This window comes from Pagrus major, chromosome 7 (assembly GCF_040436345.1).
Source record: "Pagrus major chromosome 7, Pma_NU_1.0".
Taxonomy (NCBI): domain Eukaryota; kingdom Metazoa; phylum Chordata; class Actinopteri; order Spariformes; family Sparidae; genus Pagrus; species Pagrus major.
Window position 1 is genome coordinate 24,975,019 of NC_133221.1, and position 72,089 is coordinate 25,047,107.

General features: G+C 42.1%; 3 protein-coding genes across 4 annotated transcripts in view; 2 read left to right on the forward strand and 1 right to left on the reverse strand.

The window, feature by feature from the left end:
* The first annotated feature begins 13,914 nt into the window (after positions 1–13,914).
* Positions 13,915–38,161, forward strand: epha2b (eph receptor A2 b). Of its 2 annotated transcripts, none has more exons than XM_073470260.1 (17): positions 13,915–14,012; positions 14,713–14,792; positions 16,300–16,948; positions 27,530–27,685; positions 28,395–28,745; positions 28,967–29,091; positions 29,797–29,962; positions 30,051–30,150; positions 30,840–30,895; positions 30,987–31,112; positions 31,800–31,997; positions 32,101–32,162; positions 32,485–32,694; positions 32,813–32,962; positions 33,098–33,291; positions 34,725–34,880; positions 36,276–38,161. In XM_073470260.1, exons 1-17 carry the CDS (start codon positions 13,928–13,930, stop codon positions 36,382–36,384), a joined length of 2,973 nt encoding a protein of 990 aa, XP_073326361.1. In that variant the 5' UTR covers positions 13,915–13,927; the 3' UTR covers positions 36,385–38,161. The 2 variants fall into 2 exon arrangements, with proteins under 2 accessions (XP_073326361.1, XP_073326362.1); XM_073470261.1 differs by having other exon boundaries at positions 31,800–31,985.
* Positions 38,162–54,921: 16,760 nt separating this feature from the next.
* fam131c (family with sequence similarity 131 member C) lies at positions 54,922–68,883 on the forward strand. Its single transcript, XM_073471150.1, has 6 exons — positions 54,922–54,952; positions 56,444–56,508; positions 58,919–59,003; positions 65,890–66,126; positions 66,399–66,488; positions 68,245–68,883. The coding sequence occupies exons 1-6, from the start codon at positions 54,922–54,924 to the stop codon at positions 68,514–68,516; spliced, it is 780 nt and encodes a 259-aa protein (XP_073327251.1). The 3' UTR covers positions 68,517–68,883.
* A 2,691-nt stretch (positions 68,884–71,574) lies between these two features.
* Positions 71,575–72,089, reverse strand: part of clcnk (chloride channel K) — a 15,769-nt gene continuing 15,254 nt past the window's right edge. The window contains exons 18-19 of the mRNA XM_073470219.1: positions 71,898–71,984; positions 71,575–71,613 (exon numbers count right to left, since the gene is read on the reverse strand). Coding sequence (XP_073326320.1) covers positions 71,575–71,613; positions 71,898–71,984 — 126 coding nt within the window. The remainder of the gene's footprint in view (positions 71,614–71,897; positions 71,985–72,089) is intronic.

The window sequence follows — 72,089 nt, forward strand, 5'->3', positions numbered from 1 at the left end:
CTCACTATTTAAACCTTTTTTTAAAAGCCCACTTGAAATATAATATGAGTAATGATTTTTCACATAAAATAAAAGACTTAAATCGTTGCTGCTAAACTGACTTGTATCAAAGTTGTCAGCCGTCACAGTTGTTGAATACCTAGTTTCAGAAAGATGTTGCTGCTGATTTTATGTCACCCTTTGATGCTTTGATCGCAGCACAAGTATGTTCATCCAGCTCCATTGTGTTTAGGTGGCGGCAGAATGCTTAGTGATGGGTATCTCAAAGCGTCAGCGAAAAAAACGAAACTATATGCATGGCTACACCCCATAAGGGTGTGTTATCAAACATGTGCTTTTATGATTTTAATGGGAACTCGAGAGAGATACCGATGGAGGATGCATTATGTTTAGAGTCATGCTCACAGTGTTTGTACTGTACATGCATTCACGGTCACTGAAGGATGAATCCAAAAGATTTTTGGTAATTTCTCTACTGCCACTGTGATGCTCACCTTTTTTTTTAGTTTTGATTAAAATATCTTCACTGCAAAATCTGACAAAGGGACTTTACTAAATCAGGACACTGATTACCTCAAAATTACCAAGAAACCTGGACTAATAATTTCAAGTTGTTAAAACTGTCCAGCTCGTACAACTTAAACAACTTAAATCTACTTTACTTGGTAATTCTGAGGTAATTGGTGTCCTGACTTTTTTTTTTTTTTTAAAGTAAAGTCAACTTTTAAAATTCACAGAGACATTAGGTTTTCTTCTAGTGCCATCAGCACGTTGACATGTTCAGTTAACAGAGAAACATCTACTGGATGGACTGCTGTGAAATTTGTAGCTGTCAGGACTTCCATCAGGTCATGATGTTACAACTATACAGTTACCGACATTAGCAATGCCACGAGTGCAAAAACACTGGCAGAGCTGAAGCGGAAATACTGTGTTCAGCGGCTGCTCAGGCCTGCGTGAGCTGACCAATCAGAGCAGACTGGGCTCTTTGGGAGGGGGGCCTTAAGCACGGACAGAATGAGAAAAACAATGGGTTTTCTGAACATTAAATCATGGAAACATTTTCTAGTAGACACCCAAAATTGAAGTATGAACATGAAAATTAGCATAAAATGGGACCTTGACGGGCAAATATGGAGATTCATGTTTACATACACTCAAGAAACAAGGATACTCCAAGAAATCAGGGCATGTCAAGTAATCGAAAATGTCTCTAAACTCTTAAACTGCTCAACTTTCTAAACTGTCACAGGCCTACCTGGTGATTTGGGCTGGAATCAGTAGATAAAGCTGGACAGATCCCCCAGGTGCATGTGTGGGCTGAAGTTACAAAGAACGTAAATGCATCTCAAATATTCAGAGTCACTGCAAAGCTTATTTTCTCTTTTATTCCTGTCTCACGCCCATGTGCTAGCAGGCAGACCTCATCAGCCCCACAGGTGCAGAGAAAGACTTACTGTGGTATTTGGTGTTTGTTGAAAGAGATCAACAGGCAAGAACAGGCTCTCAGCGCGGCCGTCCTGACAGACAGGCACTGTAATAAGCTGCCATTCCACAAACAGCTGTGATACACTTCGCCCAAACTGGAACACCTTCACCACCATCACCAGCACCAGCAGCTCCCTCATTGCTCATATCCACCGACTCTCTAATATGGCAAAGAGGCAAGCAGGTACATGAATGCACCCCGCCTGTACTGTACGTGATCACACACCCACAGATGCGAGCAGGCGCACACACCCTGCATTCTCGCACTTGAATCTATGGATGCAACAGCTGCAGGCAGGCCTGTTTAAACACTGCAATGCGACAGCCTCTACTGACAGCACTGCAAGTGAAAGTGCGTGTTTATAGTAATTTGCCATCTGGAAGGTCATTTTAGGTGTGTTTATGGTGGCGAAAGGTTAGAAGACTCTGGAAGTTTTATACCTAAGACAACAGTTGCATGGCCCCACCTGAGTTCTTCTATAAATGAGGAAGTAGAGTGATAACATCTCTTATGCAGGCATTTGAGATCTGCCCACACACATACATGCCTCACCTTGCACATTATTACACTGGCATCATTATCATCATTGTATCTCCTGCTTTGGTTATTTTGTTTTATTTGGACAAGTTTTTCATTCTCATCGGCACACCCAGATGTAGCAGACTGGGAGGTTTTAGGTTTGAGTGCCCGTGAATATTACTTTGCCCTATATTGCTCAATTTAATTCTTTAATTTACCAGTTTGATGAAAAATATAAAACGAAAAACATCACAAAATGTATCATTTTGTGCTTGTGTTGAAAAAGAAACAGCATTCACACAATAGGACAGAGGAACTACAACTCCGCACATGCTGCTGCTGCTACCATCACAACATACATCTGTGAAAGTAGCACTTCAGGTCCGGGCCTTCTCAGAGACAATCACTGTAGAACTGACCAATTTAATAATAATGATATAATATGGCAAACTTATTTATACCCATCATCAGTTGTGGAATAAGCTTTTGGAAGTATTTACTTAGCCTTGGGGGCACAGTAGCAAGATGTAAACACAAAATCAATATGAGGAAGTTTCCTATTTACACATCCCAAAGACACACAGCAACATTAGCATTCATTTTGAGTCGTGTCCCTGACCTCTTGGTGAATGTGAGTCCAATATTCACTCTTTTTTAGCTCTGTTTTTCACCTATGTGTGTGTATGAGCCCGCACAAGCGTCAAACTTTTTTAAAGATATATTTTATATTAAAAAAACGTTTGTAAGTATACTTAAATACACTTATAACGAAGTGAAATTAAACTAGACTTTGATAAAGCCTGGCCTGTATTACAAAGGACTTGAAAATAATTATACTTTTCAGAAGTAAACTTACCACTATAAGTATTCACAGTTTCATGTACTTTTTAAAAGTACATTTCAGTACAACTTAAAATGAACAAACATTAAAGTGCACTGTTTTGTTTTGTTTTTTTTTAAAAGTGCACTGTTTGTAAGACTACTAAAATACTTCTATAATTAAGTGAAATTATTATACATTTTCAATTTAGTATAACTTACACGTACACATGTACACTTTACAATACACTTATAACAAAGTACAGAGAACACCTTTTAGAAGTTGAATTGAGCTAGTTGAATTACTATATTTATTTTTAGTACATTGACGTTAAGACTTTTTAAAAGTACATTTTAAGTAAGCTTCTATTATTTGCCCAAAAAGTAGAAGTATACTTGTCATAATGTTTCTAAACTCAAATTGTGTTTTTAAAAACAATAAAGTATACAAGTTGTTTTTTTTACCCGGGTACGTTCTCTAGATAGTCGCTAACCTTGTGTGCTGTTTGGTCTTGAAAAGTGAGTTTACACAGGCCCGTCGCTAAGTAAATTTTATGTTTATTTTTATAGCCCAAAATCACAAATCACATCGCCTCAGTGGGCCATACAATATGTACAGTGTATGTCACCCTCTGTTCATAGGACCGCCTTTTAGCTGGGAAAATTAATTGCAGAGCCGTTAGGACAGGCGAACTAAATCAAAGGAGCAGGGGTGTGGAGGCTGCTGCAGCTCCTTTTTCTTCATATTACACCCCAACTCTTCATGTCCCTGACACCTGATATAACTTTTAGTTAGCCGTGTAAACTTTCCAGATGGTTTCCTATAATAATCATTTAATATTGTACTACAGTTTGTCTGCATTGATCTGTTCTAGCAGGAACAACAGAATTCAGACAAGTAAAGTTCAGTTGTGTTTTTTTCAACCAACAAAACTGGTATTGTCATGACTAAGCGGCTCTTAACCATCTGTATTCTGTACTGTTATTGTTTTGCTGATATGACGTCATGGTGCTGACAACCTGTGATTTTCAGTGCTGCTGGGACAAATGTGAAAGTCCTCCAGAAACTCTGTAACTCAGTAACTCTGTGTTGTTTTATTTTGGGTTGAATCACACATGCATTGCGTGCATAAATGGGTTCATCAAGAAATTCCCATCCCATTAAATGAAATTCTTTAATTTGTCCTTGAATTCCATCAGTGTTGTTGAGAAAAAATTGAATTACTTATCATTTTTGTTTGTATAATGATTAACGCATGCCAAGGGAAGAAAGTGATAATAGTAAGGAATTTAAATGCATTTCTTTTTTAAGGGCCCTCCTGGGGAAATGAGTTGTTGGTCCAAGACATTTCGTCTGGCTATGGGACTGGGTTTATCAGAGCTTTGTTTCAGCAGCAGGATTGCTCAGAGTGGTGAACCAGAACAATAAACTTGTTTGCCTGAAATCTAAATAATGAGCTAAAAACATGCTCCAAAGAGCTGAGGAGCTGTGGGATTTTTTCTCTGTGGGTGCTTCATGATGAGTGACCCCTTTCACATCACACATTTGATCAAGTGTTAGCATAAAGATATTGATTGGTGGGTCTTAAAATAAACCAGAATGAATGACATTTTATTAACAGACCATGAGTTCCTTGTGTGTAGTGTAGTGTCCTACATATTTTTATATTAGTAATACAATTTTTTGCTCCAGTGCTGATATTGTATCTCCCATTACACTGTGAGAATCACCATCTTCAGTTTCATTAACAATTACTAAAACCTAAAATAATCTCTTTGAAGTAGAAGAGATTAAGCCTCTCAAAAATCTAGCCTACTTACAGATCAGGACACACAGAGACACACAGAGACACACAGCTGTCCCAACACTTTCACTGGCATAACAGCCCTCCGTTACTTGGAGTCAGAGTTAGACATGCCTGACGTGCCTACCTCAGCAAACCACAAACCACTGTGGGGAGGTGGGCTCCAACCACCAGGACAGGTGCTGCTGACATGACATCACTGTGTGTTGTGGGTGGGTGCGGCTCGAAAAGCTCTCACATATCCAGGACTGAGCAGTGATGACAGCTACGACTGTGAGATAATGGGGATATAATAATAAAGAGCGTGTTGCCAACAGTAAGGTGCTAAGACCGCTGTAGCTGTACTTCATTTTTAGAGTTTAACCTCTGAAAGGAGGTTGCACAAGTTGATATTTTGTGTGAGCTCAGAAAAAGTGAAAATATGTGAACATAAATAAGCGTCAGAAACTTGGCAGAGTTCACAGTCTCTGGTGTGCTTTCAAAGTAAGATGTGCAGCTTGGGCATCTGACCAAGTGCGATCAACGGTGAAGCATGAAAACTGTGTTCCGTGTTGTCAATCAACTGCTGCTAATTGCAGCTGGCAGGGCGGCTGCAGGGAGGAGGAAGGGGAACGGAAACTACAAGTGTTTATCTTACTGTTGATCTTTAAACGTACCTACCACAGCCTCAACATCTGAGGCACCTTGTTGGGCAAGTCGACTGCAGATTATACTTAGTCAGCTGGACTGAGAAGAGAAAGTCTTTATCCAGCTGAGAGTTTGCTCGCACACTGTCGACACATTGGGGTTAGCTGGTCTTTCTTTGGGGGTCTATTTAAGTGCTAGCTGCTCACTGTGGAGTTGTGTTATTTATTAGATGGTGTGACCAGTGGAGGGTGAGATGGAGCGCAAGGTCTAAGGCTCTCAAATTACCAGTTGATTTACAACCCGACTCTCACCTACAGAATGGTCATGAGCCCTAATGACCAAAATAATGATATCGCGGTTACAGGAGGCCAAAATTAGTTTCCTTCACAGGGCGTCGGGGTGAGGTAGGGGGATGGTCTTCAGAGATCCAGAAGGAGGTTAGAGTAGAAATATTTTATGTTAATATGAACCAGTTGAGGTGGTTTGGGCATCTCATTAAAACATGAAAATGGGAGGAGACCAGAACATGTTAGAGGCAGATTGCAACCAACTGAACATCCCTCGCCTCACCCTCCCCTACAGCTGCCACTAAAAACTAGGGGTGGAAGTAACTTACTGTAATTAAGTAATTTTTGTGGGTACTTGTACTTTTATGAGTATTGTGTAACTTGTGCATTACACCATGTTACACTGTAACTCGGTACTAAGTACAATCTCAATCAATATCTAAACCTTTCTAAACCTGCATTTTTGTAGCCAGTAAGGCTACCTGATCACTACTTTTGTTGAATATTTTTTTTAATTCTTCCATTCGTTCTGTTTTATTCTTGCTGTGAATCTGGCCCCTGACTTTGGCCAACAGATTAGAACAGAGGCTCCAGACACAGAAACACTGAGGCTTGCCTGGATGAATGCTTGAACCTAAAAGCTCATTTTCACACACTCCTCGTCCAAACACAGCTCTCCATTTCCTCTCCATCCCATCGGATATCACTGAGCCCAGTAGGGTCATCTGGAACTGAATCAACAGGTGGCTCTCAATGGAGGCTCTCATCAGCCCAGGGGCCCCTAGTTAGAGCCTGGCGGACGTCCCTCCTCCTCAGCCCCTCCAGGAATCCATCTCGACTTTATTCTAAGCCCTGTCTCCTTTTGCTCTTTCCTCTGCGCTTCCTTAAACGTCCACAATGGCCTTTAGGCCGGCAGTCACTCGATATGGAAGGAGGAGAGGAAGGAGGCGCCTGAAGGAGCAGGTCATTCTACTTCGGTGAGCAAATGGGAACATCTGCCACTCCAGTTTGACCCGCGTCTCCAATAAAAAAACACAGGAGGCGTCGTCTGAGAATATGAGCACGTTCCAGCTCAGGGCATAGGAATGCTGAGATAATGTTGTGATAAGGAGCTGAATGAATGGAACGGTGCATCTATTCTGCCTTTTCCCCTGCAGGGTAGAGGAGTACTTTCCAAAGACAGTTAGCACTAATGGGGAGGAAGAGGAGGTGAGGAGGATTTGTGAAATAGTTGCAAGGTTGGGTAAGCTTCTAAAGAGCTTTGAGATGCTGCTATGGGGAAGTTTTTAATTTCAAATAAATATGGACATAGGGAGGGCCCGAGTGAGATGTTAACTGTCAGTTTCCTTTGGAGATATGGGATAAAGGAAATATCTGTGAGTAACTTCAAAACAATTTGAATCTTTTCCATTTAGAGTTAACCGTCAAAGTCTCTTGACCTTATCTCTTAAATACAACAACACAGTGTAGGTTTCAGGATGAACAGTCAGCAACTCCAACAACAAGTCCTAAAAGCCAGAAAAAACAAAATTGGGTTAGCATTTTGATCCGAAGTTACTTGACTTAGCTGAGAAAATGTCTGAAATAATGTCTCTGGTCAAGACATGCACAAGACAGTTTTGTGTTTCCTCCTGTCAGATTATTAATCATTACATTCAATAAGTTTCCCTCCTGAAAGTGAACTGCTAACAGTGCAAAAGTGTGTCCTGTACAGTTAAAGGGGCAATATGTCAGAATTTTAGTTGAAGACATTAAACTGAACTTAGCATGCTAACCAGCTAGCCTCAGCCTGTCTCGGTCAAAAGTTCCTGTGCAAGCGAGACAGGCTAAGCACCAACACAGCTAGCACAGCTAACTGAACTAACTAGCTAACAGTAGCTACACTTAGCTGCAGTTAGCAGTTACTCTGGTGATATGCTGCCCCTATTTATGAATTTGACAGGTAGCCAGTTCTTACATATTGCACCTTTAACTCCAGTTGCTTGATTTTTAGTTTTAAGTCATGTTAGCGTTAGCCAGCTTTGGGCTGGTGGCATTTTGAGCAAAGTTAACTGTGATTAACTTTGATAGATTTTCTATCAAAGTTAATCAGTTGCTTAGTTGCTTAGTCAAAACCAACTCTTAGTATAAACAACAATCCAAAACCACATTCAAAAAGCCACTGAAGATAAATACTGTGGTGGGCTGTAGCCAGTTATATCGGAGCTACAGTGTATTTTGTTTTGGCCTATGAAAATAATCACAAATCGACCCTTTTTATTGTTACATATTTGTTGTGCTTCATTAAAAAGTGAAACCAGATAAAAACATAAATAACTTATTTATTTCTGCATATGACAATAAAGCCTTTGAATCCTTTGATGTCAGATTTTTTTTTGGATGTAACTGCAGCTATATTGGATTTGCAGCCATTTTGCCACCATTTTTATTTTTCAGGCAATTCTGTTTTTTTCTTTCCGACCATAGCTGTCAAAAGTCGGCATATTTCTGTATCTGCTACTTTGATTTTGACCATTTGTAAGCAGTCTCTTGTAAGTCCCCCAACTTTTTTTTAGTATCTTGAAGGACATGTGGTTTCTTTTTAAAAGTATGTTTTATTAAATAAGGATTTCAAGATGTCGGACATGAGAACACAGTCTACATTTTAATTATAGAAAAACACAGCAAGAGAATACAGCAAAGAATCCAACACAAATAAACACAAATGGGAAAAAATACTGTCAACACACTCTCCCTTCCTCCCTTCCTTTCTGCTCAATGCGTAGTATATGACAATAAAAGTTGCAATGAAAAGCTAGAATGGCACTCATTAGAGCGCATACCTTCACCAAGGCCCAACACGCCCCTTTTGCAGGCAATCATCATAAATACATCTATTTTTAAATCAAGATCCGTGTATTATTTTCTGTGAAACTAATGAAAATGTTATCTCACAATGTTAAAGGTGCAATATTTGAGAATTGGCCACCTGTTGAATTTATACTCCAAATAAAGAGGAGGCAGCATATCACCAAAGTAACCACTAACCACTGCTAACTGCTAACTGAAACTGCAGTTAGCTTGTAAGCACAGTTCACTGTGCAGCTAGAAGTCATATTAGTTGACTCTGCTCGGACTGGGAGCTCCAAGCAACAACAAGCAAACTGGCTAAGGGCTAGCTGGTTAGCATGCTATCTTCAATAGATATCTCTTCACTATGATACAGAGACTTCTTTGACATAATGTCCATAATGTCCATATATCTGGCTCTGCACCAAAAGTTAATGGGGTCTATTCTGGGCTGAGACCCATCCTCCATCCAAGTTTCGTGAAAATCTGTTCAGTCAATTTTGTGCAATCCTGGTGACAAACCAAGAAACAAATGAAGACAGGCAGCAAACAACCTCCTTGGCGGAGGTAATAATAAATACAAAAGGTGGAAGTAATAATGGACAGTCGACTACATGAGGAGTGTCCACTGTGGGTTATTTCTTATGAGGGCCTGACAGATCTTATTGAATTGTGACTCTCTATTCTTCAGATTAACCTTAATTTTTCAAGTGAAGGGTATTGGTCATTTCATTGAGCCACAGCTGAAAAATGGGAACTTTCTTCTTCCAGAATGTCAAAATGAATTTTCCATCTGTAATCAGACTGTAGAAAATAAGTTGCGGCCGTCCTCTTTTTAATACAGATGTGTAATTTGAAGCTCCCAGTACAATTAAGGCAGGATCAGGTTCAACGTGGATATTAAGAACATCCTGGAGATGTGTTTCCTACAGTGTCGCAAGTGCTTGTAAGAGAAACAAAAACTGAAGAGGGTTCCACAAAATAGCATCTTTAATGGAAACTTTCCAAGTATTAAAGTGACTGAAAAAGTATAAACAGTTTGAATAGATGAACAAAACATGAAAAGTTGCCCATGAAAGGCATCGAAGGCTCAACAATGAAAGTAAAGCGAGATTAATCTCAGCATCAGCTGTCAGTGAATGTTTCCCTTCAGCGCCGGCCTCTTTAGCTGTTTGAAATACAAATGACCACACTGAAGCCAACCACACATGGTTGGTTTATATTACAACTCAACACGGAGGTCACACATGCCCTCGAGCTTCCCAGCCTCTCACCTCAATACACACACACACTAGGGCCACATTACCACCAACATTTGCTCATTACCACATACACACATTTGTATGCATAATATATACAACTTACAGATGTCTCGCTTGTATGTTGATTTGTGAAAATCCAGCTGCCGTGCGTGTGGCTCCTACAGTGACCGATGATGAATTAGCACTGTGTGGTTTCAGGATCGGGTCGTTCCAGGTGGCAAAAATGAAAATTCATGATTGTTATCTTTCAAACTGTGAACTGTCCAAGCTGAACGTAGCCTCAACAGGCAATTTGCAATTCATCCGCACAAAAAAAGCCTGATGTAGCGTGAACCTGCTTCTTAATTCCCCCTCACCGTCGCCCTTATCAGGTAGCAGTAAATCTGACAAGGCACATGGAACTACTTTCTCATGCTGGATCAACAGGATCAGGTGTTGTTTTGGGGCTATATAGCTAATCAGACTAACAGATGAGCCAATATCCTGTTCTCACATATGCTGACTGCATGGGCCACACTTGTTGCTCTATGTGTTTGTGTGTGCATGTGTTTGTGTGTGTGTGTGTGTGTGTGTGTGTGTGTGTGGGAACAATGGCCCTGCTGTTTGCCCATCCGCCACTGCTGCTGTAGTTGCCTTACACCTGTGCTTGGCCGCCCTCGCAGCCTCCACCCCCCCAACACACATATAACCCCAATCTAACCCCCACACCACCGCCTCCTATCCCTCAACCACACACCCCAATCCACTTCAGGTCTCAGTTTACATCCTGCATTAGCTTTTAGTGCTGCACTACAAAGAACAATGCATATTCAACAGGCTTAGCAGGTCGGATAACACACATGTGGCCCCTCAGACGCGTCTCATTGTTTCATATCAAAATGGGAAAGGGACCTTATCAAAGGTTTATTCAGCTCCCCAACACCTCCTCACTCATCCTGTCATTACCTGAACCCATAACCGAGCACACCTCCCCTCCCACTCCTGTTCTAACCGAGGACGAGGTGAGAGAAGTGAGAGGGTGAGGGGAGTGTGAGGACGTCGAGAGTGGGCGGGAGAGCAGTTGGATTTTAGGGGTTCAAAAGCTCACAGAGAGCCGCAGCGTTCTTCTGCGGTTTGCGGGAGCCTTTGTGAAACCGGAGCCCCCCGAGGGCACAGGAGGGAGGGTGGAGGGGTATGGGACACAGCCCCTGCTAGCAAGAAGCCCACCTCTTTTCCCGCAGTGTCAGCGTCACAGGTGTGTGAACGACAATGCATGTGCGACCCATGTCCAATCAATGACACACTGTATTGTAATCATGTATTGTGGGACTCAAAGGTAAACACCAGTGGGAATAAACTGTTAGGACCCAGGTACAACCCTCAGGCTGGAGCGCTGCATTCACTGACTTACTGGATGGGGGGGAAAGCAACATGTTCAGCACAACACAGCACTTATCGTTTCCATAGCCGTTGCTTAACATTTTGCCATAGCAACAGTGGGCAACAAATAATCAAAGTATGGCAGATAAAGCTTGACAGTGAATTCCACTCTGCACCAGTTGCTAGGTAAAGGTCTTTTCTTAATTCCCCATATTCATACTGGACTCCCCCACTCCCACTCCCACACACCCTCCTGAGAGTGAAAAACCAGATTAAACTTTTTTTTGTTCATAACTTGACCACTGTCTATCTACAGGGTTGGCAGGGTGCAGCATTTTTGGGATATTTCCCATAAATTATGACGGGCTATCAGTAGGCCAGCTGTACTCTTGAATTCTGGTATTCAGAGTTGCTATTATGCTGATATGAATACATCTCTCTGCGCCTGTCACCATGATTCGGCCTCTGTATGTGGGGATGCTCAGAACAAAGCGACGTCAAGTAAAGCAGCTCCCGCTCCTTCTCCCTCCTCATTCAACGAGGCAAACAATTCTAAATCAATACCTCCATGCAAATGATTGTGTGGCCCTGCAGGCTGCAGGCTTGATAGCCAGGTAGGCCAAACTGTAACCGGCCTTATGGTGCCTTCAAGTGCCCCACGTAAACTCTATTGCTTCTGGATTTCAGGAGGGTGGTTGACACTTTAAAGTTACAGATAAAGTCAATATAGTGCAGATTAGGGCTGCATTTAAAGATTGTTTTCATGCTTCATTATTCTTTTAAGTATTTTTTGAGTTAAAGCAACATTATGTAACTTTTTTACCTTAAAATATCAGCTTCAAAGTCATTTTGATGGTACAGTGCCTTGTAACAGGGTGAATGGTGTCTCTGTCTCAGCCACTTCACCTCCCTATCACTTTTTATGCACTATGTAACTTCAGTGAGAAGGTAGGATCACAGCGTTAATGTAGTAGTTAGCACCTACATTACATCTGACAAATTGTTACAGACCTGGGATTTGTATTTACAACAGTGGTGTTGCGCTCCAATCGCACAAAATGCCAATTTCTACATAATGTTGCTTTAAAAAAATGAATATTTTATCCTATAAAAGATGGTGTAAAATACCCTTGCAGTTTCCCAAATCCCAACAAGACATCTTTAAGTTCCTTTTCTTCATTTACAGTGATGTTAAATGAAAGAAAAACAGAAAAATGTATTTAATGAATGCTCACGGGAGCATTATCTAGTGTGCAGACTATTTTTCAGCTTTTCACCTGTGATTCTGTCCAGCACCTAATGTTCAACATCTTCTGATGTGCTCTCTTTTGTAACTGTTTGTATAAAATGAAAGAAAAGCAGCTGATCCTCACATTTCAGAAATGAGAACCAGCAAATGATTGGTAGTTAGGCCTTATAAATTACAATGAATGAACTTTAAAAACTGTAATGATACATTTTCTATTGACTGACTATATCACAAGTGATTTCAACATTAGTTGTTAGTTAGAATCACAAATATTTATTTAATCCATGGGTTACCTAATGCAATATCTCAGTATCTCAGGCCTCCATGGATGTACCACAGCTCTTGCATGCAGCCAATTCTAAATCCCTGACATGTACCATGCCATCGCTTATCTGTCCTGGGTTAGATAAGCAATGACAAAGTACAGCACTTGTTATCAGTGTTTGAAAGTAACTGACAACAAGTACTGTATTGTTGTACAGTTTCAAGAGACTTTACATGAGTATTTACATGCTGCTACTTTTAAGGCTACCTGTACGTCATTATATCTGACAGGGAAATATTGTACTTTTTGACTTTTACTTTTGTACATTTTATCTAATGGATCGTATTAAGATTTTTTCACACAAAATATGTGATTAGTACATAGAATATCTTGCAAACCTAATTACCCAACTACATATAAAGTAGTTCAAATTAGCCTCCCCTCCTCCCCCCACTGCATGAAAATACTGCTCATATATAAATGCAACTGTAACAATCATGTAATGACAGTATTATGATGTTTAGTAATATTAACAACATGCGCAGCAGGCATTTTTCTGCAGAATGAGTACATTTACTTTCGATACTTGAAGTACATTTAGCTGATTCTTCTGTACTTTTACTTGAGTAAGATTTGAACGCAGGTCTTTGACTTGTCATGAAGTTTGTTTGTTTTTTACACTGGAATATTGCTACTTTTACTTGAGTAAAAGATGTGAATACTTCTTCCACCACAGCTCCTTATATTTCAGTGAAACCCACCGAGTAATTTGTTGTTCCTGTCAATTCAATGAGGAGCAAAAGACAAGAAACAGACTGAAATATTTGAGGGGGGGAAAAAAGAAGAGAAAAAGACATAAAATTCACACAGGCAGTCATCACTGTAACAAGTTGATGATTTACAGTTCAGTAATTTATCATATTGTCATAATAACATTAATTTGACCCTGCAGTTGTTGTTTCGCTCTCTCCTGAGGCATTGATAACAGCTTGTCAGTACAGTTTGGAGTTAGGCACAGAGATGGTTCTAACTATGGACCAACTATACTTGATCAATGTGCGACAAATTGGGAAATTTCCGACAGTCCCTGAAAGTTGCAAAAGTTTCTCATGCGCCACCATCCCCCCCTCCTCCTCCTCCCCCGCCACTGGAAACACACCGTGATGCACACCCACACACCCACACCCACTCACTCACACGCACGCACACACACACACACACACACACACACACACACACACACACACACACACACACACACACACACACACATTCCAGCAGGCGGAGTCTGTGACGCGCTGGCCCGTTTGTGAATGAGCAGCAGAGAGTAGCTGTGCAGCTCTCAGAGCAGAGTCCCAGCCAAGCCCAGGAGCGGAGAGCGAGCGAGAGAGAGAGAGAGGAAGGAAAAGTTGTCCAAATGGAGTTATTTACAGGAGTCAGACCTTTATTATTTTCATATGTACTCATTAATGGCATACTAATTACATTGCAGACTAAAGAAGGTGAGTGTCTTTTTTAAAAAAAACAACAATTTCCTAAAAGTTAATTTCCTTTATTGGAGTGAGGCACGCGTCCCCCATGCGGGGGAAGCTCCTTGGAGAAACTTTAAACCTGGGGAAACAAACTTTCTTGAGCTTGTGACAGTCTTGAATCCTACTTTACGCAAACTTTTTAACTGTAATAACATTTTTCTGGCTAAAGTTGTGTAATTCATTATCAATAATGAGCTGATTTGAGAGTTTCTCCTGCATGTGCGCTGCGCAAAACTTTGTAAGACCAGCAGGTGAATTGTGGAGAATAGTTTGTCACTGCGATGCGTTTAAGAAAGCCGTTTAACATGGTTTTGTGTGTTTTTCTTTTACATTTTTTAATTGTGCGTGCTGTTTTTTTATTATTATTTTTTTTTATTTTACTATAAGTAATATTAGTTTAGTCTATTAGTTTGACATTCAGATGCTTAAAGTACCCAAAAAGTTTTGTTTGGAACAACTTTTTTAAACTAAAGGTGTTAGTTTCATAACATTAGATTAATAATTACATCCTGTCAGCTTTGGGGTTATTATGCAACAAATTTAAAATAATCTGTGTTTTTCAAGAAATAGAAGTCAGCTGATGTCCATCATTTCTGTGTCAAAATGAGTGTTTCCTGATAAGTTTAAAGGTTTATTTGAATGTACTGATGGTGTTCTCATGTCTCCACAGAGGTGCTTTTGGATATGAGGGCAACAGGAGGAGAACTGGGCTGGCTGACATGGCCTTTAGATCAGGGAGACAAACCTGGGGTGAGTATCGCTCCAGCTTCTCCTCCGACTCCCACGTTTCCACTTGGAATTTGCCTGAGGATAAATCTGCATGGAGAAAAATGTTCAGGAAGGGCTCCACTGAGAGCCTCCGCTGCAGAAACAGTTGACCATTTGACTTGTGTGGTTAGCTGTGTGTATAGTGTACATGTCAGGTTTCTATAAAATCAGCCTAATGGTTGCTGGAGTGTATGGATATGAGAAGGAGCTGTAGGACCCTGTCAGGAGCTGCCTGCAGAGCATGTCTGGGCTCCACCAAAGCTTAGGCAGACAGAATAGCTGCTAGCTCTGAACTGGGAATACTTGTGGCCTCTTGTGGTTTCAAGGCTTCAGCTCCAGAATTGTATGTTAGAGAGCAATTAACTTTTAAAGTTTGCAGCATGTGGTACCTCTTTTTTAGAGGGGGAGGGGTTTTTTAAGATGGAGCCAATCAGTCAAAGCTACCTTTTCTTTAAAACCAGGGTCTACGCTTAGGGATGCATCTAGAGAGCAGCTACATTATTACACCCAAATGCTGTGGTTATCTCCGCACCAGGCATGTGTGCCTTCTTTCATATTGCGGTTTCAAAGTACTTGACCAGCCAGGCTCATGCAAATTTACTGTCAATGGCCTCATTTCTTGGGCTGATGACTCAAAGGCATGTGCAGACGTGCTGCTCGCCCTGGCTCATCAAACTTCATCGAAGGGAGGAAGTGCCACTCCTTAAATAATCGATTTGACACTTTCATTTCACTTTTTTGCACTAATAGGAATCAGGTGGAAACATTTTTTATTGTGCACACTTTCTCATGTAATTACCGTCACTTATGATAATTATGATTCTAAGTTTAAAAGGCCCCTAATAAAAAATGTTCACCAGCTGTTTAATAGAGGTGTCGGCTCTGCTGTTGTACATCAGGTTTATACGGGGAGCCAACAAAGCACATTCCTTTAATTAATAGCACAGTGGCTACTTGCAGGGAGCAAACCACAGGCTCTGCCTCTGTGGGAGCCTGTTGTTCCTCAAGAGGCGAGGTTATGTTAAAACTTGCTGTCAGTGTTTTCAAAAATATTTGTGGCAGCATTTAGTATGCGAGCTGCTGCAGCGCTGTTTGGGGACGATGCCAACAGTAGCAATGGCATGTGAAAGGCTGAATCGGAAATAATTTGGTATCTTTGCAATGTCAGTGCAATGAAGTTCCTGAGGTTTCCTGCATTGTTTTGCTGTAGAGGCTCATAAAATGGAGTCCTCCATGTTGCAGAAATGTGTTATTGCTGTGAAGGATTGTAAAATATTCACAGGGAGTAATTTGAAATGTGAAGAACCATGGGTTCCCTGACATACAGTCCGGTTTTGTTCCCAAGGTTCAGATTACAGCGGTTGAACCCGCATGTGAAGAGCTATGGTGCCCCTTTTTTTTGCCTTGGTTTAGCTCAGTATGCTCGGGGGCTCCCCAGGGGTTACTGTTTGTACCTCTAACCTTGTTGCTTTGTGTGGTTTTGTTTCAGTGGGAGGTCATCCAGCGAACCCTGAATGGCTCTCAGTTCTACACCTTCTCGGTCTGCAACGTCGGAGAACGTGAGCAGGACAACTGGCTGCGCACCACCTTCATCCAGCGGCGTCCATCAGCTTCGCGGGTCTTTGTCGAACTCCAGTTTATCGTACGTGACTGCAACTCTTTCGACGGCGCCTCCCTGACCTGCAAGGAGACCTTCAACCTCTTCACGTCTGAGTCGGACGCGGACGTGGGCACCACCTTCCGCAAGGGCCAGTTTAAGAAAGTGGCCACCATCGCGCCTGATGAGATCACCAGCAAAAATGAGCTGCGCATCAACACAGAGACGAAAGTGGTGGAGAGCCTGTCTCGGAAAGGCTTCTACTTGGCTTTTCAAGACATCGGAGCCTGCATCGCTCTTCTCTCCGTCAGGGTCTACTATAAAACTTGCCCTGCCACAGTCAAGAGTCTTGCGTCGTTCCCTGAGACCGTGGCCGGAGGTGAGAACCAGGCGCTGAGGGAAGTGAGCGGGGTGTGCGTGGAGAACGCCATCAGCGAGGAGCTGCCTCGCATCTACTGCACTGTGGATGGGGAGTGGGTGGTACCAGTTGGACAGTGCCAGTGCAAACCAGGCTATGAAGAAGTTGAAGATGTGTGTCAAGGTAAGGGCGTGCTCCTGAGTCTTTGGTATTTGTAAAGGTCTTTCTGTCCCCAGGTACTTCGACCTGTCTGGGTGGATGCAGTTCCCACGAGAGTGTGTTTTTAAAACGACCATTTGGTATGACTCACCATAACCTTTCTTTTTAATTGCCGCAGGCTGTAAAACAGGTCCATATGGTAAACTTTGGATATTTATCGTCAGAGTTATGATCATTGTTCAGAGGAATTCTCCCCCTGGCTAACGTTGCTCCTCTGCGATGGAAGGAATGCTCAAACCTACTTGTACATGTCCTGGCATCATCCCTGACCCTGAACCGATACCTATAAAATTAGGAAGAGTGCTTTTGAGTTTCAGCTATGATTCAAAGGTGCTCTTTGGAAAAGTTTGTACAAGCCTTGATTATTTGCGGTGGTATAGAATGATACGCCCCTTGTGTCATCAAGGCTGGAGTTGGGCAGTGAGAGAAGTTTTCAATCTGACAACCCAAATTAAGATATTACCATTGAGTTGTGAAATGAATAACTCCCTTTAAACTCTTGTTGCATAAAATTGTGTCTAAATCTTCTTTATAGTGTTTAATGAATGTTTAAAGTCATGCTCAAACACTCCACCTTTCACAACACTCCTCATCGTTTATAACTTACAGCCTGTTGCATCAGGTGATTTCCTTCTCTCTCATTATCATCTGTTCTCTTATCTTGATATGGGTGTGCTGCAGAGTCCAGCCATAACTCAGTCCTTTGACTTTGTAGCTGTGGCGTAGTTGCGTTTTAACTCCTGCGAAGAAGGCTTTTATTGTTGTGGGAAGGGCTGTCAGGGTGACTGAAAGTGATCAAAGAAGCCAGGGGGCTACTGTACTGTGATGGATTAGCATCTTCAAGGCTGGTGGTGGTGGTGGTGGTCAGGGGGGTGGGGAAAGGGAGGGGGTGGTAGGAAGCTTTCTGAGCCTCGGTGACTTTGTTCGTCTCAAGCATCACAGAAAACAGAGGACCTGTCTGTGTCCACATCCATCTCTCCCGCTTCCTCCTGTGTTTTCAGAGATTCACTCAGCTCTGGGGTGTATTGTGTGTCAGAACAGAAGTGTATGTGAATATACAACACAGGCTGGCATGCAAGGACCTGTTGAGATCTGTTCCATGACAGAACACCTAAAGACTCCCATCTGCCCTGAGTACTCCTCCTCCTCCTCCTCCTCCTCCTCCTCCTGCCCTCCTATGCTGCTTTTTCTGGAATTCTTGTTTGTACACACACATATACACACCCACACACGCAAACACACACACACACACACACACACACACAAATACCTTATGGAACACACACATCGGACTACAGTTGTAAATCCACATGCAGCCTGCCTATAATAGGTTCGCTTTCCCCACTTAGTTTCCCTCCCATTGGCAACGAAGCGATAAAAGCGATGAAGTTTTCTGTCAGTACATCATTTTTAGCTGCGGGAAAGTGCCAGGTAAGATGATTAGGGAGGAGGCGGAGGAGGAGAGGCAGGAAGGAATGAAAGAAAAGTCATACAAAAGCGACGCGTAGGTTGTGTTTAGTGGAGGGGTGTGATTTTAAAACAGAGAGAGGTGAGGAATGGAATGTAAAGGTAGGAGAACAATGAAGCGCTGTGTTTCCCCCGTGAGGCCGGAGGAACCCACCTCCACCTCCACCACCTCCACCTCCTCTTCCCCCTTGGTTGGTACATTCCTAATCAGTTTGCCAAGGAGGAGCCTCTCCCAACATTACTCCAGACCTGTGGAATTCCCAGGGGGGGAAGAGCGAGCAGCTCCGGGTCAAGACCTCACATAAAAATGACCAAACAAAGAAAAACCCCCCAAAAACCATGAGATGAAGTCAAATGAGAGGTCGGAAGACGCATGAGTGCAGTCGTAGATGGAGGTGGAAATGAATCACAGGGTTCAAGATGAATGGTTCGAAGGGCTTTAAGTGGAATCTCGTACAGACACACAGTTAATCATTCTCCCCACTTCTTTCCTGTCCTGCGTGCTGTTCGGGGAGAAACCACAAAACTTCAATTGTGGTGTTTTTTTCTTACTTAGGTTGAAAGTTTCCATGTTCAGCGATGTGTTCACTCAGTTTTATGACTCCTCGGCCCTGTGGGACCAGTTAAAGTAGAAATCTGTGACTTTATCTGGTTTTTGTCTCCGTCTCCTCATCTGCACTCGTACCACTCTGGTGTTTTTGGCTCAGAGATCACTCGTCCGTCAAACCGTGTTTTTAGGATCTCTTTTTCCTTTAACTCCCCGTGAGGTTTTTCGTAGGTGGCGCGTGGCGCTCTTCTCTCGGTGGCCGCCATCGCTCATCTTAACTACAGAGTCCGTCTTCTGGACAAACAAACGCTAAAGATAAAATGCATCACTTCCTGTTCCACAGAAACCTACCACAGTGTTTAGAGCAGCAAATGTAAAAGCTTTTATTAACTGGCTGTAAATCATATCAGTCGGCAGCCGTTGGGCACAAAGCAGGCTTTTCTTTTTTTTTTGTCATGAAAGCAATAAGTCATTCTATAAAAGAGAAATATTTTGGCTCTCAAAACACATGGGCGTCAATTATAAAATGCATCGGAAACAGAGTAAGCACAGTGAAGCTGTTCTCATGATTTATCTTTATTATTACCACAATCCACACAAGGCTGATGAAGGCCTGAGGAAGACTTTGCGTTTTTTGTCAGTATAATTATATATATTCTTTTTACTCTTTTTTGCTGTCTATTCTATTCTGTCTATAGGCACAATGACTCCTATCAGAATGTGATAATATAACACATTATATATTATAATATATGTGGAGAAGATTTTAAAAATGTACTTATATAATTACTTACATAATAATCTATACCGATGCATCATATTTTGATATGTTGTACGTATTAAAAGCAGCAGAAAATGGAAACTGCAAGAACACACAGTACTTGAGTAAATGTAGTTTTAAATGATATATTCTGTAAATAAGAATAAAGAGAAACTTGGTGGAGGCAGCTTTGTGACACCTGCTTTAGATCAGCCTGCCGTGCTTTCAGTTTCCTTAGTGAGAAAATAAACATTCTTATTTCTAATTCTGGAAAAAAAAACACTTAACTTTCGCAATTAGGTGGTTGACTTTTAAATCGACAGCAGCGCTGCGGGTTTCCACTTGTGACTCACTGTTGACACTGACGGAGCTTTCCTCCGTTCCCTATCACGCCCTTCCTTACCCATAATCCTTCCTGGCACAATGGAACAGCATACTGTGTGTCACCCCACAAAGGACCACGGGCTGCCTTGGCTGGTCCTCGGGATTGTGTTTAACGTCCAGGTCCACACCTCAGCAGCTGCTCTAAAGCCTCGACAAATAAGGCTTAATCCCACATTATGGTTTCCATGAGGCCGCATTTATAAAGGGAGACACTTTGTGGAATATTTGAACTGCTGAGAGCTGTTTTGAGTGTCTTGGTGAAAACGGCGTCTCGGTGGAACAACTGTCCACTGAGTTCCAGTAAAGTTATTATTCCTCTCGCCAGAGAGGTTCCAGTAAACTATTCCTGCTCTTCCCCTCCTTTCCTCGCGTCCATGTCTCTAAACTCATCCTCAGATGATGTAACAAACAGTTGGTGACTAAGTTGTAGTTGTGTGACTGCACACTGTGGTGAGTGATTTGTATGGGTAGTAATTGACTTGGGTGTGTTTGTGCTTTTTACGTGAAGTAACTACTGGTTCTGCATGCTTTTTTGCTTTTGTGCACTCTCTTTTGCCGTCCTCTACCTCTCTTCCCCACATCCTGCCTGTCCCTAAAGTCTGTCTATTTTAGTCTAAATTTTCCGCCTCTCGGCCTGGATTTATTTGATAGTTTCTTATCTCAACACATGATTCCCATCGCCATTTTACAGTCTCTAATGCAATTTATTTAAGAGATGTCCACTGTTGTGCAAGCGGCCCCAAGTATAACAAACTGACAAACAAAAAGATTTTGTTGTGTTCTTGTTGTCTGTGAAATCACAGAGCGACTGTTATTTTTGGCCGGTGAGTAGGTCATGAATATGACACCAATAGAGTTTAAACATCCCGTTTCACACGGCCCTGATAGGACTATTTAGACTGTGTACAGTTCTCCTCACTCTCACTGGTAAATACATTTGTCCACGACTGACGCGTAAAGATAAATAGAGGCTAAATTTGAACAATGCTGCCAATCTGAGAGTTTTTAGTGGCGAGGGACAGAAAACCAACCGGCCCTATTCACATAGTGGTTTAGGCATAAACATTTAGCGAAGGTGAAATGTAAACTTCAGCCCTCAGTTTGTTTTTGTCTGAGAACTTTATGATAGATGGTGGGATTTGGACTGTTGATTGTTCACTTGGAAATACATCCTACAGAAAGCTAGAGATCAAGTGTTTCACAGCCAATCGTCTTTAAATCTGCTGGTACCTGGAGCCAACCGGTTCGTCATAATCGCCCCAAACCTTTTAAGACCAAAGTCTTGTGCAATTTCTGCTTATCTGATGGGGAGTATAAAGACACATGAGCACAGCTCCACACCTCAGGATTTCAGGGTTTTGATTTAGTTGGCTTACGGTGGATTTCAGATAATGAAATCATCTCAATCCTGCAGGATAATCCCCACATTGAAATTTTCCGCTCTACCAAACATCCTTGGCTCTTGATCCCTGTAGCCGGTCTCAGAAAAAGAAAGAAAAAAGTTGTAAGTCGTCAACTTATTGGACAGCGCTGCTCATTTAGATGCACAGTCAGGATATAACCTCTCTTTTTCTTCCTCGGCTCTTTAAAGGCACCGTGATTACTTTGAATGTGTGGATTCCTCAGATCTCGTGCCAAGGTAACGTCTGCCCAGCGGGCTGAAGTTAAGGGAGTTGGTTAGATAATGGGGGGACTCTCAAGGCACTTTCAAGTGGTGTCATGCACCGTCTTGTTGGGCCACGTTTAGAGTTAATGTAACACTGGCAATTACTGCGAACAAGATGACAGGAAATGTAGCAAAGAGGAGATCTGGTGTCCCCTGTGACTCTTTAATGTGGATCAGAGCAAATGGTACTGTTGTGGTTTAAAAAGTGTGATGACAGTTGAGCCTTTGAGGTGTCAGAGGGTGTAGAACATACTTGTTATCAACTATTATATCAGATATGTTACCTTTTGTATGCACTGACAATCATGAAGTGTATTTCTTCTGCATCATTTAGGCTACAGTGAAGACCGACATGTTAACATGATGGGTTTTTTGTTAGCATACAGCAAGAATGGCCGTTAAAAAGATGTGACATTTTCGGTCTTTCTGTCACAAATAAGTTTAAAGCTGCGTTAATTATACATTTATTTGTCTATTGTTGTTACCTTATAAAGTTGATATGGCTTACGTTAGCTTATTCAGTTAAGCAACAAATGCCACATAACCCTAAGTACAATACTCACTGTTCTTTCAGCTCTGGTTTGGGCTCCACCACCCACAGGTATCTGGTTCTTTGTTAGCTTGCTAGATGCTCAAATTTGTTTAGCTAGCTGCTACCGGTGTTAAGAACAGAGTTTGTGTACCATGAAACAAAAATGATAGCCAACTGCTGACAGTGTCAATTAGGACCATGTTTGTCTACCATAAAACTAAAACAATGACAGCTCGCAGTTAACATCGTGATGAGAACAGAGTGTGCGCGCCATAACACAATGTGTGAGTGAAAAGAGGCTAATAGGTTCGCTAATGAAAAAATTTGTGCCGACAAGCAACAATTTTCATATTAGCTGACACAGTCATTTCATCTGTTGTGCAAAATATTGGTTAGCTTTAGTTGCTGCAAATCTTAGTCAAAATGAGCCAATTCTTTTTTACAAGGAAGAACAACAAACAATGAATTGTGTGTCCTAATTCAGTTTCTAAATGTCTACCATGAGTAAAACATCTGAGCCTCAGCAGTTCATGGCGTTTTTGTCTCTGTGTTGGCTGTGTTGAGGAAGTTGGGACATATTTCCTCCTGGTGACATTCCTGAGCCTCGAGGCTGTGTGTGTATGTATGTATGTGTTGTGTTGGGGGAGTCCAGAGCAATGTGAAGCACATTGTATTGTGCTGCTGGTGTGTGAGGTCAGCACTTTCCTTCCCCTATGTCAGTCAGTCATCCCCCCCCCCCCCCCCCAGCACAGCACAGCACAGCACAGCACAGCACAGCACAGCACAACACACCACCACCCCCACCCTTCACCGCTAACAGGACGAGCTCGCAGCGGAAACCGGAGGTCACCTAATCCCTCGGTGACTCCCCGACCCGTTGGCTCAGGGCTTTCCATTGTCGCTCCACGCTCAGCGGCCTCGCTCAGCCACTTTCTATTTTGTTGTCCTGCCTGATAAGTCTGTCTGTTTATTGGTGCATTTGGTTCCATTTTGGCCCCTTCGCCTAACCAGGAAGCAGACGGTTGTCGGCATCCAGTGTGTGACATGCTGGCTCGACAGTGCAATAAAATGGTGTTGTGTTTGCCACCTGGCTGTCTGGATTTGACGAGGACTTGGAGGAATGTGGCCAAATGACCATGACTGTGGTCCAACCGAGGCCTCTGGAGGCTGTGACTTACATGTCAGCCAGGATTGTTTCCTCAAAGTCTCTGCTTCACTTTATGTTGAGTATGTTTTGTGCCTCCTTGACTGCACTTTTCACTCCTGCTGTCGATGAGCCTGAGTGGACAGAGGGAGCGAGAGGAGAAAGGGGATCAGGGAATTTATTGTGTTTGTTAACAACCCCAGATGAAAGCCTGAGTGCAATTGTAAAACAGATGTAATGCCCTTACAGCTGCTCCATTGGTCAGCTAATCCTTTTGACTAATGCCCCCCTCCCTCCCACACGCACACACTTCCATCAGCCCCTACACCTTTACTGCCCCCTGCTCCCCCCTCCCCTGCTCTACCTCAGTGACCTCTTGGCTCATGTTACCGGCTCACCTCCCCCATCAGAGACCCCCATTGTTCCACTACAACCCGACTCCCCCAAAATGCTAATGACATGTTGTCACTCTGCATACAAACAAAATGACATGACATATTGCAATTACGGGTCTCGGGAATGAAAATGAGGGGGTGGGGCGGAGAAGTGAAGTAGATGAGGGCACAGACAGAAGTGAGGACTCGCTTGGCTAGAGATGTATTTGGGGAGCTGCCCTGATTAAGATCTAGACATTGTATTTATTTCTTATGGCTTTATTTTTCCAAGATGTTTTTTTGTTCTCTGGCCGTACTTCTGAATTTAACCTCCCTCCTCATGAGACTGGCCACCGACTGCTGCTGCAACTCTTTCGCCCTCCTCCTCCTCCTCGCTGCGAGCATGTGTTTGTTTAACTTGGCCACTGACTCCCTGTAAGCCATACACAGTTTAACTCACAACTACCCTGAGGCAGACATGACCTTTCTGCCTTTTTAAAGCCCAGCGCCGGACTCGATTGTGGGGGCCCCCCTACCACTTACTCCTCCAGTCCTGAGGGCAATTTCTGTTGTCAAGCCACCATGTTACCCCATTCATCCATCTATCCGACCGTTCATTCATCACTGTCGCCATCTCATCCATCTTAACTTCTGCCGACAAACTGGGCAGCCCTTGTGGGGGGGGGGGGGCTCCCACTCCAGAGCCACTCGGGCTCCCAGAATGTAACGGGCCCCTGCACTCACTCTCAATAAACAAACACAGAGCCACTCAAGGCACACGGGGCCTCTCAAATGACAAACAGTTCTTTGCGCTGTAGCAATAGGGAGGGAAAACATGGCCGGTCGAAGTTTGTCAGATGTTCTAGCTCAGAAGAGGCTGAGAGACTTTTGTTTATGAGAGCGAAAGCGCTCGTCTCAGGAGCCCCTCTTGGGTTTGGTGCCCGCGTTCATGTCAGGTCAACACATTTCAGCTTCCTTTACAGTTATTATTCTGTCTCTAGTCTCTGGTCATCACAGCGCTGGTTCTTCATTTGGTCACGCTCCCCTGTGTTTCCATGCTTTGATTGGCTGCTTTAGGAAGGAAGGCTGCATCAGCCTCGCACTTCCTGTTTCCTGTTGTGTCCAGCAACAATCCAACAAAAGTCCCCCCTCCACCTTCGCCATGGAACCAAGAGGTTTCCTTTCACCGGAATTTGCTCTTTTGTCGAGGAATCTTCTTGTTAAATGCCTCAGCTCGAGCGTCATCAAGGCTCATTTACCGTCATTGTGACTAATATGTTCAGGGTACACAAACTCCTCCAGAGAGCTGAGGCTGAAACTGAAGCTGCAGTGAGGACGCTCTGCTACAGGCCTCCTGTTGGGTGGTGTGCACTGGAATGCATCTTGATTATAGAGGCAGCTCACAGTGTAAGGCCATCATCTCCGCAGACCTGACCACGATGCATTGCAGCCTGCACTGTTGCGCCAAAAAGAGGCTAGTCCTCCTCTATTCAGTTGCCATGTGGCATTTCGGCTATTCCCATCTGCAATGCTTGTGTGTGTGTGTGTGTGTGTGTGTATGTTTTTTTTCTTTCAGCACTTGAATGGCATGGCATTCTCCTTGCCTGCTGGTCAGTGGTGAATAGCAATGTTAATGGGTTTGCTGGGAGCCTTTTTAGAGAGGACTGGGAGGAGAGAAAGGAGGGGAGGAAGGAATTTGGGGATTACGAGGAGCAGAGGTAGGGGTATGAATTGGGGTTTGAGGCAGCAGCTGTTCCCCCCTCTCAATGGAAGAGTTCGCCCTGGCCTGTCTCTTTTCTCTCTCCCCTCCTTTCTTCAGTCCTCAGCAGGATACAGTATTCCTCTCTTTCTTTCTTAAACCTTCTGCTCCTCCATAACACCGCTCTTCTGCCTCGCCCAACCTCTGCCTCGTTCGCGTTAATGAGTAGCAGTGGCTGTTAGTGAAACAGCTGGCCAAGGCAGAGTGCTGAGAGATGCTGCCTTGGGGGGAGGATTGAGCAGAATGCGCACCCATTGGACAAACTTACAAATTATTCTTGTGCTGAGTGTGTTACTTTCCACCATTGTTGTCGTACTCTTCAGTCAAAACACGCTTCTTCATAGCAGCCCCGCCGCTGGACCGCAGCAAAAAAAGCTGAATGGAGTCGAAGAGGAGCTCATGGTCAATCGAGTAAATCCCCTTGATATGACTTAAATGGAGCGGGAGCCGTGTGCTTTCCGTCTTGTGTGTGGTCACTTGTGGCTTCCAAATGAGCTTCGTTCAAGGGAACCGCAGTGAAAGGCAGCCATGGAGGGAGACAGTATCTCTGAGTGAATCTGATATTGTCTTTGTCCTGGGCTCTGCTCTTCAACTCGTCTCTGTTGGAGTCTGACATCCAAACTGTGTTTGCCTTTGCTTGGCCCTGGTCACTGGCATGAACTTCAGTCTTTTGCTTTATTTCAATTGGCCATCATGTCCTCTTTCTACATTGTCTCATTCTTTCTTTCTGTCTTTCTTCTCTTGCATCTCTCTCTTCTATTTTCCTTTGTTGACCCCCATTTGCATTGTCAACATCTTATGGCATCTGTCATGAGCTATTTAAATGCTGCAGGCAAACGACTTGGAAGGAAGGAAGGAAGGAAGGAAATGTGTGTGTATGTTTATATATGTGTGTGACTTGGCAGAAGGACATGAACAGGTGACAGGCAGTGGACATAATCCCCCCTTCTGATGTCAGATTTACCCATGTGTCCACGGGTGTGCTTTGCATACATGTACGTGTATTTTGTGCATACATACGGGTGTGGGTGCATGTGTGCGGTGCATGTGTGCAGTGCATACATGAACGTGTGTGTGTGTGTGTGGATGAACGTGTGATGGTGTGAGGACATGAGCAGCAGCCGTTGGAATGCTCTTGCACAGTTAAAGGGGGGCCGTCTCATTTTCACTCTCCTTTATGGCGCGCTCTCTCCAGAATTTCACACCACGTTAAGTTCATATTTCACCACTGCTACGCACAGCTGGATCCTCTACCTGTATTTCTTTATTCCCAGTTGGACGTGTGAAATTAGGTGTCATCTTATCCAGACGATACAGTTTCAAGAGTCTGCATGTGGGTGTCTGACAGAAACAAATAAAATAGACTGTTGAGTGCAAACGGAAGCTCCGCTTTGGGCTGCTTCATTTCTATTTCTTGGCCCTTTCCTGATTTTTGTTGCCTTTATTTCTCACTGACTTGCTGTCGTGGAATGTAGCATGACTGGTTGTGTTGGTTGAGACAGAGACAGTAAGAAGGCAGCATCAGATGGGGGGTTGGTGGTTGAAGCAGTAATGAGTAGGAGTGCCAGCGAGGCAGGGAGTCTGCGTTTTTGTTTCAGGGTTGGGCCCATGTGAGCAGTGTCTCAGCTGGAATGGACAATGTTTTAATGAGCAGAGTCAACACTGTGCACTGTTTTCCCTCCCATATCTCTGTCACTTATCCAAATCTAACCTTTAACCTTGACATAATAACATATCCACTCAACCCCGCTGTGTTGCGTGCCAGGTGAAAAGTTCACCGCAGTTCTGATCTTTCAGGGAGGTTTGAGTGATCTGGAGGAACTGGCTTTGAATTGTGACATATGGGATGTCGCCTGAAGTCACTATTGTCCTCGTTCACCTGCTAATGCAAATGTTTTTTTTGTGTTTGCAGAGTGTAAGGCTGGCTTCTTCAAGGCAGCAGCATCCGGGGACAAGTGTGCACCCTGTCCAGCCAACACCCAAGAGCTAGACTCTGGAGCTGTCGTCTGTCCCTGCATGGATGGCTTCTACCGGGCCCCAAATGACCCCCCTACTGGACCCTGCTCAGGTATCAAGTTTGCCTTGATCTCTACGAGATCCTTGCAATAGGGTGGGGGGTGATATGGCCTTAAAAGAATATCTTGATATTTTTAAGCTATATCACGATACACGCTATATGGGGTTAGGGTCCAGGGGTTATGGGCAAGGACAGGGTCAAGGTTAGGGGTTAGGGTCCTGTATCTTGATATTTTGAATCTCCTTGAAAACAGTTCATAAATGCTAAGATTGGGTGAAAAAAAAAAAAATCAAATATCACAATATTTCAATGATGGTACTTTGGTACCCTTGGTACTTTCACAAAATATTAGCACAATGAGATTTTGATAAATAATTATCTGTGATATGGATATAATTTCTACAAAGTGGGAAAAGGCAAGTAATAGATCAAGTAGAACAGTCTGGTAAATTCAGAAAATTACATCACTTTACTGTAATGCAGCCTTTAAAACCAGGCAAAGACAACACTTATGCCATATCTGTAATGATATCCAAAATCTAAGACGATACATAGTCCCCTATCAACATATCAAGATAATTTTGATATGTTTCCCAGCCTTACTTTGCAATAAGACAATTTGGAAACTTTAGCTGTCAATGAGCAACCAAATAATGTAATTTACATGCATGACTTTGCTAAGCTGAACTCAGAAAGTAGTCCCGCACATTCCCTTTTTCTATCTAACATCCCATATCATTTCCCAATCTGTGTTCATCAGGACTCCCATCTGCCCCACGTGACCTTGTTGCCACCACCAGTGCAGGAAAACTCCTCCTCACCTGGAGCCCGCCTGAAGACACCGGAGGTCGAACCGACATCACCTACAGTATTGAATGCCAGCGCTGTGAGGGAACAGTGTGCCAGTCCTGCGGAGAGAAAATCCGCTATGAGCCGGCTGGCGTGGGTCTGACTGACACCAAGGTTTCAGTGAGCGAGTTGGACGCTCACCTCAACTACACCTTCACCGTGGAGGCACATAGCGGCGTGTCGGTGCTCACAAGCCAGGCAACGCCACGGGCTAATAAACCACCATCCACCAGCGCTCTGACTACATCCCTGCTCTACACAGGTGAGAGCTGCTGATACGAGGCAGCGGAGTGATGCTATCTATGCTGCTGTAATGGCAGATGCTATCTGTGAGGCAGTGACAGCTCTGCAAGTTGAACTGTGCTGCGGGAGTGAGATGAACTCTCAGATTATCAGGAGAGAGTTCAGTTATATTTTTCACATATTTTTGGGAGATTTTCACATTCCAAAGATGCTGAAGTATTCTCTGCTGCCTGTCCTCAGATCCCCCGAAGATCACCGCGATGCGAGTGGTGGAGAGGACCTCCACAAGCTTGTCCCTCTCCTGGGATGTAAAACCACGGGTCCATCCCCGGCCCGGCCGTTATGAACTTACCTACCGCAAGAAGGTGCGTCACTCTCATTTTTTATCCTGATATGTGTTGAAGTTCATTTCATGATATGTATCTACTGATTAACATTTATCTTTGTACAAGTTTAAGATAGGTATCTGAATTTAAGGACACATATTATGCTCCAACAGAAGCTCCTCTCTCCTACAGAAAACACTGCTCCTGAAACGCCTCGTCATGTACACATCACACTCTGTCAACACATCGCACATTTGCATAATTGATGCCTAGAGGCTAGTTTGATTTAGCATAGCTGCTCTGTTGTTGTTAACGATGCTGGCTCAGGCATGTGTGAGCTGACCAATCAGAGCAGTGACCAATGGCTATAATGTTCAGAGAAATACCAGATGATTCGCCAGAGATAGAGGGACGAAGTTAGCGAACGTAATGTAAACATAACGTAAATGTAACCTAAACCTAACATAACGTAAACGAAACGTGAATCATTACCTCATTTGTGAACATTTCTGCCTGAGTCAGCTCCTAGCAGCTCCCATGATGCCAAGCTACTTCACGATGTCATCAAACAGAATCTTTTGTTTTGACTTTTTGATTGAAGGACCCTTATTGGCACAACTTTCACTAGCTACTGTGTGTTTAAACATACATTTCATTAACAAAACATGTGAGAGACAGAATTCATCCCACTAACATAAATGCTAAAACTGAATCTGTGGCTTCCATTGCTTCTCTTTCTTCCAGGATGATAACCTGGATGTGACGACCTACATCGTGCTCATACTGGAGAAGAACTCCGTACAGATCAATGACTTGGCCCCGGGCACGGCCTACCTGTTCAGGGTGCAGGCCCTCAGCAGCGATGGCAACCCTGGAGGCTCCAGCATGGAGGAGCAGTTTGAGACCTCAGGTATGGAGGAGAACCAGCACGGAGAAAGCTTCACATGCTTTGTTTAAAGAATGAGATGTCTTTAATGTGTGTCTGTTTTTCTTTCCAGAGCGCCTCACTCAAAACAACACAGCAGTGATCTTTGGCGTAGCAGTCGGAGGAGCGGCCATGTTGTTCATTGTGATCGTGGTGCTGTTCCTACGCAGACGGTCAGTATCCGCCCCCCTCTGCTGCTCTCCCTGTCTGTCTGTCCTGTTAATCAGTCAGTCCTTCACTGGCTTCCTCTCTCATTCTTTCGCCTTTCCTTTGTGGGGCCTCCAAATGGCCTTTGCATTCAGTCCTTCCTCACCTCTCTCTTTCTCTCTTCCTTCAGCCAACTTTCTCTTTCTCTTTATCTGGATCTGTGTCCCGGCACTCACTGGGGAAGAATTTGCGTTGAATGCGCCTTGTCATTGCTCAATGGTTAAATTCTAGTGAGTGTTGGGGCCTTTGAAAGGAAATCGGTCCGGGGTGGTATATTGTTGGTGATAAGAGGCGCTTGGTTCCCTCTGTACCAGACCGCAGGCACTTTGTAAAGGTGACCTCGGCCTGTACTGTAGCAGGCTGCAGCCCGTCTGTCCACATCCCTCCCGCCTGCTTGTCTGTCTTTCAGTCTTTAAATCGGCTTGGCAAACACAGTCTACCGTCAGCCTTTATCAAGAGGCCGCCTCCGTATGAATGGACGCACTGCACCAGTGTCGGTGTCCTTTTGTAGGCTTTAGAACGTCTTGAAAAATGGTTACAAAGGTTTCTATGTGCTATTGATATTAAAGCAGGCAAATGATACAAAGACAAAAGTCCATTTGTTCTTTTAAAGTGGGATATTAATTTGCAGATGGGTTTTTATCTTTTTATTCAGGAAGAGGAACTCTCACACCAGGCAAGGACCAGAGGACACCTACTTCTCCAGCTCAGGTAGACAACAAAATTCTCTTTTTATTTCACTCTATTCAATTTATTTGATTCATTTGTGAACAGAAAACAATTTTCTTTCTTTTTGTCACAGAGCAATTGAAGCCTCTGAAGACCTACGTGGATCCACACACATACGAGGACCCCAACACAGCCATCCTGAAGTTTGCCACTGAAATCCACCCCAGCCACATAACCAAACAGAAAGTCATTGGAGCTGGTGAGTGACAGCTCTGCTCAGACAATCTGCTGTGGGGCTTAACTCTGAGATGTTGAAAGATTCTTCCAATCCTGAAAATTCGCTGTTTATATTGTGCTTTTCCCCAAGCTTAACGGGCTGAGTGACAGTGGTTACTTTAGTGAGATTAACATCTAGTTGGCTGAGTTCTCACACAACAAGTTGAGACATTTTGTTGTGTGGCAACTCTTGGCTGTGGGATCTATGTGTTTTGGCTCACGTTGACGTTAACAATTACACAAAGAAAGTGTTGCAGAGACAGTATTTTGGAAGGATATCAGAGCACCTTCCCGGGCCCTGCCCAGATCTTTCATACTTGATTCATTTATTCAAGTGCGACCACCTTTACCCTTTGAACCGGCAGTCTTTTCTCAATATACACCCCCTCCTCAGTTCCCACGACCGTGGCCCCCCCCTTCTCCTCATGTGACAGCTGATTCCCATGCTTTAACACCACAGGCCATCCACCAGTTATACAACATCGTCTCTCTCTCAACACCCAGCCAGAACACACCTCTGTGAGAGAGCCTCAGGCAAAACAGCCGCAGAGACTGCCTTGTTTTCATTCTGTTGCACAGCAAACCCCCTGCAGCTAGAAACGTGAGAAAACCTATCAGAGGCACATACCTCGGATATCTCTATCTCTCTAAAATTATTGTTGTCCTGCAGGGGAGTTTGGTGAGGTGTACCGCGGTATTCTGAAGGTGCCGGGGAGAAAAGAAGTAGCCGTGGCTATCAAGACGTTGAAACCGGGCTACACGGAGAAGCAGAGGCAGGACTTTCTGAGCGAGGCCTCCATCATGGGACAGTTCTCCCACCAGAATATCATTCGTCTGGAGGGGGTGGTCACCAAATGTAAGGACTTCTGTGAGTTTTGGTCCCTTTTTTTATTCAACTATTCTCACATTTCTTTTGCCTGTTTTGGGCCAGTTCAGGCAATTAATTATTTCTTTTTTTTGTGTTTGTGCAGTCAAACATGCCATGATTGTGACAGAATACATGGAGAATGGAGCACTGGACAGGTACCTTCGGGTAAGTCTACCACATACCATTTTCTATGGGTGTAAATGTCTCTTCTTCAACTATGAAGGCACCAGAAATTTTAAGTTAAAGTTATTTAGTTGCACTGAAATGTCATGTCTTACTAGTTAAAACAAGCATTTGTTACTGATGGTAGCAATGCTGGTGACCTGTCGGGTCTAAGATGTAATATACACAATATTTTTTCAGACACTGGACTGGAAAATTGGGAAAAACTCCGATCTAGATCTATTTCCAGATTTATCATCTCTGTGTTTCTTCTTGTTTTGGTCACAAAACAAAAAATTAATCTGTGGTCATTTTCTCCTTTCAGGACCATGATGGCGAGTTTGCCTCCTTCCAGCTGGTGGGCATGCTGCGTGGCATCGCCGCGGGCATGAAGTACCTCTCTGACATGAGCTACGTCCACCGTGACCTAGCAGCCCGCAACATCCTCGTCAACAACACCCTGGAGTGCAAAGTGTCCGACTTCGGCCTGTCCCGGGTGCTGGAGGACGATCCTGAGGGGACGTACACCACAAGTGTAAGTAGTTATGGGACTTCCTGTTTGCTTAAGCAAGGGGTGCCAATGTTGGTTTTAAGATTCTTGAATCCTTTTTTGTTCCTCTGTCTCTAACTTGAAGTTTGTTTTCCCTGAACAGGGAGGTAAGATCCCCATTCGCTGGACGGCTCCAGAGGCAATAGCATACAGGAAGTTCACCTCAGCAAGCGATGTGTGGAGTTTTGGCATCGTCATGTGGGAGGTCATGGCCTTTGGAGAAAGGCCTTACTGGGACATGAGTAACCATGAGGCAAGTTTCAGTGATTACAGTTTACAGATTGTACTTTCTCTGTGGTTTTGCTGTCAGAAGCAGTCCAAACTGATTATTATGTCAAACCTACCAGTGAGATGAAATCTAATTTGTCTCCTGAAAAACTTCTTACAGGTGATGAAGGCGATCAACGAGGCTTTTAGACTCCCGGCACCGATGGACTGTCCCTCAGCCGTCTACCAGCTGATGTTGCAGTGCTGGCTCCAGGATCGCTCTAAGAGGCCGCGGTTCGGAGACATCGTCAGCCTGCTGGACAAGCTGCTGCGGAGCCCCGAATCCCTGAAGACCATTGCAGACTTCGACCCACGGTAAGATTTATTTACATACCAGGCTCAGGGCTTGAAATGAATATTTTTCCAGTGCTGACCTCTCAGTAGCTGCCACTATCAGCAACCAGTTCTCAGAAACAACACTGGAATCCAAATTTTTGTAACACTGTTATTGTAAATTCAATTTTCAGTGTCACTTCTGCTACCTCTCTTTCATTTTTCCTTATTGTGGATCTTATCTGCTTCTGCAGCGTAAAACCCTGATAATATACACCCAAGGTCATGTGTTCTCCGCCAAGAAGCAGAACTCTGCTCAACTTTTGAAAGAGCTCTGTTAGCCTGAAAAGACACAACAGTATTTTCATTAGTAGCCACATTCTGACTTAAGTCGTAAAAATGGAGACCTGTGCAATGTAAATTGATGTTTGCCTTTAAACTTGCTTTGACCAGACTTTATACTCCTGCTTTTTTATTATAAATTGTCCATTTTAAGACAGTTGGCAGTCAGGGTAGAAACAAGATAGGGGACAGAGGAAGGGGTATGATATGCAGGCTGCAGTCAAACCGGGGGACATTGTAGTAGTCTTCATGTCTCTTTCACTCTCCAGACCTGTCTAACTTCGCTCAAAACTTGACATGGACTGGTCTCTACTGACTTGAAATTTGGACTTGTCTTGGCTGAGTCAAGACATGACTTGGAAATTTTGACCTTTGACCTTATTTGACCCGAGTCTTGACTTGGACTTGTATTGTCCTACTTGAGACTTCAGCAGGACATTTCCTATTTGATTTGGTCTTGTCTATATCGACTTAAAATTTGACTCTGACTTCTCAACTGACTTGAAACTTCCATCTGTACTGACTTTAGACTTCACTTGGACATTTTTTGGACTTGACGTTGTCTTGTCCCACTTGAAACTTGGTTTGGACTTTTCAACTGACTTAAAACTTGGACTTGACGACCCGACTTGATGATGTGACGTGGACATTTCTTGATCAACTTGAGGCTTGAGTTGGACTTGTTTGACTTCACCTGGACCTGCTTCAAAACACTCTGGCAGCAGCTCCCCATTTACTGTAAGTTAAAATGAGGCTGTGTATTTATGGTTGTTTGGTGCAGAGAGGGGAATGGCTTTAAGATGTTCTACTTAAACCATTAAAAGGACCTACTGACACCTTGCCTTCCAGGCTAATGGAAGAAATGTGTGTTCACTCCTGGCAGCTCTGCGTTCTGTAATTGTGTGCCTGAATGCATATTTTATCCTTTGTGAGGGAGCATTAAAGCCAGGAACGGTGAGAAAGGACAAAAGGCTGTCGTGCTCGTATCTTGATCTGCTCTCGCCCTGACTGCTCCAACTGGTTTTTATCACTCACTGGTTTCCTGAGTAGTAATTACAGTTCTCAGTCATCTGCCTTTGTTGTGGGAAAGCTGTTGATAATTATCATTTGGATCTACTTTTCTCTGCTTGCAGCGTATCCATCCGCCTGCCCAGCACCAGCGGCTCGGACGGTTCCCCCTTCAGGTCGGTGTCGGAGTGGCTGGAGTCCATCAAGATGAGTCAGTACAGCGAGAACTTCGCTTGCGCCGGGGTCGTCACCATGGACCAGGTCCTGCAGATGAAGAATGAGTAAGTGGGACATGACTCCAGATTTGGTGACACCACATGTTAATTTTAGATTTGTTCATTTTATTGACTTGTTAAGCATATTCTTGGCGAGGAAGAGAAACATTATGTTGTCAAATTATGCCATGAATTAAAACCTATAAAAAATATTCCACAAAGATGTTTCTCCTCCCGACATGAAGTCTATTATGAACTTCCCAGTAGTAGTTTATGCATTTGTTTTCCTAAAAACTTTGTAACAGCCAGCAGAATAGTTTTCGCACAATATAATCTCCAACCTCAGTTACAACTTGAGAAATGTTTGAGATGGAAAAAGTAATGGAGGGAAGGAGAAGGAGTGGGCTCATTTGTGGTAGACTGGTGGTGGTGGCTTGTGGTCACTGCAGTCCTTATTCTTCTTTCCTCTCTTCGTTCTTCCTCTCATCCCTCCCTTTGCCCTGGGCAGCACTTTTGCTTAGAGCCCCCGAAAACCACCAGTTTTGTCTGTTAAGGGCAAAGGCCCTTTTGTGGTTTCTGCGACATTAAAGGAAGGAAAGGAGGAGGAGAGAATAGTCTGAGGAACAGGAGAGCAGGAGATTAAGGAACTGAAATAGATGGACGAGATTTGAAGCCCCGTAGTCGGCACATTTGTGCTTCTAGAAAGATTGAAGAGGTGCGCTGAGAATGTACCCCCTGAACTCATCACAGGGTATTTCAAGGTAATTGGATCTCCTCAGATGTGTAGGAGCGCCGAGGGCACATTTTGATGAAATCGACTCAACCTTTTTGGAAAAAAAGACTCAGTGAAGCCCATAATATGAGGTTGTGTAGGGGCAATGATGAGGGCCAGAGCTTTTCCTAACCGCGTGACCCCCCCCCCTCCACTGCCATGGTATACCTACCTCAGTCGGTGATTTGGGAAGATGGGCAGACTGTAAGGCAGACGACAAACCCTTTTGAAGTATTTGTCATACAGAATGGTGTGATTCCACGGCCCCGCATTTCCATCTCAGGGCATCTGGTAGCACTCTCGGAAAACCAGCAGTTATTTACAACCCACCCTCTGCTCGCCAGACAAGTGATTCATGGTCAACTGGGAGAATCCTCGTTAAGTAATTAAAGCTGTAATTAAGGCTTTGACTTTAGACTGCTGTGTTGCAGGGCTCTTGCAGATTTGCCTCATGTGCCCGTGAAGAACGAAACCCTCAGTATTTCAGTTTAAAGTCAAAGATTTATACTATCTTGGAGCACAGCCCACCCTACTGTACTGGTTTAGCAGTCAAACTAAACATGAATAGGCTTTTTATCACCTCTGACGAGTGAGTTATTACTACAAGACAGGAAGGATGTGCAAGGATGTATGAAAAGTGTTGGAATGAGGCCAAAGTGTAAATCTTATATGCTGTCTTTTTTTCACAGGGATATTAAGAACATCGGGGTGAGGCTGCCCGGCCATTTGAAAAGAATCGCCTACAGCATCCTGGGCTTAAAGGACCAGACGAGCACCCTGAGCGTGTTTGCTGTGTGATTGTGACAGCGAAAGGGAATAAAATTCGGGGAAGGGACGCAGGCAGCCCTTTGAACTCTAAGCTGAGCTGGAGCAAAACTGCAGGGACGGCTTTGGATCGGCAGGACCAAGAGAACTGTGCCATCCTTTGGGGCCGACTGAATCAGACTGACTTACTGTACATTTTTGATTTCTTCATCTTATCCACACGGGAATCGAGCAAATATACAACAATAGATGTATCAAGTAGACTCTGTATATTTAGATATCTATTTTATTACCCATGTCGTCTGTACAGATACAATTCATCGCTCATGCATTTATTTTTTTTTCTCTTCATTTCGCATTCCTGCTTTATAAAAATCAACAATCAAACCAGTTCTGGGAAAAGCTTCAGAATTGCACCCAGAGCTTGTTGCGTCAGTTACGAAACAAACAAGGGAAGCACAGTAAGTGTGATAGCATGGGAGAGTCCAGCCCTAGCTCAGGTTGTGGTCGGTGCTGATGTCACTATGTTTCCCTTAAATTGGCACTTTGGTCCATTTCTTGTCAGACCAATGAGGATGGAGCGTCTAGCGGGCTGAAATGAGCTTGAGCTGGCCCAGTTAAGTTAAAGAGTTTGGTGTGTAGACGCAGATGGACTTGGTGTTGTTTTTGGCCTTCTGCTGGCTCTGCGCAGAAATTAAGCTATGATCATATAAGTGATGTTATATGAAAAAAAGAGAGGATATATATGAGGTACTTTGTGTGTACAGATTCACTTTTTTTTTTTGTTTCTTTGTGTTTGGGAAATTTACCAAAGACAACTTCTAATGTAGCACTTGGATTTAGAGAATCTCGTTATCTTGGTTTGTCGCAGAATCGCAAGAAAAGGGCTATTACACAAAAAAATCCTGAATGAATTGAAATGATATGGACGTGTGAATGGAATGAAATTAGAATGCAATTCGTCTGTTTGTAGCACGACAGCAATGAGGAGGAAGCGTTTGCCAGAATGCAAATACCCTGAAAAAAAAGGCCTTAAAGATGATGACTCTTGTTGTGGTTGAGATGATTTCAGACTTAATAATAGTTTGGTTTGCAATTTCAACGTCTCATTTAGTTTTATAGAAGCTGTTAAAAAAAAAGAAAACTCATTCATATTTCTGTTGACGGGATGAAACTGTGTGCTTTGACAATGTAGAGCTCGACTCGTTCCAGACATTTAAAGACATTTTAAAGTGCCTGTTTGTGGAACATTAGCGTGTGTGTGTAGCGGACAGTTTCCCCAGTGCTCTTAATTGATGACTGCAAATCATTGTGTTACTGATGTACACCTTCCTTTACTTGAATTTTGACTGTGTTTTCAAATGTATCTATGATTCTTCTGTAGCTGATAGATCCATCTTTGGAAAAGGGATTTTTTAAATTGTTTTACTGGTTGCAAATGCATTTACATTTTGTATGATTTCACTATCTACCATATTACCAAACTGATTATTTTTCTATCACTTTCCAAAGCGGTGTCTCCTACTTTTGCTGCCTTTCCAAACATCTTGAGAGTTCCTTCATCAAAGAGCAAACTTCCTTCCTTTTTTGCCTGTTGTTTTATACTGTATTTAATAGCCTATTTATTTTTTACTTTTATTTATTTATACTGATAAAAACACTGAGCTGGAATTGTAATTGAAGGTTGTTCTCTCATTTTCTCAATAATAAAAAAAAAAGAAAAGCTCTAATGTCCCTCTTTTAATCCTGAATTATTCAAAAATTGTTTTTCTTGCATTTGTGGAGCAATAAAGTCTAAAAATGAATCTGGCACAGTCTACTGTATGATTGACACTAAACAAAGCACAGGAATGCTGGATTTGTTTTGAGCGGTGCCAGGATGTTTATACTTCCACCTGGATATCCTTATAATGCTGCTGCGTGCTTTAATGCCAGAGTTAGAACCTGTAATAAACACACGCACACACACACACACACACACACACACACACACACACACACACACACACACACACACACACACACACACACACACACACACACAGACAGACACTTATTGTACAAACCACACATCAACATTTCCACCACTGAGAACATTTTATTAGATTTGTATTGTGTAATCGAATCAACCAGATATTACACGAGATGAAAGTAAACTTAGAAATCTCAGATTTAGCTCTGATGTTTGTATTAAACAGAGGTCACTGAGATTGGCCACTTGATTACTTTTGCCTGGGAAATGACCTGCTGTGACCAACATGTTCTTCTCCCATGAACTCTTCTGTCATGTTACAGTTGAAGTCAGATGTGAAGTTCTGCCTTCCCACTTCATAAATTACAGTGGAACGAACATTTATATTGGAACTATCAAAATAAGGACTAGAGGAATATTTCAAGCTACATCTAGCAATTTTCAATTTTATCTTGTGACAAATCTGTCCTTATGGTCTGGTTAGCTTTAGGCACAAAAAACACTTAGTTACGGTTTGGAAAAGATCATATTTTGGCTTTTTGGTCGCCACAAACACGGCTGGAGATTCCCCAAGGGCTTGTTGAAAACACCCAGTTTTTGTGCCAACAACACAGCTGGAGATGCCCCAGCTTCTCGTTAAAAATACCCTGGTTTTGTTGCCATAAAAACCACTGGAAATTGTCCAGAGGTCTCCTTAAAAATATCAAGTGATGTCACACTATAAATGTTGAAACACAGTCTCGAACTGCAGCCACTGTCATAAGTATGTAATGTAAATGTGATATGACACGTGTTGTAGAAATGTCAGACATCAGAGATTCTGCATTTCTAAATACAGTGAATTGACCCTTTACATTGGTGCTCTGAGTATCATATTAAGGATAAGAAATGTTAAATATTTTAAGATACTTGTGGCATAAATATGGACTCACACCTCAATATTGCATATCTGTAACATATTCCAACCCAGTCGCCATAATAAATACAGGCTAAGTTAATTTTCTGCAACCATAACTTTCCATTTCTTTACATTCACTTACCAGACAAATTCACAATAATGATATTTTCTATAGAAATAAAAAAAGGAGCAAGAAATCTAATCTTTCTTTATCTTTTTCTTCCTGTGTGTTTTGTCTCTCTCAAACTCTGAGTGTACGGAGGTGGAGAGAGTCTGTAATCATAACTGTAAAAAGAAAGGTGTATAGAAAGAAAAATTACACTCTAATCACAAAATGACTACAATTCTAATGAAAAGGCAACAGATGAACTCATGAACAAAACATGCACAAGGCCAAACATCTTTGCTGGATTATTCACACAATATTATCATATGCGTATTATTATTAACACAATATAAATATTTCAATTTCTTATATCACCATTATCATGAATATCGCGACGCCCCCTAGGTTCAAATTTCAATTTTATGTTATGCTTATGATCTGGTCAGGTTTAGGCACAAAACCCACCTGGTTAGAATTGGGAAGACATCATTTTTTGGCTTAAAACACCTGTTTTGGTCACCACAAACACTGGGGATGTACCGAAAATCCATTTTTGTTGGCGTAAACACGGCTGGAAGTTGTCTCGAGGTCAAAATGGAGGTTAAAAATAATCAGCAGTTTCACACTTACAAATGCTGAAACTCAGGCGCGAGGTCACTGTTATAAACATGTAATGTAAATGTGATACGACACTACGGCAGAAATGTCACGTTTCAGTTGTTTGCAGAAATATAAATGCCCACATTTTATCCTGGCAACACTGTTGTATAATCAAAATCACAGCCATAGTCACAATCCTTAACACCTAAATGCAGTTTAACATTGCATGACCGCATGTGACTTTGAGACTGTAGGTGGGTACATCCGTAGTGTATTAATAATGTGTATATTCATTATTTATTAAATTTTTTTACATTCTTAAAACATTCATAGCCATAACAGGCATTTTTCACAGCAGACATTTTAACTTCAAAGCAACATAAATGAGACTCAAGTCATAATAAACTGATATGATCCTCTTGGTCTCATGGACTTCCTCTGGAGTATGACACATGTCAGCAGTCAGTCCAACCAGCTCCCTAAACTTTAACCACAAAGAACACATAAATAAACTTGATAACACCCACGTCTCTCATTACCTCCATTAGCATAGTATTCTTTCTTATCACTAAACCACAGAGGTCAGAGGTCAGAAATTTTATTTGGGAGCTTCAAATGTCTGACCTTGAGTGGAATGCAGCATAGCAGCGTGTAAATGTCAGCGTCTAATGTTGCGTTTGTGGCATTTTGCCTCAGTTAGCTCTTCGGATTCGGATCCAAGACTCGCACCTGCTGAGGACAAAAATGCAAATTAAATGTCATAAAATGTGAACACTCCTGCCAGAGAATTCAACAAGTCCAAACATGCCTCATACTCACTCTGTGCTTCACCTTGACTGATCCACTTTTTCTTATCTCCCTCATTGTGACCTTGCAGTAGCAGGGAAGTCCCTGGCGCCGCGCATTTTGAAAATTATCAGCTCTGGTTGATTGATCGCAATGACAAAGCCTTAAATGCATTCCTAAGATAAGAGCCACCCACTAGAGAGAGGAATGTCAATATTTAGGTATTGAATTAATCTGCAGGTCAACAGAGAAGTTGTAAGAAAAAGGCCAATGCAGACGGAGCATGGGAACTTGGATCTGACACTAAATCTCTCATGAGCCTTTGTCCTTGACTTCCAGCTGGCTGTGGTGTTGTTACCTCTGTTAAACCAATGGGATGCCTAGAAATAGTCCTAGCTTTGTGTGGCGACTGTAAACCAAGAAAGTCTTTCACTATTTTCCATCTCCATCCATCCATTCCCTCAGCGCTTCACAGCGTGGTGGAGATTTTTTTTTTCATCCGCGATGGAAAAAGAGGAGCAGCGCCACACCGTTTAGCTGCTGACTGTACTATTTGGATTTATGCAAATCCACGTCTTAGTGCATCCAAACTGACTGCTGGGGGAGTTTGGTTTATGTCCCTGTCGTCGGCTGTAATGTGATTATCCTCGCTCTGCGGGGGCTGAATGTGTGGAAGTTTGTGTCTTGTCATTAGAACTGTAAATGACAGGGATGCATGGAGAGACAGCGAAAGAGCAGGGGGGGAGAGTGAGGCCTCGTGGTGCGGGTGGGGGTGGAGGGGGTTAGCTGGGAGATTTGAGCCATACCAGGGCTTTACTGCAGGCCACAATAGCATGTGTGGTGATTGTGTTGAAGGCTTGGCGTCCAGGGCCCGAGCCTCCCCCCGGGGACTGTTGTGTGTGGGGGCCGCGGCTTTCGCTTTCAGTGCTTTTCCCCTCCTTCTTGTGGCTTGTTAGATGTCTTTGTTCTCAGGGCGAAGGTCAATTTGAAAAGAAATAAGGAGGGAGGAAAACATTACCATTGCACTGTTCATGTATGACCTCTCCCTATACCACCGCCCTTCCATCTTTTTTTGTTTTATGTTCCTCTGGCAGCTCTCAGTGTCATGCGTGGACTCAAAAAAAACACGGCAACGCTGAGGAATTTACATCCTCGCTAATTTTAGCAATGGGTTCCTGACCAGAAAACACATCCTCCAATTTCTGTCTATATTGGTCTTCCTGCGTCTTTCCTCTGCTGTTTCTCTCACCAGCGCTCCAGGGCTTTTGCAAGATTATTCTGCTCTCTAAGTCTCCTCCAGGCCCCCCAATTTTCCTATTTTCACTTCATTCTCGTTGAAAAGATTTTATATGTCCTGATCCAAGATTACACACAGAATGCTGCCAAAGCTCCTCTCCAGGTTTAATCCCTGTAAAAACAAACTAAGCTCCTGGAACAAAATGCTCTAACGAGATAGTGAGGAGCAAATAATTATTACCAGGATCTGGCGTTTCCCGAACTGTGCTGCTGAGCTCTGTTTGATGTCAGCACGAGGCGACATGAGGGGGAGTGGAGAGCAGAAACACAAGCCGCTGTTGACATAAGCCTTGTCCTGCTGCAGACTCTTTGTATATTTGGAAACGCCGGCCTAATTCACTCCATATTCCTGCTAATGGCACCGCTGATGTCACTCAACACATAAAAAATCTCACCGATCCGGTCGTTACAAGAGCCCATAAACAGCTCGGTGCTGCTGTTCCATAGGTGCTTTTCTGTCCGCTGCAGTTTTCAAGAAGGTTTTGTCGAAGAGGGAATCATCAAACTGGAGCAGCAGAGTTTTGAGCTATCTGATTCTTAACACACCAAACCTAAAATCATCTTTTAACTTCATTATCGGTTCGTCTGTGAGGTCTGGTCCTGCAGGAAGCAGAGCTGAAAAATGAAAAAGGTCACTAAGTTCATATTTGTGCACTGAGGGAAAAAAACAAACATGCAGTGATATTTGGCCTTTAGTGAATGACGTTCCAATGAGGTCTGCACATGTGGAAAGCACACTGTAAGGGACAGTTGACCTCAAAGTCCACAATACATAACAATCTAGATGATTAAAGCAACATTATGTAACTTTCTTTTGCCTTCAGGATCATGTTGATGGTACAGTGTCTTGTAACAGGGTGAATGGTGTCTCTATCACTTGTTTCTCCACTGTGTAACTTCAGTGAGAGGGTAGGATCACAGCGTTACATACATGTTTACTTCAACATACAAGTTTTCAACACATAACATTGTAATGTCGTAATGAGTTTTGTTTGTAGTTCGCACCTACATTACGTCTGACACATTGTTACAGAGCTGGGATTCGTATGAACGACAGTGGTGGTGCACACTGGTCGATTATTTGAACATACAGTATGTGCTCTTTTGCAGCAATGTAGTTTACAGTATCAATGAGAAGTAAAAGAGGACTAAATGGACAAAAAAGAGGATACATGCTCAACTAAAGCAATTATAAGCAGGTAAAACAGATACTAAAAATGGTCTTTGTAACCACAACATTAACATCGAAAAGCAGTTTTTACCCAATTCCTGGTCACCATCTTAAACTGACACTCAAAGGTGGCATTTACACAGTTGTAGAAGAAGTATTAAGAACTTTTAAGATAAGATTAAATAAGATTGTCATCCATGTATACAGTGTACAGGAACATAATGGTGTTTCTCTCGGTCCACGATGCAAAACAAAAGAATGAATGATGCAACTGTCAGTTGAAGTGAAGCAAACACTCACAACACATAAGGTGCAAACAACAGAATACAAAAACAGGTACAGACATGTAGTGCAGTACACAGGACAACAATACAAGAAAACTGTAAATATAAGCAGTGTACATGAGTGTGAAGTGAAGTAGTGTAGTAAAAGGCAGTAAAAGTAGTTTGTTGCTCCCTTAGGATGTTTGTATGTAAACAGGGTGTATGGAGGCAGTCAAACAGGCCATGTTCAAGTAAAGTGAGGTAAAGTATGAAGTAACTAGTGCGCTCAGTAAAAGTTCTGACACTACACTGTGAAAATACTCCACTACAAGTGAAAGTCCTGCATTCAATACCTTTCAAGTATCATGAAGTATCATCATTAAAACGTAAAAGTAAAAGTACTTCTTATGTAGAAAATGTTCCCTGTGTCACTATCATATCTGATGTTTTTGGATTAATAACTGCTGCATTCATGTGTTGTATTTTATTGCTGCACACGTTCGAGGTTGAACTAATTTGGACTACTCTATGTACTGTTGGGTAGTTTAGCAGTGCATCATATTCTATAAGATCATCTCATGTTTGTGAGAACCACGTATCTCTACAGAGTCAACTTTTCATGAACTCAGACAAACAGCCTGGTTTCAGCTTCGTGACGATGCTTTTTCCAGCAAATCAAAGAGGCTTTACTAATTGTTTGTTTATCTTAAGAAGTAGGAGAAGTTTTCTCAACCCATTAATGAACTCTTCATCCTTCAGTTTATCACAAACACTCACATTAACCAGAACGGAGATACTGTACATGGTTTTCAATGGACAGAAAGAGTATGATTAATTGTGATCTGAAAAGTAACTAGTAACTAAAGCTGACAGATGTATTGGAGTAAAAAGTAAAATACTGTACCTTGAATTTGTACTGTACAATACTTGAGTAAATATACTCACTTACATGCCACCACTGGCAACCTTGACATATAAAATGCATTGATGTGTATTGTAAATATCTCAGCTCATAAACCTGAAAGCTGAATGGTAAACAGGATCGGGAGTGGAGGCAGCAGCATCACTATAATCCTGAACTGAGAGAAAATCTGCTCCAATAATCATCTTTTTACAGAAGCTGATTTTGTACACAAGACAAGCTTTAGTCACTGTTTACTAAAAAGATTTTCCACGGGACATTTAGATGTAAATTTGTAATCAAACCAAGTCAAAATGTTCTGCAATCCTCTCAGTATTAAACCTGTCCAAGGTCAACATATATAAGTTATATTGTGTCCATGTCTTTGGATCTTGAGAAGTGCATGAACGTGTTTAATTTGTGTAAACATGCCACACTGTATTTAAGGAGAGAAAAACATTTCTGAACATCTAATTTGACAGAATCAGAACCACATGACTGTCTGCAACAATGATGAGGACCCAAGATCAAACAAAGACCCCATAAAACATTGCTGGGTCCTGAATTATAGGTCCATTAAGGTGGATTATGTATGCTTTTATGACAGACATTTTACAAAAAAACATCTTTGTAGTGTCTGTGATGTAAACCACAGGTTTCTGAAGGGATGTTATCAAGCCTGGATTTGAGTTTACTGCTCACTGTCATTGTTGTTAGCTACTGGAGCCAGAAAATCCACATTTGATTAGAGAGGGAGTCAGGGTGGACCTGTGGAGTGGGTTTAATGGCAGCCACTCTGATAGGCTGAGACACATCAGAGTCAACTACTGGCCAAATATGTTGACACACAAAGAATTTGACTCTCTCAGTAGCTCTTAATACATTTCGAGAGAGCTGAGAGGTAATGTACAGGAAGATTCAAATATAGACATGCAGCTAAACACAGGGAGCAAGGCTAAACAAAGATAAGCAAACATAAACATATAGCTAGTATGTTCAGGTATGTAGGCATGAAGATTAAACATAGAGTTTATATATTTATAACTGTATAAACAGGATTGTGGTCTGCTTCTGTGCTAAACAAGCATGGCAATGTAAAGAATGTTGAAATAAATAAGTAGGTGCGTACAGAAGTAGTTTTATATGCACCTATCGGCCAGTAGAATATGTGTACTGTGTAAACAACTGGCTTTGACTTACATGTGACAATATGTATCTTCTTCTGTGTCTTTTTAATGAAGCAATGTTTTTGTAAATTACCAGCAGGACCTACAACATAATGAGGGAAGTATACAATTCATCAATTGTGAAAAAAATATTTTGATCATGGATTCATTGTTTGGGTCATTCCCTATTTTCTGCTTCTCATCGTGAGGATTTGCCTGCATTTCTTTGTCTCATGTGATGTGTGTGTGAGTGAATTCCATATCTTTGGGTTTTCGACTGTTGGCTGAACCAAATTAACAATTAGAAGACGAACTTCTCCAAAGTAAAAACCTTCTAGGAAAATGTTACGAAATCCCTTGGAAAGATCACTGGCAGTACAGTGCACTGTGATCCAGTGATGTGTCTTTTGGATTACTCTGTTGTCCAAACAAGCCAAACTAATTCCAACAATAAGGATGCAGATCAGCTGAAGGAGGGAGTGCAGCTTCGATCTTTTCCATGATGGGAGCTGCAATCTAATCTTTCTGAAATTCATAATGAGGAACAACAATTGTGGAAGGTCATAAGGGACATTGTTCGTAAAATACCTACTTTTCCCAGAATCTTGAGGAATACCCCCGCGCTCTCTGTTAGACAGCTTGAACTACACTGTATTGTGTTCAGTATATCATCTATACCAGTGGTTCACACACACTGGTGTGCTGTGAGGCAAGTCCAGACCGTAGAGTAATATTGAAATATACAACTAATGTTGACTTTTCACAGACATTCAGTACCTTGTACAGACACAAAATCTATACCCTACAAAAATCTTTTAAAAACTCTACAGGGAACTGAAAATAAACGTGTACAAAGTGATAAGATAACACTTGTTATAGAGGCTTTTTTGCATGGATACAAATACAGGTGTGCCTTTGACACAAAAAGTTTTTATTTCATTTTATGTTATTATGTTTTTACCTTTTATTGCACACACTGTTTCATTCACAAACGTACTGAAAAATATGCTGGAACATTACTAATGCTTTTCTAATATTTTATCAACCAAACTATAATTTAATTAATGGAAAAATAAATAAGTGCTCTCGTATGACACTTTCCGTCATTAACCTATTGCCGTATTTCAAATGAAAAGCTGATTTTTTTAATGGAGTTCAATACAGTCAGAGACCTCCCATCACCAGCATCTAGAGGACATCAGTGGTACTGCAACTTAAATCTTTCAGCTTTCAACCGCTGTGGTAGTTTCTTCCATATAAATGTTTTCTGGAGCTTCATTGAATTCACTTTTACCTTTTAACTGTATGGGTGGTATGTCCTAATAGGTCCATGTATACGTCTGTGATTACATCTAATTAAATGTTTTTTTCCCCCTGTCAATAGAAGAACCAAGGCCTAAAAGGTAACAGTTTTACAAGAGCAAAATTCACATAAACAAAGCAAAAGCTCTAAAGCGCTGTGTCATTATTCTATTTCTCTTACCCAGCAGGATGTGTCTCTCTCTGCGACTTTACAGCTCTTTTTTCCTGCAGAGCTATTCTTTGTCTGAGCGCGCCCCCCTCTCTTAATTTCCGCCTGTCTGCATATGTTTTGGAGGCCATTAATCGTGCCCTGCACAACATGCACCCCAGCAGATAATTACAGTCATTAAACCAATTAGGGAGCACATGGAGGGGAGGCTTCAGTCAGGCCCCGAGGCCTCCCACTCCTGTTCTTCTCCACCAGGACGGCCGAGGTGGTCCGCTCAACCTCTGGCAAAGCCTTGAATAAAGAAGGGAGTGCATTACTTCAGCCCGGCTCGAGATTAATGCAATTTCCTGTTGGTGTAGCCTTGAGAGACCTTGCCAACTCTGCTGCAGGCAAACTAACCAGAGCCATTAGCCAGCAGAAGTGCTCCCCATTTTCACATCCTACAACAGCCATTTAGGTTGGTGTCATCAAAATATGTGTTCCTCAGTACCAAGCAAGCTATTTTGGTGCTACTGTGGCAAAACAGAAAATTAGAAAAAGAAATCAGAAGTGGTAGGAAAGGGAGGGGAGAGTGGTCAATCTGCAGACAGTGGTTTTCACCATGCTCAGCCTATCATGTGATTCTAGAGCTAATATTATGGTTTCATTGTGCCTGACACTGTGGGAGTTCTGGCAGCGGGAGGCCGTAACACACAATACTTTAAAATTTGATTACTTAGTTATTGAGACGAATGGAACTGAGACTTCCAGTCACTGTCCACATGTGCAGGCAAGCCGCAGAAAGTCCCTCACACTTCCTCAGGAAGTCTCTGATGGTTAGTCATGTTGGACAACAAACCGTCCCACGTTGTTTCGGTGAGATGTTTCCCAGCATTCTTCATGTTGTGCTTGGCGCTCGTGTCTCCGAGCTCCGCGAAGAAAAGCAAAAGTGAAAGCCAACGAAGAACAAGGAGCTCCATACAGGTTTCCTCTGCTGACTTATGAATGACAGTGAAAGTGAAATGTAGATCTTGTACTGACTCCAGAATACATCAACAAAGAACAATATATCAAATCCAGCAGGTTGAAGATAACATCATGACAGGCGCATTGCAGGCCAAACAGGGCTCCAGCCAGAACTCCTGACTACATATTAATGGTGTGAGCTTTGTTCCCTGGCGACGTCCTCAGAAGTTATAAAATGGGGATAAAACTAGAGAAGACAAGAAACATTAGGAATTGAGGAACTTTTATCCGCACTACACTCGTAGAGGCGCCATTGAACATTTTGGGACTTTCAGTTATTAACTTTCTTTCCAAAAGTTAGTTAAAAGGATTGATATCATTCTCATGTCTATTTTTACAGAGCTTGAGCCAGGAGTAGATTAGCCTAGCTTAGCATGATGACTGGAAGCAAAGGGAAACAGCTAGCTTGACTCTCTCCACAGTTCAAAAATGCACCTTAGACTTTAATGATTAACACATTTTTAGCCGCTAGGGCAGATGGATAAACCGTTTCTTAAGATATAGTTTGCTGCCACACTTTATGTAAAAGTACGGAAGCCCTAAAGGGACATGCATTCATACATTCCTCCGTTTTCCCGTGATAACGAGTTAATTTCATTTGTTTTCTCGAGATCTCAAGTTATTATCTCGAAATAACAACTGCCATTTTCCCGAGATAACGGGATAATTTTCTTGAGATCTCGAGATAACGAAACTTTGTTTTCCCGAGATAACGATATAATTAATTCGAGATCTCGAGATAATGACTGTGATATGATAGGCCTGTGATTATGGAGACGCCCGGGACCTCGTAGCTGGTCAGCTATGTAGTTAACGACGACATCAGGCTCACTTAGATTGCGCTGCCGATATAGCTGAAGCCTTGCTGACCGTCTTTTTAGATTACGCACACTAATGTGTATATTATCTGTAATAGCAAGGCATAACGCTATTTCAGCCTGTCAGGCCTTGATTGAAAAGATATGTGCCGCAGTGATCGATATGCTCCTGCTCCTCTGACATTGCTACACTGAATGATGTTTCCTGCAATGATTTAATATACTACAGATCTCTAATTAATTATATCGTTATCTCGGGAAAACAAAGTTTCGTTATCTCGAGATCTCGAGAAAATTATCCCGTTATCTCGGGAAAACGGCAGTTGTTATTTCGAGATAATAACTCGAGATCTCGAGAAAACGAATGAAATTAACTCGTTATCACGGGAAAACGGAGGAAATAAAATGTATGAATGCATGGCCCTTTAGGGCTTCCGTATAAAAGTTACAATATGGAAGATTTTTAGTTGAAAACATTGAAAAATTCACAAAAATTATGTGTTGCAGAGATGTCTACCAAAGTTAGCATGCTAACAAGCTATCCGCAGCCCACCCTGGTCTTGAACTCCTGTGCTTGTGATGTAAATGGCAAAACTTTCCGAGCTCCCAGTGCAGACCACTAGCTGCACAGCTAACTGAACTAACTAGCTAATGGCAGCTACAGTTAGCAACAGTTAGCGGTTACTTATAAGCTTGAATTAGTTCAACAGGTGGCCAGTTCTTACAAATTGCACCTTTAGGTTAGGCTAACTGCCTCCCTACTCCTGCTCTGTACTTACTGCAAAGAAGCCAGCTCGCCTACGTATCTGGGTTTTTCTGTATCTCAGCAGTGAGACTCCTTTTTCCTTCTGGTAGCTGATTTAAATTTACCTGGAAAAATCAACAGGACTTTACTAGTTCATTTCAAATCTGTAACATAACAAAAATTGATAATAACCTAATTTTAGTAGTAGCTCCCTGCAGATAATTTGTAGTGCGGTCTTATTTTCAAATGCTGCTAAACCATTAAAGTAGTTGCATGTGGTGCATGATGGTCTATGGAGCCTGAGGTTTGGAAGGCATTAATATCCTTAATACACAATCGTTCTGCTTAATTTGCTTTTAAAACATAGATCTGAATTTATGTGAATTTTCCCAACTAAATAATTTTCAAGTGACAACCCTGATTCCCAAAAATTGGGGAGCTGTGGTACTTCCCACTAAAATTCATAATGAGTTATTTTTGCAAAAACTGTAAAGTTTATCACTCTGTACATTAAATATCTTCTCTTTGTCCTGTAGTCAATGAAATATATACAGTAAATTGAGATGTATTTGCAAATATTGCCTTCTGTCTTCATTTACATTTTACACAGCGTCCTAACTTGGAATCAGGGTTGTATTTATGTTTTTACAGTTTACTAATCCAAGTGTCCAACACTATATTCAGGTTGTTAAATTCCAATAAGGCAAATTCAAAATCTAAAACTTAAAAACTTGTGTCATGGTACTCAGGTGAATGCTTAAATTCAGACACCATTACATCATTATGGCCACCAAGAAATGACTCACTACACAGCAGATGCTTTGTGATTTGTCATAACAGTTAAAGCATATGTGAAACAAATTTAACGTTACCAATGACTCACTTCCATCAAATGTCCCAGTTACACAAAATACCAGAAGCCTGAAACTAGCTCACCTAAATGGAATGCAGTCGTTTTAATGTTATCAGTTACACCTGTGCTCTTCCTGCTATGACAAGCTCTGCTGTGAGAAAGATTTATAAGCGCTTAAACCTGAATGGAATCATTCAGACATCTGTTATATTAGGTTACGTTCTGACAGTCACATGATCCAATGATCTAATCCACCTAAAGTACAAGAGGAAGAACTGTCTTTGGTCACCTGGGTGTTCAAATTGGACTTTTTCATCTTGAATTTTGACTTCTGGACTGAACTGTAGTAGTGGTTACATTCTGCTTTCTGCTTCCAGTTAACAATAATCCTTTAAATGACAGTATTACGTCTGTTATTTGCTTTCATTATGAGGTGGCCACTTTGGACACACACCAGTTTAGCAGCACTCCAAAAGCACCAAACTCTCTGATCTCAGTTTCCCATAAGGCTTTCGCCACTTGCCAAACAAGCCTTCGTCAGAGCCTCATCTGGGTTGATTTTGTTGTTGCATGTGATCCTACAACCTCAAGTGGCACTACTGCAGCCAAACCATGTTGAGTTTTCATATAAAACCTCTGACTCTTGTTCTCCTCGAGGAGCTCAATTTTTCTCAGCTGCGCCTGACCGACAGTGGAGGACAGTAGTGGGCAGCTCCACGTGTGAAATGTGGGACTGTGTGGATGGGAAGCAGGGTGGGTCTATAAAAAAACATTGAGTCCGTCAGTCTGACCTTGTAAGAGGATTAAAATACACCTCCAAGTGAGTTTTTTTCATCATATTGTACTTAGAGTGGGAAATTCCAAAATGACACAGGTTCATTTCCCCAGCAGCTGAATCATTATTTTCATTGCAACTAGACAGGTAGTCACACTTGTATCTGATCAAATCTCGACGGGATACAATGAAAACATTCTTTCATGTATGATGTGCATATAAATGGCAATATCTGAGAATCCAGTATTGAAAGCCATCCAGCTCCCTCATTGCCTCAAGGGACCACAGAAATGATTGTTGCTGAATGTCTGTGGCTTCCCAGCGAGGAGCATCGCAGCGTTTGTGTGTATGTGGACGATAAACGTTCCTCATGCTCCCTGTGCTCTTTTCAACCACTGGGCAAAACCCCACATTCTCATCTAATCAGATTCAAGATTTGTTTAGTTTGATGGAACATCTTAGCAGAGCAGAGACTCACTCACACATACTGTGAGGAACATAAGGAAGTCAGTTTTTAGCTATAGATGTGTAGAAGGGTTGCACAACAGCTGGGGTCCAGACCTGTTGAGGGATTGTGAAGTGTAGATGTGATCTAACAGAAATCGACTTTTCTGCAACATGCAAGGTGAGAGGCAGGAGCCGGCCCCGGGGGGATCAGGGAGGACTTTCCCCTAATGGACTGAATTATTGATGGAGCACTTTTCCTCTGCACCCACAGACCCTGGCTTTGCTCATGTGGCTTGTTGGGTTTAATAATATATTTACAAGGAGTGTGCAAGAGATAATACTCTGAAGCAACACGTGCTGCACATGTTGCTTTCCATGATATCCTGCACAAGATATGTGTGAACACAACTGTTGCACTTTTGCCTTTTTGCCACAAGAGGTCAGACTGCTCCTAACCAGCTCTCTCCTCTGTTATGACAAAGAGTGCATCTCATCTCAACATGTGCTTCAGGGACCGAAAAGAGTCTTTGAAAGGGTTCCAGTGATAATTAAGAATAATCCAATGGGGATAAACATAATTCCTTTCTCAAGGTTCCTTAAGCTTTTCAATGGATCTCTTGATAGTTTTTAGGGTCCTAAAGGGCATTTCCAGGGTCAAGATATCTGAGGTTCATGAAGTTGTTTCCTGTTTTTCTCTGTTTTCCTGTGTCCCATCAGTGGGGCTCAAGGGATTTCTGGGGGGAAACCCTTGTTTCTAAAAGTTACTCATGGGTTCCTTGAGGAGGTTTCATAAATCTTACCAGTCCTTGATTAAGTTTAGGTCTTTTTAGGGTTTTTTCAGGGTGTTTTCATGGAGTCCCAGGGGTTCCACAATTTCTTCATGAGGTTTTAGGGTTTAGCATGCCTTTGGAAAAAACCCACAAGGAGGCACCTCCAGAAACCCTCCATGGACTCCTAGAATCCCCTGAAAGAAACATGGAAGACCATTAATGACCTCAGGTAAGGCAAAATCTGCCCATGCAGGATTCCTCTTGACAAAACCTTGAAATATAGATGGTATATGCATGATCTGTATTGTTAGTCTTGTTTTCTTAATGTGAATTTGTATTTCTTTACTTCTTTCATTTCCAAGCCTCTTTCCTTGGATCCCTCTCGCTGGAGGATATTTTTGTGTATATAGTGAGTAGAACTACTGAAATGAAGAGTATCCTAGGGGCAAATACAAGGGAAAGTAACCTTAATCAGCACAACACTCAGCTCTCTCTCATCGTGCAGAGATTTCTTTGATGTTGGTGTCAGTGTGTGCCATTTGCCAACTTTATCCACAACATCCTCTCCATCAAATAATGCTTCTTTGCCTCCTTTCTCTGGACAATTAGTTGAAAAAAAAAAGGCTTTAAAAATCATGGAGCGGCTCGGTTGCCATGGCAACAGGATTTTCCCTGACAATAGAGGCAGTGGAGCAGGTGGTGTCGGCAAAGTCCTGTTACATTACCCAAGTGTTCGCACCGGAAGGACAAACAGGGACAACAAGGCCCGCGGTGGGAAGTCTTGTGTCTGATTGTGTCGTTACAGGTGTGTGTTTGTGTGTGCGTGTGTTTGTGTGTGTGTTTGTGTGCGTGTGTGCACATGTGACAGAGCTAACAAAATCACAGGAAACACAGCATGGTGTGAATATGAGTGTTATTGAGTCTAAATGTCTGAATTTTACTGAATATAAATCCCTGAAAATTCTAGATTCGGCAGAAAAAACATCATATAACCATAAATACACCAAAGTTTGTTTCATAAAGACCATCATTTTCAGAATAAACCCCCAACACTAACTAGATTTGACTTTTTTCTCTTATCCATATAACAAATGTAAAAATATCCTTCCTTTTAAAACCTGGAAAAATAAAACATCATTATTTCTAGACTCATTCTCTGTGAACTTTAACATTGATCTCAATGGTGCATAAATGTGTTGGATTAGATCTAAATCTGTCCAAAAAAACGTACTGAAAATTAAAGTCAAGGTCAGAATTTAATTTTCTTTTTCAATGTTTTTTTTTTTTATATCATACTGGAAACATTGAAAAAATTTAAAACATATAAATCCCTTGATCAGGGGTTCACAAACCTTTCCACTGAAAGGTCAAAACTGAAACATAATGGTGGGCCACAGGCAACAATTTAACACCTGTTGTATTGTTGAGATGCATAATGGTACTAGGTCCCCATGTTCCCTTAAAGGGTAACTCCACCAATTGTACACATTAAAGTGTGTTTACAGGTTTAGGGAGTACTACTATATACGTATAAAAGTAGTATAAAGCCATCTGTGGCTCCAGAGGAAGCTGCATGTAATCTGATTAGTTACATCCAGCAATGTCACTCACTGGCTAAATTGCATTGTGGGAATTGTAGGCATTAGGTTTTGAAAAGGAAGAATAATGCTATGAATAAAAAAGACGATATCTTTACTGTCAATAATAAGAACAACAGTGTTTACAGGAGTGCAATGCTGCTCCACTGGACTGCGTTTCAAAACCCGGTGCCTATGTTACCCACAATGCAACGTACATTTTTAAAATCATTGTTATTATTTCAAGCGTTATGGTGGGCCAAATTTGACAAAATAGTTAAAATGATAGAATGTATTAAATTGAATCTTTTTTTTCTACAAATGTTCTGATCAGATATTAATCGGTTTCAAGGAAAACATTTTATACTGAGGTCTTACAAATGGTATAAACCCCACATACAGTATCGAGCTACCTATTCTAGACAGATAGAGAAAGTCTGAGATCAAAGACTGACTTAAAAAGTACTGCAGGAGCATGCTCTGTGTTTAATATTCTTTGTATTAGATAGACAATGTGCAATGATAATATTCGACATAGGCCTATAGCTCCATCATCAAAGCCTCCATTCACAGTCCCCTACAGCAGGATGGAGAAGGAGAACAGAGTGGGAGGAGAACAGAAGAAATAGAGGGAGGGGATTTAAAATCGTCAGCAAACAGGCATTCATGCTTTCTCCCCGATTTTCTCTCTCTCTCTTTTCTCTCTCTCTCCCCCCTCCCCATACTTTGTCTGTGTCGCTCCCTCTCCTCCTATACAGAGAAGTCAGCCAATGCATCAGCTGGCATCCGCTCTCTTACTTTCCCCCCGCCTCAGTTCCTCACTTCTCTCTGCTCCTCTCATACGTCTGCCTCTTTTTCCTCCCTTCCTCCCTTCCTTCCTTCCTTTCCTCCCCGCTCCTCATCCTCAAGCCACCATGGTGAACAGATAACCGCCCGGCCATCCTGAGACCATGGGTGCCTGCCTCTGCAAAGGTCACAAAGGTCAGTCCACCTGTTTGTGTGTCTGTCTGTTTGACGGTTTGATCGACCCGCAAGGAGGCGTTAACGGCAGCCGACAAACATCCGACGAGCAGAAGTGATTGAGAAAGTTACATCCCACTTTCAAGGGATAGATGTGTGTGTGACGATCTAGTAAACACATCCCTGAGGGGCGACAGCGGAGACGGAGGATAAAACCACCTGAATCGCATTCTTATCCTGACAGCAGTGTTCATATGATGTGAATCCATCAAAAAACTTATTTTCATCTGCTCTTTCACAGCCGTTCTGGATCTGAGTGAATCCGTAGAGATTGCTTTAGAAACCAGTCTTGGGGGCAGGTGGTTGATGAGAGGGATTGCGAGGATCAGTGGAGGACAACAATGGCTTTAGGATATGACAGCTCCATCCGAAGCTCATATCCAACTAGTCGTGACTTGAAGATGTGACTTGGGTTGCAATTTGTCTCTCTCATATTTGCCCTCTGTCAGGTGGAAATCGGGTTTGTTGCATCTCACAGGCTGTCTGGATAAAGTAACAGTGCCTCAGCTGGCAGCGGGGCCTCTTTTAGGGAGGAACACGAGTACTAATTTGTGCTGTCAAAACAGAAGATCTCATAAAATGATAAACCGATTTGAGGTTTACCGGCTCTCTGTGATACTTCCAAACAACAGTCTGCTTGTTACATTGTCAGAACATGACGTTTAGCATTGCGAGGCATCCTCACACATTCTCTTCAGCCTGTATCTGTGATGCAGCCTGACAGTAATTTGTGAAACAAAGTCAGCTATTGTCCCATTTAACAAGGTGGAGGGTGTTGAGTGCGGCGCTTTCAAGCTGGGAAGAAAGAGGGAAAGCAGATGTGAGGCTCCAGACAAACAGATAAGAGAACAGCAGGAGTGTGTGTGTGTGTGTGTGTGTGTGTGTGTGTGCATGTGTGTGTGTGTGTGTGTGTGTGTGTGTGTGAGAGAGAGAGAGTGAGGCAGGGTGGGATTTAACCCCACAAGGACAGTGGATTGGTTCAGGAATCATGATGGGTTTCTTGACCTGCTAATAGCACCTGATGAAGCCAGACACCAGTTACGTGTGTGTATGTGTGTCTTATGTAAATAGAAGGGGTATCACCCGCCTCCTGTTGCTGTAGCGTTTCTATAGCGACAGCCAATTGTCTTGACGACACCTCCCAGGGGAAACCCCAAGTGTGTGTTCGCAGTCCTGCGTGTATAGTATGTGTGTGCGTCCACTGACCTTAATTATCCATCGGTCTGAACTGCACTTAATTTCCTCTTGTCATTCTCATGAACCTCATCACCGTCAATTATAGAGCCAATATGCAGAGAGGTTCGGGTTAAAACGCCCTCTCTCTCTCTGTCTCATCCATTATATAAGCCTTGACCCCTTGCCATTAGAGCCAACTGGGTTTTGGCTTTATAGACACACACACACACAGCATGAATCTAACACAAGTGTTAACGTGTGTGTGATTCCCCTCAGAGCTCCACCATCCCATGACAGTACTGCAGGACCACACCGAGGAGGGTCAGCCGTCCTCTGCCGAGGCGAGTAAAAGCCCTCACCTTTGCCTTGTAGGCTTTGGCCTGATATTGACCTGTGTCTACCTCATGCACACAGACTGTAAGCAACATGCATTGTCTTTTAGCAAAAAAACAAACCAATCCATATGAAACTATATATTTATGCTTTATTCATTTATGTATCACTTGTATGTATTTTTGTATCAGAGTAGGTATGTTGTTTTTGTGATTTGGGTGATTGTCCCTTTAAGTGTTTGTCGTCACAGTTCTGCTGATTGAATAAGAGTGAAATCAGCACGATGTTTCATGGAGTGTTTTAATAGTCCACATTATGTGTACTGTCACGCTTGAAAATTATCCGGAAACTTTTAACACACAGCACGGCACAGATTTAGCTCGTAATTTAGCTAATTATCTGCCTATGATACGTTCATTGCACGTTGAGATAAGTGTGGCCGTGCGCAGGAAAATCGGCTCCATTTTATGGTTAATATCTCTTTCACACATGACATGTTCAGTCTGCTCCACAGTCAGGCTCCATCACACTCTCCATGCAGCTGTCCGGAGTGAAATGTCCTGCTTTTTATCAAGATGCTTAATAAGCTAGAAGCTCTGTTTTAATTGTGTATTGTACATATTAACATGAATGTCAGAAGTAAACCAGCAAACCCTCAAATATTAATAAACATTTAGTTTGCTTTGCTACAATGTTGTTAATGTCATGTAACTTTAGCCTAGCTAATGTGAAGCCTTCACTTTTCTAGTGTCTTCATCATTATTGTGTCATAGACTGGCCAAATGTATACACAACCCAATTGTCTGAATAAATGATGGCAATGTTCGTTTCTGCAAAATCAAGTTTCCTTATGTTGCAACTTTATGTTTCTTTATTACATTTTCTATTGATCTCTTGTACAATTGTGTGCTTATGCTCTGGTTAGGTTTAGGCACAGAAACCACTCGGTTAGGGTTTGGAAAACATTGTGTTTAGGCCTAAAATACCACTAACAACAACAAACAGCTGGAAATTCCCCCTAGGTTACCTTAAAAATTTTCAGAGGCGCCATGTCTACAAATTTGAAACGCAGTGGTCCCTCATCAAAAATACCTGGCAGTCTCACACTGCATCAGTGGCCTGGCAGCCTTGTTGCCTGCGACTCCACCAACATCCTCTCCACCTAATAAACATGAAATGTGAATCAAGGCATTTCTGCCACTGAGTTATTGAAACATTTTTAGTTGAGAATTGACTTTTGCTAATGTAGGAAATGTTTGGAAATGTAAGAATATAATACTATTTCCCCACCCCTACTTCATGAGCACTAGCCTACATTTACACCTAACCTTTAAAAAGCAGCTTGTGTAAGCAAATAAAACGGGTGTAGTTTTATTTGCTTACACAAGCTGCTTTTTAAAGCAAAATAAATGGTCAAACAGTGTCTTACTTTTATTATCCAATGATACACTTCCAAATTCAATGGTAACAGCAATTGTAAAACATTTATTGAAGAATAATTTAGTTTGTTTAGTAATAACAGCAGTTTCTCCGATGGAATTTAAAAGACCTCCTTGGTTTTGCAGTGACCACACATCTGGCAGCGAAGCAGCTGTGTGTTGATGTGAAAAACAGAAAGAGCATAAATTTGCCATAAAGAGAAAGCTCGGTTTTCCCACTTTGCTCATTTAACATTCAAGTGACTTTAATGCAGCATTTTATCGTCCGTAAAACTTAATTTGGACTGGTTTCCAACTATTTGAACTGAAACCATGTCCCCATGCACTTATGTGTAATCATGCACTTCCTTGTTATCCCATTTTGATTGGAACGTATTTGAAAGATCAAGAATACTAAACCGAGGCCAGTCCATCTGAAGTGCAGTTCCTTTTTCCAGACTGATTGAAGCTACTTTGGTGTAAATACCATGCGGCTTTGAGTTTAAAATACCCTACTTTGATTCAGTTTATTCAGTCTGAATGTGCATGCTGCAGGATTTCCATAAATACCGGCTGTTATTGTCATTATCACCATTTTTTCCTTGAGAGAAAAAAACGGCAAATGTGTGGAGTCACAGTCATCACAGATGAGAAGTGATTGCCAGAGGAGGATGTATGCAAATGTGCTTGTGTGTGTGCTTTTGTGTGTGTACAGCCTAAGTGTGTATGTGCTGTTTTCTTTGTGTGGAAACCTGATGCTCTGGTGTTTTGCCCGGCTGAAAAACGTCATACAAAGGGTTACTAGCTCCTCTATGTGATGAAAAATCTCTCTTTGGCATGTGAAACCCATTCAAACCCCATAGGAAATATCATAAATGCAGTGTTGACAAGCTAAAATGGAACTATTCTTTTTAGTTCCCGCAGGAATTGCAAGCTTTTCACCTCACATCAACGATGAAGATGTAATATTCTCCCTCTCCTTGTGCACCATATTGTGCAGGATGGCCAGAATCCCTCCAACGGCAGTGTTGCAGATAAAACCAACGACTATGACATCGGCGAGCTGGCCACCTCCTCTTTGATGGGTGAGTCAGACACACAGTCATACAAATATAAACAGGTCTGGGTCATGTTGTGTTTCATTATGAATCTGACGTTTGAGACTGGGGCAACAAAAGCAAGCTGGGATATTGCATTAGTAACCATGGGAGGTTAGTAATGTAATTTCCCTCCTCCTCCGTGCCCTTTCTCTCTCACACATGCTGTAACACCAGCGTACCCAGACAGACATGACTTAATGATCAGGTACACACATACTGTATTTCCTTCTCCCATTTGATTTGAATCTCTACTTTAGCGTCTGGCTTCCTCTTCTCTTCATGCTGGTGCCTCCGACTCTTATCTATCCCCATCCTGTGTCTGTCTGCCTCATCTCCACGCTTCCCTCTTTCTGCGGGAGGTTAATTATCTGAGTTAATGTGTTATGCCTCGCTGAACTTTCCCAGTGAAATGCTCCTCCACGACCCTGATGGTATAATTATGAATATGTTAGACAAATACAGATATTCATGCAGACGAATGAGAGGCTGACACCTGCTTTGGGAGTGACAGAATCAGTGCAGTAAAAAAAATAAAAAAGGTCTTGAGCATTGACTGAGACTTAATCACATGTCAGTCATCACTTAATATTGGCGAAGCACTTTCTGTATAGTTGGGCAGTCGCAAAGTGAAGCTGACAACCTAACTGCTCAAATCAGATTACACTGTGCAAACTCAAATATTGCTGTACAAATGTAATTATATTAAGATGATACCATGGAGACATTATTGGAGACCTTATTCTTCTTGTATGATGCTGTTTGATAGATTCTACATCAGGCTGATGTGGTTTTATTAAAAGGAAATGGCTAAAAGCCCTGATGCACCTAGAAAAATGAAATGTTCACTACATTCCACAAACGCAAAAGTGTTGGACAGAACAAATGAGTAAATGACAGCTTTTTTAGACTTCCAGCCGTGTAGACATGCAAAGCATCCTCTGGGGACAATGATTGTGCTCACTGCATTTCATGACAATTAGATAAGAATAGGATATATTACAGTTGGTCAATTGCATTCATTGTCTGGAGACCATGAATATCAGCAGTGAATTTAATGGTTATCTGCCCCAGTAGCTGTTGAATAATGACTTATGCATATTCGATTTGTGTTTAGTTATGCTTAGCTCCAGGGACAGCACAGTTGGCCCTTTGCCAACCACCGAGCCTGATGACTTGATGATCCCTCAGCTTCCCCTGATAATTTGTAGCCTTGAGTTAAATGTCTCAACAGCTGTTGGATGACATTGCCATGAAATGTGATACTGAAGTTAATGCCCCCATCGCAAAGAATTATAATAACAGGTCATAATTTCACTTTGTCCAACACTCTGGTTTGTGACCGAAATACCTGCAGTGCCAGCTATGCCTTATGTTTAGTGTTAATCAGCTAATGTTAGCTAAATACACTAAACTAAGATGATGAACATGGTAAACAATATACCTGCTTCATAAAATCACTATGAAGCAGTTGTGTGGTTGGCAGTGCAATTGTATTGATCAGGGTGCCTGGTTAGGGTTAGACTGTCTCCTAATACATGTAATTATTAAATCAAACAGTGTTTCCCACACATATACTTTACTTGGGTGGGCCCAAGTATATCTGGCGACCTTTTTTAGCATTTTATATCTTTCTTTTTTTAAAATCCGTCTGAGGAGCAATGCCATCTGTGGTGGGTTAACTGGTGGACAATCTGCCCTCGCTCTTCCCCTCCTCTGTACTGTCAATCACACATGCTTTGCAGAGAGAGAGACGCTTTCTGGTAATACTGTACTTCCCTCCTGTAAACACACTGATTGTGATGCGACCTCTCCTATTTAATGTAGGAGTACTCATGCCGTCGTTTTGTACAAACTTGTAAGTGCACCTGGTTGTTACAACATTGTTTGGTGCATGTTGGTTTTGATCGGCTACGTAATTAACAAAAGTCTTCCTCCATTTACATTTAGCAGACGCTTTTGTCCAAAGCGACTTACAGTAATTCATCCATACACTGATGGCGTTGGCTGCCATGTAAGGTGGCGACCAGCACATCAAGAGCAGTTTTGAGGTTCAGTATCTTGCCCAAGGACACTTTGACATGCTCCAGGGGAATCAAACCAGCGACCTTTCAATAACAAGACGCTGGCTCTACCCCTGAGCCACAGCCTTCCTCCACACACAGCTCACCTGCTGTTAAGACAATGGAATCACGGGTGAAAAAATCCTAAACACGAGGTGTCTTTTGGGCGCCTTTATAAAACATATTGCTGTATGCTATAAAACAAATTGATGACCCCTGGAAATATTAAATAGAGACAGAACACAAATTACCACCTTCATTATTGTCATTTTTGCTAAACTGGCACTAGTATCATCGTGTGTCATCATGAAGTAAACATGGATTGCACAATGTAATGGCTGTAGAATGATGACACTTGTGGATTGCTTCTCTATTACCCTCTCCTTCACTGTGCTATTTTGTCTGCCACAGCACACGCAATCTTCCAGGAAAATGAAAGCTGACACCTTTAGAAAGCCAATGAATGAACAAACTCACGCTTTGTCCTGTTGGTTGGTAGTTGCTAGTCTATGGAAAATGAAAAGCAATCTGGTTGTATTTGCGACAGCGGCCCCAACAGTAACACCAACGGGACAAGTCTATTTTGAGCGTAACATCTTTACTTCTAAACATCAGCATGTTAGCATGCAGCAGACATTAGCATTTAGCTCAAAGCTGTGGCTGAGTATAGCCTCACAGAGCTGCTGTAGACTCTTAATCTTGTTTAATGGTGTTGTCTAAAGGATGCATCAGATGCCTCGGCACATTGATAAGAATAAACACTGAAAACAAATCTGTATCTTTTGGAAATTGTCGGCCATAAAAATCCTCCATTGTGCTTTAAAATAACAAAGCCCTGAATTCAGCTCCTCCGGGTTTTATAACACGCCGTGTTTGTTCATCTGTCTGTGTTAGTTCATCCGCTCTGTTTCCTCACAACATACAGCAGGGAGTCCACTTCACATAATGCAATATACGTCTATTTTTGTAAAGAGATTTATTCCTCACTGACTCTGGTTACCGCATTAAACTTGTAACTCTGTGTTTACTGTAGCAACACGACAAACAAATTGGAGAAATCCAATCATTTCTCGCAGCGACCGAGTACACTCAGGTAATGTGTTGACAAGCTTGTTGGTTCAGAAATGACTCTCACAGTCATCACCAGCCTTGGTATGGTACCTTTTTTTGATACTTTACTGAATATATAATGTAACTAACTTTCAATACAAGCATTAATAACAAATAGTAGAGGGCAGCAAATGTTATTCCAGCATCTGGTCTGCCTGATCCAAAGAACACGAACCACCGGCATATCTGTTATGTTGTTGTTGTGATTACAGCAATACTTGGATAGAGTCGTATTTCCCGGTTAATAGTATGCAGTTCCCGTACTATTGGTTTCATAGAAAGGTTTCAGACATACTAAAAAACCTGAAATACTGTTTTAGCATACAAAACATCAAGTTAGTAAGGAATTTCAGACGCAGCCAGGGGCTGAGTTTTGGCTGACGTTAGTAAAAATGCTAAGCTAACGTCAATCAAAACAGTGAAAGTTATCCCCAGCAACTTCTACAACTAGCTAATTGTTTTCCATAGAACCCCTACTTTAGCTAATAATAAATGATTCATATCAATAATGGATCATATATATGTTTGATGTCACGTAGAGCATTTTATGCCGTTTTTCCACCAGCATGTTTGGCCGCGTCGAGTCAAAGCGAGTCGCGCTGTTTTTGCTTTTCCATCCCCAGTTTTACTGCGCCGTGTTGAGCCGAGCCACGCCCGCAATGGAACTGCTCCGGAGTAGGGCCAAGCCGCGACCGCCCCGCCTCCAAGCGGGCTGCGGTGACGTCTCCTAACAAGCACCCGTCTCTCCCTCAAACAAGTGTGTGTTCCAAATCGAATACTCAAATCATGTCTGTGCAGGAAACCTGAGATAAAGACGTTTTTAAAAGTCAGTGTGTTCAGCTCTCAGTACTTTTAGAGCTTCTAAGTGAATCTCTTTAGTTTCTCTCATCCTATTGGAGAAAAGATAGATGATTGTTGCGTCTCATCTCTAGGTCATCAAATACTGACTCTTTGGGTCGGTGGCTCAGGTCCTAAAGTAACCCAAAGGCGTCACACAGACAATGCAAATCAGTCATGTTCTATTTTTTTTTTTTTCAATTTCAAAAAGAAATCCAACAGAAGAGCCCCATCAGACCTGCATAAAATCATGTCAGTCACACACAGTCAGTAGCTCCAGACAGTGCAGTGTTTTTCAGCCTCCTCATGAGCTGTCAGCGTCTTCAATTCTGTGATGGTAATCTAATATGATTTGGTAGTTTTCACACCGCAGTAAGGACAGCAAGCCCAAAATATCCAATTTGAAAAACAAATGGGATTTTCCTGCTGTTTGCAAATAACTCGAATAGATGCAAACATAGCTTCCTCCCCACCGACAGTGAGCCAGAACAGAGCCTCCTCACAGTGTCGTCACAGTGTGAACGGGGGGTGAGACGGCAGTGGGTGTTACAGTGCACAACACAACAAGAGTCTCTAGGTGTGGAGCTCAAATGAAAATAACATGTCGTGATGTTTTTCTCGGTTTCAATTAGCGCAGGCTGCTATCTCTCCTGGCTCCCTTCTATAATTGAACTGTATCCATTTCTCCTTGTTTTTCTCATCTCTAAGCTTACGCAGTATTTGTCTTGACATTGTTCTGCCTTTTGTCTTTAACCTTTCCTACTTGTTCTCTATCTCCACCCTTGTCTTTTGCACCTGTCCCTTTCTGTCCTTTTACATCTCTTTAATTTACCTGTTCTGCAGTATGACCTCACTTTGCTGTCAATTTTACTTCAGCTTTTTATTTCCCTGGACCTTTCCTCTTTTGTCTCATGTTATTAAAATAAATGATGGCTTCTTTGTAGTTTTGCCCAGTGATTGTACGGGTTATGAATAACATATTACTGTAGAGATACAGAGACAGAGCACCTCTATTAGACACTGATGGACAAGACTCCGGAGTAAAAGAGCTGTGGATTTAAGTCAGAATAAAGTCACAATGATGAGGACTGACTTTACTGCTTAAAACTTATATAATGGCGCCTATAGACTAGACTAAATGATATTTCAGTGAATTGTACTACTAAGCAAGTAAAGAATAAATGTCATATAGTGGTAAAAAATCAGGCTAATGCTGCATTCCTACTGGTTGTCACACTGTGAGATGGTTGTCCTAAATCCTAAATTTTAGATGATGTCAGAATTTTGTTTCAGCCTATCAAGACCATGACAACAGCCGTCTTTGAATTTATCTCACAGTGCAATGCAGGCCTACCGTTTTGGAGCCACAACCAAAGATATCGCCACATTTCTTTCACGTTTTGTCCCAGACAACCAGCCTTAAGACTCCCTAAACTCTTGACCTGACTTGATAATAAAAAGATTTGAGTTTTGACCTGGTAAAATACAGCTTGAATATTTAACTCCAAAGGTGCATTCAGACAAAATGCGATTGCTGTGCTGTTGCTAGCTTTTACAGCTAACTAGTGTGGTGCCCGTTCAAACGATGCTGTTCGGCACAGATTACCTGGTAATGTGAAGGGTTTACAGATCCAGTCTCAAGCCCCTTGAATTGCTCTGGAGTTGTTTGATATTTATGATTTAAAATCTTGATGAACACATCAGTGCTTTCTGGGCCAGACCAAAACAACCAATAAGCCAAGCAATGATAAACATTGTAGCCCTGAGGCTAACGTTAGCTAGCATTCTACTTGAAACTTAATATCTCACTCCAGCTCTTGCTGAAGAATAGAAAACCAGTGCTGACCGCGTCTCCCCACTTATCCAGACTCGTTTAACCTTCTGCTTTTGTTTTTTTCTAACTGCAACACGTTACTACAGCAAATTGTTGCACCACGCTCATCTATAATCCACTTTGTTTATGTCTGCTTCCCCATGCGATCACGTGAGGTGTTGCATTGCTCCCTCTGGTAAAATAGAGTGTGCATGTTTATGATCAGAGAAAAGAAAATCTATGTAGTTGCGTTCACAAAGTCAGCATTCAGAGAGCTGAAGGACTTACAACGGATTTGCAATTTCTTGATGCAGACTTGTGACTTGACTTTCCCCCAAAGGTTTAATCAACTCTTATACTCTTAAAACCCCATTTAAACCAATAAGGCCAGAGGCTTAACAGACTATAAAAACGACAAAATAAGAACAGTTATATAGTTTTATGTTGTGTCTTTGCTAATAAATTGAATTTTTATTGGTAGAAATCATAAAAAAAACATTCCTTTGTTTTAATTCGAGTTATAACATGATTTTTTTTTTTACCATTCTACCCAAGTGAGCTTTAAATGGGGCTGTGAAAGTGCCAGTAATGAACGCCAATTTTGTACAATTCTCTCGATAATCTCCTTGGGTGCTGTTACGTGTCATTTTCAATCTTTTCCAATTTGTTTTCTATGGAGCTCAACATCATAAGGCAGCAGCAGAAATGTCTCTTTCATGCTTCATGTTATGCTAATCTGGAGTAAATGCTCACCTTCAAAGACTGACTAGATGTAGAATTTTGTCTCAAGTATAACCATCTCATGTCTCCCCTCTGGGTACATGTCTTCTTTTTCTATATCCATGTCCCTGCCCGTCCATCGCCGTGGCAATAATTCGCCTTTCTCTTCCTTACTATCACCTATACAGCACTGATCATTTTACCTTTTCCTCAAATGATCTTCTTTCCTCTGCTACCACACTAACTGCAGGCTATCTCATCTTTTCAGCCCGGCTACCTTTTATCTAATCCACGTAATCAAGATGTATCTCTGTCTCCCTCCCCTATTAAGGTCTGGTGGCCACGATAAAGGAGCATATCACCAAGCCGACGGCGATGGCCCAGGGGCGAGTTGCTCACCTGATTGAGTGGAAGGGCTGGGGTGGAGGCGGCGAGGCCAGGGGAGGTTGGAACGGGACCCGGGGTAAGGGAGGTGGAGGCTGGGGGGGGATGGGGGCCGAGCTGCAGGAGGATGAACAATTCTACTCCCAAATGACGGACGAGATCAAAGAAGCTCGCTTCGCTGCAGGTGAGACAGAAGAGAGAATTTATTTAAAGAAAAACAAGCTGTGGTCAGTGGAGATGAAGTGACGGTCAGATCCCTGTGGGCTTTGTTTCTGTTCGACTGGCTTCAGCAGAGGGAGTGTCGACAGAAATCAATAGCTCTCATCACGTCTATGAAAATGACTCAAATCAAGTGCACTTATTCGATTTCCCTTTGTTTGAGACTGTGGTAGACACGGTGAAAAACAACAGGGGTTCGGTGACATAAAATGTGTTTGTGTGCCTTTTGTTTCGCAGGAGTAGCGGAGCAGTTTGCCCTGGCTGAGGCAGCCATGAATGTGTGGTCCATGAACGACAGCTTAGAGCAGCCCTCCACCAGCTTACAAGGTTTGATCATGAGAGATGAACACGTGTCAGAAAATGCATTTCCTACAGGAATGCAAACTTTGCAAAGGCTTTGTCTGAATACAAATGAACCAAAAGATTAAAACTATAATGCAGTAATGCATTAGTCTCTGTCTTTGGTTGGGCTGATTATAATCTCTAAGTCTTTTCTTAATGTCGATGATGGATTTTGGAGACGAATGAGATATGACAGATAACAGACTTAATTCCTGTTTCACAACATGACTGATTTTATATATGATAAGCTACAACGTTACCATCGCTGCCATCAGACAGTCGTTGTCCAGAAACTAGCCCAGTGTTCTTCAATCTTGGCCCCGCTGCCCTGCATGTTTAAGGCTTTGACCACATTAATATGCCCAAAAATATCCCCGTACACACGGGAACGCAAAAACTATTCTAAATGCTGAAACAGGCATGCTGGGCCAGTAGGTGGTGACAAAGTCTACCTCACCGAACAGCCTTCTGAGCATGTGCAGTGAACCTTCTCCCCTTTGGTGGTGACTTAAAAACATAAGCAGTGGCTGTGATTATTCTTTTCTTCACTTTTATTTGACACATATTTCATTACCTTTGATTTAATACTTTACTGGTACACGGCCTAAGGTGCTATGGAGAAACCGAAAGCAAAAGGTGATTCATTTGTGTGGAGGTGTGACATCATTGTTTTTTACCCAAAAGCTCCATTTTTAAAAATCTCTGTTTTCAGTGACCTAAAATGCTGTTTGTGTGGACGAGAGGCCAGAATGTACAGGGAAATGTTTGTTTTGCAAAATATCCACATTAGTGTGGGCAAGGCCTTAGATGTTTCCCTGCTCCAACACACCTGATTCAAATAATCAGCTTGTCATCAAGCTCTGCTGGAGCCTGACAACAACCCATTCATTGAAATCAGGTGTTAAATGGCAGCTGTTGTAACACAGCCAATCATCATGCTGAGGTGTCATAAAGAGATGGCACAACGGCTAACAAGACATAAGTTTCTCATGTTGTACTCGTTTCCCATGGTTTACCTTTCACCCCGCATAAGGTCAACACAGCAGTGCAGCTGATTTTTATTTGATAAAATGGCCACCCTACAGAAGAGATAACAACAGGTAACATGTCATTTCCTTTCATGCATGAATTGACCCGGTAATGTGACATCTTATTTTTGCCCACATGAGCACCTACACTTGATATGTACCAGTACCTCATCCATGACTAAAAAAATCTTAAAATGTTAAAAGAAAATTAAATGGAAGAGTATTACTCCCAAACATTATGGGTGAGTAACAGTCTTGTTCATTGAAACTACTATTTGAGCACATTTTCACATCATTTTATTAATACCCTATGTGATTTTTTTTGTGTAACAAAATAAAAGCCTTTTTATATATTGTACATTAAAGTTCTAGCTGTGAGGAAAATTCACTGTATTTCATTATTTCAATACATCTTTGCACATATGCTCCTCGTGGATTAACAAGCATTTTCACAGAAATAATGTAGCTTTCACATGGGATTTACAGTCACAGGTGATCTCAGATAAAAGATACGCGGCGTGCAGAAGCAGGTTCAAAGTAATCTCACCTTTTTTTTGATTCAGTTCACCCTCTGAATGCATCTGTAGTGTTTCTATAGTATACCAGTGTGAAGCTCCTGAAGTCTTGACAGCCTGAGAGGACCCAGATGTCGCTGTTTGTCTTTGTGTGGTTCAAATCTTTTTTTGACTGATAATGTTTTTTTCCATCCTCAGCTGCACAAAGCCAATACTTGTCTCAGTTCCTGCTGGACGGTGGAAGCGTCAGCGTGCCTCAGCACCTGTACAACATCCACGCCCAAACTTATGGCGGCACCAGGGTGGCCCACCTGGTCCCTCAGCCGGTGGTGGACTCCATTTCCACGACGTCCAACACTCAGCAGGACAGACGTCATCACTTTGCGGATGGAAGCACTGCGACTGCAGAGGCTGCTGTCCGCCACGTAGACAGCAGCTCGCTATCAGAGGATGACGTTTTTTACAACTAGGCTTAGCGGGAAAACAATCTTGATGGCAATCTTTAGAACGAGCCTCGCTGAGAGGACTTGAGCCTCAACCACCAGCAATGACTGAAAATAAAGGCAGACATGTGTGATATCTTGAGATGGATCCTCTAATGGCTTGTCTGGAAAGGTCTAAGATCTGCTCTTCAGACACAAAGACTCCAAATTGTATTTTCTCTCTGGTTGAGGCATATACTTTTGTGAATGTACAGAGCTCCCCGTTACATTGATTTATTTTTATTCAATGTAAATGAAACTCTTTCATATCATATGTAGAACTGAACTGTGAAGAGTCAAATGACACCAGTGTAAATACCTTGTTATAAAACATCAGTCGTAATACATGTGCTGAATAACTTTGTCCAGTTCTATTTCTGATCCCTCTTTCTTTGACATTATGCAGCCAACCTGAATAAGAAAATACCATGAAAGAAATTGAAAATGTGTCTTCGTTGAGATTCCTCATCTGAATCGGCAGAGAAGAAGAAGTCGGTTGTAAAGAAGCAATTATCTGTCAGAGTCTCGGCTATGATTAGCTATTATTCACAATTTTCTGTTGGAGCGACGGGTGCAGGAGGGCGATGCAGAGGAGACGAGGACAGAGAAACAGAACGGGAGATGGGCACAGAACCTGTCAGCGTACACGTGATCGCTGTTATTTTCTACATGCATGTATGTCAGCTGTGTGTCTGAGAGTGAGGGATGGTTGGAGGTGTTAGCGTCACCTGTCATGGTGTTGTTTTAGCACTGGTTTTCTCGGTGTAACTCAAAGCAGAACAAAAGGCTGTGTATGGCCGGTATGATCACAGCCATCATCAAACAAAACCCTCAAGCAGAACAGTCAGATGGTTTGAGGTCGGATTAGTTCTACAGCACAACAACGGCTGCAGATCTTTGCTCCGTGAAGAAAATGTGACTCAGCAGGAAAACTGACAGATGACAGTATCAGACTGGACAGTTACACTCTGACAAGCTGCAAGTTATTGTTGTGTCTTGGCGGAAAGATTGATTCACCAAAATCAGTGTAGTGTCTGAAGATAACAAGAAACCTGCATGAAGAATGAATGAAATAATTTTCCTTTTTAGTTGACCTTAAATTTCCTTTGAGGATGATTATCCAGGAACTCCTTAAAGAATTATTCCAGTTCATTAAAACTCAACTCTTTATTCTCTTTTCTTTGTAGTGATGTCACCATGATCAAAGATTTCAACGCTTACTTTGGTGAGTGTGATGTTATAATAACTCATAGAAATGTGACCAAAACTATGAAAAGTTCCTTTAGAAACTAAAAAGTGTTATTTTTTTCGACAAAGAAGTCCCATGTATACTTAATTTCCTCTGCCAAGTCTCATTACGGCATCGTACTAGACCTTAGTGGTGAAGAGGGAGCTGAGAAAGACTTTCGATTTACCAGTCGATCTAACACTTACGGTCACAAGCTCTGGGTAGAGACTGGAAGAATGAGATTGTAGATACAAGCGGCCCAAATTGGTCTCCTGCATCTGGTGAAGAGCTTGGACACCCGAGACATTAGAGTATACTGGAGTCTCCTCTCCTTTACAGTGGAAAGAGCCAGCTGAAGTGTATCAGACATCTGATGAGGATGCCTCCTGGGTGTCTCCCTTTGGAGGTTTTCAGGGCACATCCAAATGGGAAGAGACGTCGGGTTAGACCCAGAACTTTCTGGAGGGATTAGTTGGATGAATGGATGTGTTGTTGCTTCAGACTTTACATGTTTGTTCTTTGTAAGTTAGCAGATCCATCCAACACAAGTTATTATTTAAACATTCATTTTTATTTGTGCTGGTTTTTAGTGATTCACATTCGTCCTTTTTAACAGTCACACCAGAAAAGCAATCAAGATTTTATTAATTCCTGGAGTGAATGTGAGTAATCACTTAACATTTTACCTGAAAGCCACTATGAGTGGAATATTAATGCATATAATACTGATGGTTTATTTGGGGGGACTATTTTTGCAACACGTAGCAGCTTTAAAGGATAGATTCACCCAAAAATGAAAATTCAGTCATTATCTACTCAGCCCCATGTCGATGGAAAGTCAGGTGAAGTTTGTAGTCCACAAAACATTTCTGGAGCTTCGCAGCAAAACAGAGTTGCAGCATTCTCCTGAACTGAAGTAAATAGGGACTTGTTTTAAAATGTAAAAAATACAGCTAATCCAGCGTAATCCAAGTTTTCGGAAGACCAGAGATCGCATATTGATTTGAAAAGATGTTATTTACACCCTCAATGCACAGTCGAGCTTGTGCTCTTACTTCAGACGGGGTGGGCGCTAACACTTTTAGCTGAGCAGCTACAGTGAAGATCTTGGGTGAACTTATCCTTTAATGTTGGACTCCATTTGACATGTCTTTGCCTTTAAATACATTTCCAAAGAGAAACTATGGAGTGATATACTGAAGAATAGCGAGCCACTAGCCACCTGCATCATCACATGATGCTGATACAGATTTGTCAAACCAGGCAACACGGGTGAGAACAATATGTGATGATCACTTATCTCAAGGGTGCTTCAATTTTCTGCAACGTGATTTTCATAGTGTGCTGAAATAAACAGAAAGGAGGCATGGAAGGTAAAACAAAAAAAAAAAAAGTCAGTTAATACATCCTGAATAGAGAAGCACACCAGCAGGGTTGCATCATGTTAACTGGTGTACAAGCTGTTTGACAGGCTTTTGTGTTTGTCCGACTGGGTGTTATTCTGAATATACACACTTTCAATAATGCTGTGTCACAAAGTGCAGATCAGTGGATGAGAAAGTCTAATCTCCTCAGTGGTCAAGACCCCGCTAGGTACAATGAGAGGCAAGACAATAAGCTGATAAATGTTTATTATCGGAGCCTCCGGCTAATCACAGTTTTGTTTGTGTGCAAAGATCATTACGCCTGGGAAATGAAGAAGTGATATCATTATGAGAGCCAGGCTTGTGTTGCTCTTAATCAGACAGAGATGGATTAACATTTGCTTTAAAAAAAAAAAAAAAAAAGGTCAAGGGATGTGCTCCTGTGAGTCACTGCTTAGATTTCTTTGGCCAAGTCCTCAATTATTCTCTTCATCTGGAGGAGAAAACAGAGAGAAATAGGGAGGGAGGGAGGGAGGGAGGGAGGGAGGGAAGAAGTGAAAGAGACTGCTTTGAATCCGTAAGTAGCCATTTTGCTCCCACACCCTGCATAATGTTAACAAATCCATACAGGGACATGGTCTCGTTTGCAAAGTGCATTTGGATGAGACAAACTCCCACAGAGGATTGTAACAGACTCAAGCTGTATGTGTCATTAAGAAAATATTGCAGATTGTAGTTGTGAGTGTAAATACACATTATATTGTGAGCACTCATTACCTCTGGCCATGTGATGAGCCCCACCAGTCTTCCTCTGTCTGCCACAAACAACGTCTCTGCTCCAACCAGACTCAGGATACTGTGCGCCTGGGAGGAGAAACTGATTTTTTTTTAAACTGCACATCACTTTTGGGAAATGTGCTTATTTAATGTCTTTCTGAATGTTAGACGAAAAAATTGATACAAATCTCA

Coding starts and splice junctions, on each gene's coding strand:
- epha2b (XM_073470260.1), top strand. CDS start 13,928: ATGGAGTTATTTACAGGAGTCAGACCTTTATTATTTTCATATGTACTC. Junction 14,793..16,299: donor ATCAGGGAGACAAACCTGGG/GTGAGTATCGCT, acceptor GTTTTGTTTCAG/TGGGAGGTCATCCAGCGAAC. Junction 31,998..32,100: donor CACCAAATGTAAGGACTTCT/GTGAGTTTTGGT, acceptor GTGTTTGTGCAG/TCAAACATGCCATGATTGTG.
- fam131c (XM_073471150.1), top strand. CDS start 54,922: ATGGGTGCCTGCCTCTGCAAAGGTCACAAAG. Junction 56,509..58,918: donor GTCAGCCGTCCTCTGCCGAG/GCGAGTAAAAGC, acceptor CATATTGTGCAG/GATGGCCAGAATCCCTCCAA. Junction 66,127..66,398: donor AGAAGCTCGCTTCGCTGCAG/GTGAGACAGAAG, acceptor TTTGTTTCGCAG/GAGTAGCGGAGCAGTTTGCC.